The 72,089-nt window shown below is 35.0% G+C and overlaps 4 protein-coding genes across 4 annotated transcripts; 3 read left to right on the top strand and 1 right to left on the bottom strand.

The window, feature by feature from the left end:
- Nucleotides 1–14,449: 14,449 nt before the first annotated feature.
- Nucleotides 14,450–15,633, top strand: LOC104898186 (transcription repressor OFP1). The gene has a single exon (XM_010685226.4). The coding sequence runs from the start codon at nt 14,515–14,517 to the stop codon at nt 15,460–15,462; it is 948 nt and encodes a 315-aa protein (XP_010683528.1). The 5' UTR covers nt 14,450–14,514; the 3' UTR covers nt 15,463–15,633.
- A 34,869-nt stretch (nt 15,634–50,502) lies between these two features.
- Nucleotides 50,503–51,402, top strand: LOC125491781 (uncharacterized). The gene has a single exon (XM_048633866.2). It carries the CDS (start codon nt 50,503–50,505, stop codon nt 51,400–51,402), a length of 900 nt encoding a protein of 299 aa, XP_048489823.2.
- Nucleotides 51,403–52,493: 1,091 nt separating this feature from the next.
- On the top strand, nt 52,494–54,713 carry LOC130592103 (uncharacterized). The gene is made up of 6 exons (XM_057396267.1): nt 52,494–52,651; nt 52,822–53,176; nt 53,283–53,550; nt 53,615–53,927; nt 54,031–54,222; nt 54,266–54,713. The coding sequence occupies exons 1-6, from the start codon at nt 52,494–52,496 to the stop codon at nt 54,711–54,713; spliced, it is 1,734 nt and encodes a 577-aa protein (XP_057252250.1).
- Nucleotides 54,714–61,422: 6,709 nt separating this feature from the next.
- LOC104898185 (uncharacterized) lies at nt 61,423–68,223 on the bottom strand. Its single transcript, XM_010685225.4, has 3 exons — nt 67,401–68,223; nt 66,331–66,646; nt 61,423–61,819 (listed from the first exon to the last, which is right to left on the bottom strand). The coding sequence occupies exons 1-3, from the start codon at nt 68,009–68,011 to the stop codon at nt 61,508–61,510; spliced, it is 1,239 nt and encodes a 412-aa protein (XP_010683527.2). The 5' UTR covers nt 68,012–68,223; the 3' UTR covers nt 61,423–61,507.
- Between the last annotated feature and the right edge of the window lie 3,866 nt (nt 68,224–72,089).

The following is a 72,089-nucleotide window of genomic DNA, read 5'->3' as shown; positions in this document are numbered from 1 at the left end:
CAAAATTTCGGAAAGTGTACTATTATTGTTGTCATTTTAGCTACTTATTACGAAACAGTGTAATGGTAACTTAACTAGTTAACAAGATCTATACAGTAAATTTGTAAGTTACGTGGAGTATAGTATAGCCTATAGGTAAATTTGGCTTGGTACGACAAAAACTTAATATCTCCCTCCACCTAGCTCTAACCGGAGATCTAGTATGTACTTTAATTAGATAAATTTCATTAACGATACGACCCGTTTGGTTAGCGGTACTAAATGGTGTTAACGGTGATGGTTTTTAGTGCAAAATTATTTTGTAAAGGCATTCTCATGTCAATCTCCATAGTAATACTACTTTATCACTAAACACCTATTTTCTTCCTAAAATTTTATTGCCATTCATTACCACTTGGGAAGGTGGTATTGGGTGGTAATTGAAATTTGTAAAGGAAAACACATGTTTTAACATCAAGTTTCATTATTACCATGGATGTTAATATTAGAATGTCTTCACAAACTTACACTAAAAAGCATTACCATTACCACAATTTAGTACAACTAACCAAACATGAGTGGCGGGGAGCGACGAGCGACTCTACGCGATTTGAGACAGGATGCAGCTCGAGCCAGTCGCGGGTCGTGATGATCCTCGCGAGTCGCGAGCTTTGGTCTGCTGTACGCGAAGGCGATTTTCTTCGTTCGGTTTATTCGTCGACTTAGGGCTTATATTCTAGACTTCATATAAATATGTTAACTCATATTTAGATATGATTAACCACAAATATTAGAGAGAGAGATTAGTCAAAATACAATAGAGAATATTAGAGAGAGTCTTTGAGATTCAATTGAAAATCCATTCAATTGAATCTTGCCTATTGCTATTTGTAATCGTCTCGTTCATAGTGAAAGAATCGTTTTTCCCCTGCCTTGAGGACGTAGCTATCGAATTGATAGTGAACCTCGTTAAATCTTGTGTGTTCTTTATTCGCTTTCTTGTGTTCTTGTGTGTGTGCTTGGTTGTTGTGCATTCTTGTTTTGATTAATTAAACGCTTCCATCATAACACATAGATTTGATGATTTTTGTCTTAAAAAACTCCACATATATAGACTCAAAGTTAAAGACACATGTTACAAGTGAAGTCGAACAACCTCAAATTCAAATATGTTTCGCTCATTAATATTGTACCCTAATAGTTATTACAGGTGTTATCTTTACCATAAGATAATACTACTAAGGTTGAATCTATATAAGTTCATTTTGGAGCTAGCTAGCTAATAAGAAGTTCATATTACTTCATTTAATTATTTCGAATTTTTCAAAATATTATATCCATTCTAATCGATGAATCTGATGATGATGCCATACACCAAGAAAACTAGGGGGTCGTTGTATGATTGGAACCAAATGATATGAAAATGAGAATTCTTTTCAAAAAAAATTATTGCGATAAAGGGAATTTCATAATATAGAAAATCTAATACTTCCTGCATTTGAAGTAAGTGAAATAATACTTCTCTCTTTCGTAAGAGAGTTTTTTGAAAAAAGTATTTAAGTGATTTTCGAACAGTGGAAGTATTTTTTCAGTAGGTCGATCGCATAGTTCACTCAAGGTAGATTAAAAATCATTACTAATGAAAAGGTAGAAGGATTTCAATCCACAAGGGATTAGTGGTATATGAAATTCAGGAGCTAGCTTTAGGAGGGAGAAGAAACAGGTGGATATGATATTCCATACACAAGTTATATTAACCTGTCAAAGGACCAACTCAACCAAAAGCTTAAGCTGATGGTTGAGGTCCCAGGAATAGATTTATACTCTATCACGCCCCCTCGCGCAAGAGCCCTTTGGGCTTGAAGTGTGGATGCAGCACAGGTCTCCCTCATACCTGGCGCTAAATATTCCACTGAGAAATGAGGGGTGGATGAGATTCGAACCCGTGACCTTTTTGTCACGCTGGCTCTTGATACCATGTCAAAGGACCAACTCAACCAAAAGCTTAAGCTGATGGTTGAGGTCCCAGGAATAGATTTATACTCTATCATAACCGAACAACTTTATCATTTTTAATAGTATCACGCACATTTATTCTATTTCATACCAAAACTTCCAAGCAAAAATAATACCGCAAAGTATTTTATGGTATGTTTTTCTCAATCAAGTTCTAAATTGAAGGTTAATATGTTTATATATATGCTTTTGATTTTATTGTAGATAAACTCAATACTTTTCAGATGGAAACGCAAATTATAGCTTATTTCCTTGTAATACTAAACAACCTTTTCCAAGAATAAGGATTAACATAAACAACATATTTTATTTTTAACAAATATTGTACCTTAGAAAATCTAATCCACTCAAAAAAATTTAAAACATGTGCATTTTCAGGTATACTTTGTCAACTTGCAAACTTTATAATTTGGTCGTTCATTAGTACGAGCTAGTTTTTGTTGCTGATTGAATTAGCTATAAGTTGGCAAGGCTAACGTGCCCTAGCCCCCTAGGTAAAGGTTGGTTAATGTAGCTTGGCCATGCTGTTGACCTATCAACTAATCTTGTCTTGGTCTTGGACATATTCATGCTTTGTTTAAGTGTGATTGGCTTGGCCAATAACTTGGTTTTGGGAGGATGTTTTTAATATGTTAGTTAATCATTTCCATATGTTGCATGTAGAAATAGAAAAAGCATTTTAGTTTTTTTTCCCCCCTTTCGAAAAACCGTGATAAGATGAATATCCTATGGGCTGCCCTCACACAGGGCCACTCACCCAGAGGCCTAACAAGCCCCAACCCCCTCCCCCCTCCCCCCTCCCCAGCATATTGAAATTTGCTTCCACCAAGATTCGAACCTTGATCTCCCATGTGGGAGATACGAAGTCATACCATTGGACCCCAAGCTTAAAGGTACTTGGTAAAAAGCATTTAAATATGTAAACAATCAAAGTAGTACATTACCATATGTAAAAGCCAAAATGCATGTTTGTTGTATGTATTAAATAACAGAGGAAGCATCGATTACACAATTGATAAGATTCTCCCTTTAGGACCGACTACAACAAGAATTACTTGGAACAAGTATGGTAATGCAATTTATATATCAGCAAATTTTAGACTCTTTTTGTTTCTAACCCTTTAAAAATGCTAGACTTTATAATTTCAAACATACATTTTTTAACCCATCTTTTTCAATCCAAATACACAAATTCGATAATTGTCTCATATAAACAAATCATAAAGAGTTTTTTTTTCTTTGTTCTATATTCATGTTGTGTTTAAAGGTACTCTCTCAAAAGGATAAACACACTTAAACAATGTACTATATAACACCTTTTCCTTATTCTTTAATTATAATATATAGTATTATTCTTAATTTTATCAACAAAATTCAAATATAATCTTCACAATTCATCACTCCCACGTACTACACATAAAGATACAGCTTGAATGATGGAGCTAACAATATCGACAATTCGTTTTCAACAATCTAACTTTGCACAATTGCACTTGGTCCCCGCATAAAGTGATGTAGAAAGAGGGGGGGACTAGAAGAGGATGAAGATGAGAATAAAATTAAAAATTGGCATCTCATGAATACTCCAACCACTATATTGTCAAGTAGATATATGAATAATATTGAATATATATGCATGCATGGAGTTTATGGTATCATATGAGTACACCAGTTGTACCATACTTTTAATATATTGCAGCAAATACTTCCTGCACAGTGCACACGTTCAAACATAAATATCAATGTCATTATTTAATATTCACCCAAAAAAAAAATGTCATTTTTTGATGGAAAACGGCTAGACATTACTCCTTTCTTTTTCTACCATTACTTAGTCTTATTCAAGAAAGTAAATAATAATGGAGATCATTATACACAATTTTGTTTTGTTTTTTTTGGGCGAATTTATTGAGTTTTTACCACATATGATGATGTATATATGTGCTGGTATATATGAGATTCCATTGATATATATATTCTAATATATATGGGATTCACACAAAATCCTGACTATATCATAAGAAAACTGACTATATCAAAAATTCTGACTATGGGCGTGTTCGACAACAATAGCTCTGGTGGTAGCTTTTAGCTGTGAGAGTAGTTGTTAGCTGTGCTGGTAGCTGTTTTCTTATAGGATTTTGTGTAACCTATATATAGGATTTTGTGTCATTGATTCCATATATATGATTCCGTTGATATAGTCAGTTTTCTTATGATATAGTCAGGATTTTTTTTTCTCTAATATAGTTAATTTTAAAATTAGTTTGAATGCACAATATATTATTATGAATCGGTCCATCCAAAAAGTATTATAAGAGTTATTCCCATCCAGTTTAGTGTATGTTGATTGATAAACTTGGTTATAGAGTTGACAAGAGAGGGAAGTTCGGTAAGCATCAACTATCTAATTTTGCATATTGATGGCAATTTACAGTCTTTGAGTCAGTGTCAAAAAATAAAAAAGCAGGAGAGAAGCAACACACTGCCGAATTTTAGTAAAGATCTAAAAACTTAATTGACCTTACAAGAAACCGAAAAGGGGGTTAGAACATGGAGTAAGTTAATAATTTCAGGGTTTGTCTTTCTTTTAATTTATTTTTGCTGAATATAATTTATTTTATTGAATTTAATGATCTTTCGTTAGATTTAACTTAATTTTTGCTATACTTAACTTAATTTTTTTAGTTGAACTTAACTTATTTTTCCCGAACTTATTCTTGCTAACTTGATGGAACAAACTTGATGATATAGGACAGATGGCCTTCAAAAGACATTGTCCTTAGGCCTTGGGAAGATGTCAGAAGCAGAGTCGGACACGTATTCGTATTAGATATGGATATGCGAGTCCGAACAACATAGGAGGAAGTATATATGGAGTAAAAAAATCGAGATAGAGTTTGGAGTAATGATTTGTCACAACTCACATGAATTGTGCTACTATGTGTTGACTGATACTACTACTATATGATAGAATATGAAATATAATAGGATTATATTTTTTATTTACACTTCTACTATATGGATAGACTTCCTAGTTTTGTTAGGATTATATTGTTGTAACCTATATATTCTAATCAATGGAATTCACTCCAACCAATGGGAGTTTACCTAAAAATCAACATGGTATCACAACTATACTAATTCTTTCAAGATTTTTTTCGATCATCTACCTGTACTCGGACCTCCCAAGAACGGAGTGCCCAAGCTTCTACCCCCAAATTCTTGCGCCACCACGACCACCGACGGTGAACAGTTCGATCCAAAAACACCTCCTCTTCCCCCTGTAACTAACATTACATACCATCCTGCGTTATCCGTCAGTCAATTTGAATCCCCTATTCAGGTCTTTCAAAGTGATCATGGTCGTGAATTTGACAATAATCCATTCAAACAATTTTGCCTAAGTAATGGTATGGTTTTTAGATTCTTATGTCCCCACACCTCCTCATAAAACGGGAAAGTTGAAAGAATGATTCGCACTTTAAATAATATCAGTTGCACCATGCTCCTTAATGCATCCCTTCCCTTCACCTTTTCAGACTATGCTCTTGAAACTGCCACTTATTTACACAATATCTTACCTACTAAGATCCTTCCCAAGATCACTTCTTTTCCGGCTTTATTTCACAACACACCCACATATATATGATCATATTCGAGTCTTTGGGTGTCTATGTTATCCCAATCTCACATCTACTACCCTCATAAACTAGCTCAATGATCCACTCCTTGCATTTTCCTAGATTATCCTAAGAATCATCGAGGTTATTGTTGCTTTGACATGTCCACAAATAAACATATAATCTCTAGGCATGTCACATTTGTTGAAACTCATTTCCCATATCAACAATTAACTCAACCCCAAATTAATATGCCATGATCACTCCCATCCCACCTGCACCCCTTTCTCGTTCCCCTATTCCGAAAACTCACAAACTTGTCAACCCAAATTGGAATGGTGGCCATGAACGATGAACATAGTGATTTGATTCAAACAAGGACTTGGGAGTTGGTTCCTAGGCCTACAAGGGTGATTATTGTCAATTGTATGTGGCTTTTTCGTCACAAAGAAAAGTCTAATAGTGACCTTAAATGGCACAAAACTCGTTTAGTGTATGATCTGGTCACAAGAACATGGTGTAGATTGTGATGAGACCTTTAGTCCTATTGTTCAGCCAGCTATTATTCCTATAGTCTTGGGTTTGGCCATCGCTCGCCAATGGTCAATTCATCAACTTGATGTCAAAATTGCTTTCTTACATGGTGATCAGCATGAAACTGTCTTTATGCATCAACCTTCGGGTTTTGTTGACAAACGATACCATCTTAATGTTAGTCGTTTGTGCAAAACTTTATATGGTCTTAAACAGGCACCTCATGCTTAGTATCAACATTTTGCTAACTTTCTTTGCAGATTGGTTTTGTTGTCGCACAAAGTGACACCTCCCTGTTCACCTATCGGCGAGGTCCTTACATGACATATGTTTTGCTATATGTTGATGATGATATTATCCTGTGTATTTCCTCTGACTCTCTGCGAGATCGTCTTATTAGTATTCTTAAAATAGAATTCCCGATGTCAGATTTGGGTCCTCTAAGCTACTTTTTGGGAATTTTTGTTACTCGTACTCCTTCATATATACTCTTATCTCAGTAGAATTATACACTAGAAATTTTGGAGTGTGCAAGCATGAGTTCATATAAGCCTGCTGCCACTCCAGCGGATACAAACTCCAAGCTCGGTGCAGATTCAGGACCCCCAGTCTCTGATCCTACTCATTCTCGCGGTTTAGCTAGAGCTTTACAATATCTTACATTTACTCGCCCAAATATTGCATATGCAGTTCAATAGGTTTGCCTTTTCATGCATGACCCGAGGGAATCACATTATAATGCTTTGAAATGCATCTTGCGCTATCTTCAGGGTACCATTGATCATGGGTTACACTTATATGCTATTACTCATTTGCGCTTGATCACCTACACTCATGCAGATTGGGGTGGTTGTGCAGTTACTCGTCGTTCTACTTCAGGTTATTATTGTTTTCTTGGGGATAACTTAATTTCCTGATAGTCTAAGCGACAATCTACTTTATCTAGATCGAGTGCAGAGGCTAAGTATAGAGGTGTCACTAATATTGTTGATAAAGCGTCTTGGTTACGTAATGTTCTTTTGGAGTTACATTGTCCTCTTCGTCAGGTCAATTACAACACCAATACACCAAGCATGTTGAGATGGACATTCCCTTTATTCAGAAAGAGGTTGCTATTGGTCAAGTACGTGTGGTGCATGTTCCTACTAGATATCAGTTTGCTGACATATTCACAAAAAGGCCTTCTGCGAAATTTATTTTTGGTAAGTCCAGTCTTAGCTTAAGTTCTCCTCCCGCTATGACTGCAAGGATGTGATAGAATATAAAATATATATTAGGATTATATTTGTATTTGGACTTCTACTATGAATAGACTTCCTAATCCTATTAGGATTATATGGTTATAAACTATATATTCTGATCAATGGAATTCACTCCAACCAAGTGGAGTTTACCTGAAAACTGACACTATCAATCTCAAAAGAGTTTGATGAAAAAAGCATAAGGAATCACGAAGTACCTAGCTAAAAATTATGGACATCTGATTGATAAATTGCTATATAGCGGTTAGGCATGTAGGCTAGTCATCATGTCGTGGTGTGATGCTGGTGCATTATTGCTTAGATCATTAGATGCCAAACGTATGTACTAATTAGGAAGGAAAGTATTGAACCTTAAAATGGTCTCCCATACTATATGTACAAAATTCAGTGTACTATATTGCTTGATGAAGATAGAGAAGGCATATTATTTGTTCTTTGTTTGTGCAACTCTAGAAAACAGATTTTGACAGATGATTAAACAGATTTTGACAGATGATTAAACCAGATTTAATACTTAATCATAAATAAATTCATGCTTGACTAATTATGGGGAGTATCTATACTATTGTAGTATTGTGTTGGGAAATGCTGAGCTGTTCTGCGGTGGTGGAGCAGCCATGAAGGATTGCTATTTAAAAGGGATTGACAAGTAATAAAGCAGCGAAGCATTAATTATAGACAAAAAGTAAGCTCTAATCCCGTAATATCAAGTTTATATAATAAAGTCTTAACCACTGAACAAAGTGATATCTAATGTTATCATTTCAAAGTAAAATTATTACTTCCTCCGTTTTTTCAACTCGCTACACTGTTATTTTTACGCATACTGATGCACTACTTTAACTATTAACATCTTTAATTATGCATTAGAGTAACGTATAAAAATATGATATTCTAAAAAAAAAAAAAATTTTGACACGAATTCAATAACATATTAATTATAATATTTGATTTTATCTAATAGTAAATAATACATGGTCAAAACCTCGTATATAAATAGTGCAGTTTTCAAAGTGTAGCGAATAATTCAAAAGGAATAAAATATTAAATAAAAATTTCCTTACTCAAGGCCTTTCCCGGAGCTAAAAATTAGTATAATATAAAAAATTGTTCAAATTTGATGTGAACCTGGCAGTTCTCTATATGTCTTGTGATATTTCCTTCAAATTTAGAGTTTGCCCATTTATTAGATCATTGTTGGACTTGATTTATTTATACTCCATATTCCGTACCTTCAATAACAGAGACCATGGCACACTTAGGCTCCGTTTGGTAGGGCGTAAAACGTTTTCTCGGAAAACTGTTTTCCTCTATTTTCAGTTTTACATTGTTTGGTTGGCAAAAGAGTGTAAAACCATTTTCCCTTGGGGTAAAATATTTTCAGTGTAAAATGATTTTCATGGAAAACAATTTACAATGGAAAATACAATTCCAAAATTACTAAGGAGATTTTGGCCCTAGTTGACATAATTAGTGGATAATGGTAAGTTATTATTAGGTGTTTGGATCCTCTAGAGTTGTAAAATAACTCTACAAGGTAGAGTTTGAGCAATATCAATCATTGAATAAAAAATCAATGGCTCATATATTCTCTTTCCAAAATCCCCCCTATTTTATCTCATCAAAATCCACCCCTAAATCTTTCCATTCCACCAATATAAGCCTTTGATTGTATTACTCAGATACAATTCTACCTTGTAGAGTTTCACTAGAACTCTAGAGGATCCGAACTCCTATTATTAGGTGGTACCATTAGTAGGTAGCTGATAGACGATTATTTTAGTTGATTTAACTAACTGATTATAATAGTTGTTATCTGTTTGTACGCGAATGTTTAACCAAAAGCTGATTGTATTTTGACATAATGTCTCGCTAAGGAACTTCTCTCACCGACTTCTTAGAATTTAGAGATTTGTGTCCAAATATCTCTTTCAATGTTCAGTTTATCGACACTAACATTAGAGAGTTTGACGACTTAATCTTTTAAAATGTGTTCACAAGCTCCAATTTACGCCTGATTTTCTATTTACCAAATCAGTCCATTAACGAGGGCTTCATATCATGAGAAAAGATCATTCACTAAAGTAGTAATATCTCGGTTTCTTTTTAATCTATATGGTTTGACTCTTACACTTGACAATGCCAAATTTAACCATTAATATTGTTAAAATGAATGTAACAAGAATCCATATAGCTAGTTATACATTTTATTTAACTAATGCCAAATTACAAACTGCTAAATGTGTAGATTAAGAACAAACTGATGAAGTATTTAGTAATTTCTATGTGATCTATACAAATATATTAAAAGGCGTGTGAAAACAAGAAATTGTGCTACGTGGCGCTCTCCCTAGGGAGTAGGGAGTTTTAGTTCATGTAATCCATGTACAATAAAAAATTAAGAAATTGCATAGTATAGCGTTTGATTTTGAGACGTCAAATACATATACTAAAGTTTTAACCACTAGGCTAAGTTGTATTTAGTGTTATTATCATAAAGTATTATACTAATAAATGAATTGTTTTCTTACTCGGGGCGTAGTCCGAACCTAAAAACTAATTAATTTATTATAAGTAGTTTTAATCTTTCATTAATCATCCAACTAATCCTGAGAAACCTTTGAAGATGCATTTCAAAAGAAATTAATAACAAAACCTTTGAAGATGCTCTCCGGCGCCGGGGAGACAAGCATGTTTGCAAGTTGACAAGTTTGCTTGTTCAATCCCTATTCTCTTGCTTCTTCTTTACTTAAATCAATTAATTCCTGAATTTCCGCCATTTATGTGATTACTATAGAAGATTCTATAAACAAAAAAAACATGTACATTGCATAGATTATTACTGGGAAAAATAAATGCTACTTGTACTTCCTAATTAAGAAATTGCTTCCAATAATTTGAAGGCATTCATCTACACCGACCAAGAAAAAAGATCAAAACATAAGAGCAAAAATATATAATCGTGCCAGGGGTGAAACCAGACTTGGTTAAGGAGGAGAGTCAAGTATACTTCTTTTTTTATTATTATATTGTGAGGGGCCACTTTACTAGAATTCATAATTTTATTTTATTTTGGGGTCTTATATATTATAGGTACAGAACGCCGAGGACTCTTGGGTCAAATTGTATGACTTCTTATCTCCCACATGGGAGACTAAGATTCAAATTTTCGTGTAAGCAAAAATTTCAACATTGTTGAGGTGGGGTGGGGTTTGGGACTTGTTGGGTCTATGGATGAGTGACCTTGTGCGGGGGAACCTAGAAAAAATTTATCTTACCACAGGGTTACCGAAATGGGCCCAAAGACATATACTCCCTCTGTCCCTTAATAGAGTGCCCATTTCTTTTTTGGACACTATTCAAAGGTAAAGAAAGTCCTCAAAAAACATTTCTAATATATAAGAAAAAACATAGTCATGTTGGGTCTTGTTTGATTCGTCTCATTACGTACATTAAGAAAATCAAACTTTTATAATTTTTACTAATATGAAATTAAAGATATTAACGATACAAAACGTGCATTGGCAAACGTGTATTGGAGAAATGGACACTCTATTTAGGGACGGAGGGAGTATATTATAGGTATGGTCAAAGCCGGCAAAATAAACTCGTACCTATTGACCTGACCCGAAACACATGTTGAGATCCAGTTTTTTCACTCGAAAGTGACCACAAGGATTATAACCGAATTTGAAATAATCCAACCCGACACGAAAACACGTGGACTTATGACCTGGCCCGAATCTATCCGACCGAACCCAAACCGACCCGAAAAAATAATGAAATATTTTTCTCTCGCATTAATTTTTGTATATTATTTATTTGTTAGAATAGAAACCCACCGCACCCCAAACCAATCCAAACCGATTGGAACCGAACAGATGATGACCCGACTCGTCAAAACTGAACCGGTTTGAAAGTTCATGGATCCAATATGAACTCATACCCTAATGGACTCAAGCACACAAACATAAAATTGACTAGAATATGACCCGATCCAAAATGAACCAACCTATATAACTCGTTTGCCACCTCTAGTTACAGTAGCAGGGTACATCATCCTCTTAGACCCCTGTTACTTGTCGCCCCTGAATCGTGCTATGCTAGGTCAACATGGAATGCAACATTATTGTATGCAATTATTTATATATCAGGATTCAGGACCAACATATATATCAAAAAGTTAAAATCTTGTTGGTGTTTTTTTTGTAGTTTTGTTACGAGTTGTTAATTAGCTCAACAAAGAAGGGAGCTAACTGTAATTTATGCTAATAGTTAGTGCCATTTAAGAAATGATATCATTTCTCACCCTTGACGTTTGAGCTGAGCCAGGGCCACTAATGGAGTGAATCAATGAAATTTTACCGAGTTTTATTTAAATAAAGTACATTTAAATTAATCAACTACAGTAGAAAATAGAATTAGGTCCATTTGGTAATCAAAATGAAGTCCATAAAGCAGATGTGACAAGAAGTTGATTCAAAGAATGCATTGCTTAAATTTTAGATGTTTAATAATTTTAAATTTTAAATTATTTTTTTTGAAAATATGTGATAATCAAGGTGTTTATTAGGGGCTTCTACTCTTTTTTGGGACCACACTTGGGTCATGGACAAGTCTTAGGGACCTTGTTTGGCATGTTGAGGTCCAAGAGCGAACCCGAGCATTTCTTTTGCTTGCAATGCATGCATGATAGGCTCTTGTGTAACTCTAATCGAGTCAAACAAAATCTGGCTAATGATACACGCTGCAACCTTTGTGATGCAAATGAGGAAACTATTATCCACCTATTGCGAGATTTCCCTACTGTTAGGCCTATTTGGATGAAGATTTTTGGTGGTGCTCCAAAAGTTGATTTCTTTGATGGTTGTCTCCAATATTGGATTGTTCGAAACTTACGTGCAAAAGGTATGCCCCAAGAGGACACTTGGCCTTCTTATTTTGTTATAACTTGTTGGTGGATATGGAGATGGCGAAATTGTTGGGTGTTTGGAAGGAAAAATGACATTCCCTTGGATATCAGTGACTTTATTAAGATCAGATATGAGGAAGTTTGGAGAAGTATGCACAGAGAAGAATTGTTGGGAGCAGCTCTTCGGCTCCCCTGTGGGAGGTCCTCTTCATTCATGTTTATCGTGAAAGTAATTGAGTTGCGAATTGGCTAGCAAATCGTGGTGTGAGTTATCAGTTAGAGTTCGAATTCTTCAAAATGCTCCTATTGATTAGCTAATGCATATCATGGACGAAGACCTTCGAGGAGTGGCATGGCCACACTCAGTTTCTTCGTAGTTCTTGTAGTTTGTAGTTGGTGTGTTTTGTTTTCTTGCTTTCTATCGTTCTTTTCTTCTTTTGATTTGTTGTTTTTTCATCCTGTTTGTAACTCACCCCCTCTTTTGCATAGAAATAAAAATTAGGTGCTTCTCTTAAGAGTGTTTTAAACTATAAACTACTTACCTACATTTTTTCTAACACTTTGCCTCTTCGAAATTAAAATATCTTAACCCTAAATAGTTAAATCAAAATGCTATTATGTGCTATCTATTGATTATTTTCTCAATGTCTATTTTTAACATCAATTATGTAATTAAAGATATAGCGCCATGCACATGCATTATTTGAATAACCTGAAATTTAAGTGAAATCATCAAAACAAAAGCTAAGTGATGAACATGTAAACCCTAATCTATATATTTAATTAAATAATTGTTTCGATCCAATGATGTGAATGGATTTAACACTCTAATCATTATCCGCTGTTATAGAGTTAATTTAAGTACCACTTCATCGATCTTATAATATTTATTCAAATTTTACATCGATCAACAATGCTAACCGAAAGAACCTTATGTTCAAAATTTGAATATTGCATATAAATCTAAAATCTCCCACATACTACACTACATCATCTAGAATTCAACTTCCTTTTCTGAACAAATGATATAGCCACTAACTTTATCATGCAAATTGGATCTTTGATTACACTCATTACATATTGAGTTCCTCCATATATCAATTGCCTAGTATCAACTGGGCTTGGCGTGAGTAATTAAGGTTTTAAAGGCCTCTTACTCCTTAACCAAGATTTTGGGTTCGAGCCTTAGGCATAGAAAAAATCACAGTCGGGAGGAATGATGCCCTTTAAGATACCCATACAAACTCCCATGAAAAATTAATCCACTCGCCGAAGGCGATGAGAAACTCCTCGTAGTAGGACCCAAAAAATTATATCGCTTGCCTAGTTGCCTTACCATCATCCCATAGCCCGAAACTAAAACTTTATGAAAAAAACAAAATGATTTTAATTAAGGTTTTGTGGCTATTCTAATTTCTCTCCCATCTTCTGATAAAAGTATGATATTTATCTCCTACATGAGTAATTCCTCTATACTTTTATATAAAAAGTGTAAATTGAGCTTATTTTTAACTCATATATAAATATTGAAACATTGAGTTAATATAATTGGATTTTCTATTGAGTTCAACTTTTAGTTCCATTATCTTAGTTGATTTATTATAACAAATAAATCAATATTAGTTATCAATTTCTTCAAATTTGTTCAATCTAATTACAATAGAGTCATGTTAGTTTCAAATAACCATTAATCAATACAATTTACTTAGGTTTGAATATGAATCTAATCAAGATCACAATTTCTTTTAATTTAATACCTTGATACAAACCGATTTCACCAACATTACTACATTCATGATTCACCAATCTACCTCAAAAAAGAAAAAAAATTTAAGAAGACTGAAAAAATGTAATGGTTAAATTTAGCTTTCTACCAAATAAGAAACAAACAATTAATTAAAAAAAAGTGGTCAAAATGATACACAAAATAAACAAAATCTATACAACTTTTTATACCTCCTCAATGCCACGAAAATCATGCACCCACCTCTCACTCTATCAAGGCCCTACCTTACTACATTGTGCCACTTTTTTCAACCTTTGTGGACCCCCCAAATATACTCTCCCTCTCTTCTATTTAATTTCAAATACTCACCTTTATTTCCACCATTTTATTTCCCTCATTTCCTTACTTTTCCTCCAATTTTTCAACTAAAAACAGAGTAAAAAAACAGAGGAAAACAGAGTAATGGGCAATCAAAAATTCAAACTATCAAATATGATCCCAAATGCTTGGTTTTACAAGCTTAAAGATATGAACACCACTAAAACATCTAAATCTCAACCCATAAAACAGAGGAGCCACCATACGCCGCCACCGCCGCCACCACCAACAACCAAAAAAACCACCACAAATGACCCACCACTTCAATGCCAACCTAGAAAATCATATCATATTACTAGAGAACTCAATCTTCAACCTCAAGAACTTGACTTTCTCCATTTATCACCTCCAAGAAAATCAAAATCATCCTCAAAATCAAGAAAATCAAGTAGAAGAACAAATTCTGTTTCTTCTTCTAGTTGTAAATCAACTGCTACTTTTCAATCTTACCATTCTAAATCACATTCACCAACTTCTACCACCATTTTTGAAGATACTCTGCTTAAAACAGAGCATAAAACAGAGGATTTTGATATCATTATTGATAAAGAATCGTTTTACACTGAAATAAACACTTTCAATTTTAAACTCCCACCAATTATTACCAAACAAGAAGAAAAACCCAGTTTTTTATCCAAACAACAGAAGTTAATTACTGCTCCAATTTTGAAAGAACAAAGGATTTCTTCAACACCCAGAAAAAACCCAGAAAAAGGTGTGAGATTGAAGATTAATTCTCCAAGAATAATGGGGATTAAGCAAGCACAAAATGGGATTTCTGGTAGAAAAAGTATGAGTTTGAAGAAGAGAAGAAGCATTTCAGAGAGTTTTGCTGTGGTAAAATCATCTTTTGATCCTCAAAGAGATTTTAAAGAATCAATGGTGGAAATGATAGTGCAAAATAACTTGAGAACTTCAAAGGATTTGGAAGATTTACTTGCTTGTTATCTTTCACTTAACTCAGATGAGTATCATGATGTTATTATTAAGGTATTTAAGCAAATTTGGTTTGATTTAAGGCACCAAAAATAATTTGCTTATAATTGTTTTAATAGTAGTAGTTTTTTTTTTTTTTGAATAGTATTTAATTACTTGTGAGATTCAATGTAAATTTTTCACTATTTAGAGTAGTAGTAGGTTGAGTAAGAAACTATTGTATGTATACTCTATTTTTATTTTATTTTTTAACCACTCCTTCCTCTATCCCAAAAATATTATATTGTTATATTTATTTTTTCACAGTTTACAAAATACAACTTCAGATATCAATATCTTGAGTTACATATATGAAAAAATATAAAAATTATATATTTGAAAAATACATATTGAGACGAATCAAATAAGATCCAGCATGCTTATGCTTTTTCTTATGTATATCAACTAAAAGACAGTCAAAGTTACCAAGTGAATAATGCTAACAGTCAAAATGTAGCAATATATTTAGAATAGATAAGTAGCTTTTAAAATAAAACAAAAAGGTATAATGATTATTTAGACCTTAATTAAAAATTAAATTTGGTAGTATATGAATCATGGATTTTTGTATTTCCAGGTATTGGTATTGGAAATTAAATATGTATGTGATAAGGTCAGTTAGGATAATTGTATAATTGTGCATGGAGCCATGGAAGGATGTAGATGTCTTGGCCAAGTTGTGACCAAAAAACAGGAGTTTGGATTGACTTATATTAGAATAATTATGCATATTGTACTGTTTTTTTGTGGGTTGTTATGGTGAAGAGCAAGAACCAACAGTAAATACAAATAAATATGGAGTTCTCATAGGCTGGACATGTAATAGATAAAATTATATAAATTGCATATTGTTTTTTAGATTGAAATCTTGTGAATTGAAAAAGAAAGTGGAGATCGACAGGATAGTACAATATTGCTCTAATATATATTTTACATATTATTCTGGTTTTTGAGCACGAGAAATTGAGCGTTGCTTATCACAATCTTTTTTTTGGTATGTTGGTCTATTATGACACAATTATTCTACTCTCTTCATCCTTAATTAACTATGACAAAAAACTTTGAGTTTGAGACAATGTAAAAGTAAATGAAAATGTGTGACATCAGGTGTAACGTGCACGTCTGAAGTTTGGACATGAAAGTAATGTAGAAGACAATAGTTTATAAAATCACATTTGCAACTATTTTTGGACAGATAAAGTATCAGATATAATATATATTTTATTAATGTTAACGTATTTAAAATATTTAGAAGAACTTCAAATTTTTGTCATTAAAATACAGGTATTATCATCTTTATCTCACAATAATTCATCGTGCACACGTCTCATTCAAAATTCATAGTTAATCAACGTCGTGATCATAAAAAAAAGCTCTAACCATAATTATTTAGCAATGGCAAAAACCTTGTCATACCGACGTTCCATTTTAAGGAGATTATTGCTTGAAAGTTTGGGCATGGATTGCCATATTCACGTCGAGAAGATTGAAGTCTTGTTTTTTTAGTTGTCAAATTAGCCAAAAGATAGACAAAAGTAATTTTTCTATTCATACTACCCCACCCCTTTTACTGGATGTATGTTGCTTAAATTATGTGTAGGAAATTTGCTCCAATTAAAAAATTAAAAAGTTAAAAACAGAAGAGATGATGTTGGAAGTGACTTCTTATCATTAATTGAGTCATCTTTATTGTCTTTTTCGTAAATATATTAATGATAATATGGATGCTAGATACGAGTAGTTTTACCTATTTATTTGGTCCCCTGTATTTAGCTTTTGATCGGTTTGTCCTCTTTCATATACTTTTGTAGGGTAGCAATAAACTTCAATGCAAGTCATTTGTTATACAAATCAAATATACTTGGGTTTAATAGTATAACTTTATATTTATCATATGCTATATCAAGGTTTAAATTTTGGTAGAAGCAAAAATCTCAATGTTGTGGAAGAGGGATGGTTGGGACTTGTTGAGCCTTTGGATGTTTGGTTTGTGCGATGGTAATACAGAGAAAATTCTTCTCACAATGGGATTCTCGAAAGGAGGTCAAAAAAAGTCATTTGTTCTAAAATAATGATTATATACCTCCATTTTTCAATGAGGGTGTTAGGTTTGTAGTAGATTGATCAACAACTCAACATCGAGCTGACCCGTAGGTTTGGCCAGATCCGACATATAGCGGATTTTGATATGTTTATTTTTAGTCTATTTCTTTCTGGTCTATACACAATTACTTTTTCTATTCTTGGTAACATATCATATTTACTTTCTTCTCTTTTTTCACCCATGTCATTGACTTTTTAATATTTTCTCCCTCCGTCTTTTTTTTAGTTGCTACATTTTACCATTTAGACATGTCTCTTTTTAGTTGCTGTATTTGCCAAATATTTCTACTTAGTATGGGGTACCCACATATTATTTATCTTTATATCCTTATTTTTGTCTTGATCACACAAAAAGACAACTATTTTATGCTTGATTGCTCTAGTTTTCAATGGTCCTTACATGTTTCCCTGTTCTATGTGCTAAAGTAAATGTAGCAACTAAAAAAAGACAGGGAGAGTAATCCACTTTTTAGTTTCACTCCCACTTATAAAGAACTCTCCCCAACTTTTCATTATGTCTCTCATACTTTTGTACTTGCTCATTAGTTCTCCCCCAAACTAAAATAAGTAAATTAAAAAATTCGTAAGTCGTATTATATTAATATTTATCACTCACCCCACATCTTTTGCCATAAATTCATGCCATTATATTAAATTGATTTATGAATGATGAGTGAGATTTATCTCATTCATAGGGTAGTTTTAAGACTAGTTTTGCTTAGTTTATTTTCCTTTTTTAGTTTATCTTTCCTTAATTTTACCTCTTGTGTTATTTGATTCTCTCTTGCCATATACATATGTATCCCCTCTCCCCACTCTTCCATTTGACCCTTTTTGTGTAAGATTCAAGTGAATATATTAGAAGCAAAAGAGGACAGGATTGCACGGGAACCCCAAGCTCAAGTCCAAGCATTCCCATCATGGTCCAGCACCCGCACAGACCTTCATTCGGCCTGCCCGGACTGGCAGTCCATCCCAACGAGCAGCGCTGCTTTCCCCGTCCGATCAGTAGCTCAGACCGTCCGGGTTGTGCGGCCCGCCCAAGCAAACACCTCGTCTGCTCGGGATGTTTGATGATAGATGATTCTGCTAGTTTCTTCCAACACGGCCCGCGTCCGGTAGAGTTAGCCAAGCCCATGCACCCTGTCCCGTCCGGGCTGCTGGTGATGCATAGGTTATTTCGACCCATTTTGTTTTGCGACTTTGCAATGGGGAGTATAAATACCCCCCAGTCCATTTTAGGGGGGGGGGAGAACTTATATATCTAGATTTTTAGAACCCTAATCTTAGTTACTAGTGTAGAGAGAGAAAACTTGGCTCAATAGATGTAATTTGGAGATTGAAAATTGATGAAAAAGTAACAATTTATTTGAAGTTTCTTGTTTCCTTAGTAATTCTCTCAATCCTTTCTTTCTAGTTTCTTAATTTCATGCTTTAGATTCATGTTTTCATTGTTTAATCTTCATGTTCAATAGTTAATCTAGATTAATGTTTTCATCTTTTTGTAGTTTCTTCTTGTTTGTTCACTAGATTTTGTTTTGTTTTTACTTAAAGTATTGATTTTTTGTTTTTGCTACTTTTAGATTGGTGATTTATTGTTAGTTTTTCATATTTAGGATGTTTAGTAGTATAATGGGTAGTGAGTAGTTCATAATTAACTAAGATTGGGAGTAGCCCAATCATTGTTTACATCCTATTTTCATGAGTAAAGTTTATTGGGTTGGTTATGCTTGGGATTTGTGCAATTTCGATCTTTGATGTTGATTGGTGACTTAATTGATATGAGCTCCATCAATTTTTGATCCTTTATTGGCCGTTTAATGGTTTACTTTTATGTGATTGACCTTCATGATTGATTGAATAGTTGCTACATATCACTCGTTGATTAGTATTAACTCGGGTTTGATTTCTATTCCTAACTTGGCTTAGTTAGGTGATAACACCTCGAAATATAGGTTTTGTTGCTATAATTAGGACTCCAAACTCCCAAACAATGATGTAGAGACGTTTAGATTTGCTTATTCCCTTTGCATATCCCCAATACATGTCAATCCCTATATCTCTACTTGGTTGTTGGATAAGAGCTATGATTGTGGTGTTTTCCCATTCCTAGTGCTTTTCCTAATTTGATTTTAAAAGTTTATACCCTTGGTTTAACCAAAACTTGACGATTCTTCGATTTAGCTTACTCTTAGCGATTCTATCTTAGTGAGACCTTTTGATCCTTATGGTTCGATCCTTGCTTACGACTTGACTAGTTTAGGTGGATATTTAGGTTTATATCTAACATTAGAGGAGTAAGTAACAACCTAATTTTCCCTTATTCAATGAAGTAAAAAAAATATCGAAAAATACGTATTAGAATTACGTTGTTAATTACACCTATTCACAGTTAGTACTTCCACGCACTCACTAAACCCCACTATAGTGATCCTTAGACCATGGGGCAGGCCTGTTCACGAGAGCGACCCGTGCGCTTCGGACAATGGCCGATCAGGTCGGGCCCGAAACTGTGAGTTTTGGACCGTGGCGGGCCTAAAATCTTCAGGTTTTGTCCACGAGATTAGGGGACAGGATCGTGCCTCTTGTGAACCTGTGGGTCGGGCTCGTGCGTCTTGCGGGCCTGGCCCATAATTTATGTTTTTTTTGGCAATTTTAGACTAAAAAACAAGAGAAATGGCGTTCAACTAGCGGGCCGCCCCACGGACCATATAGGCGGACTCGTGTCGGTGACTTGAATTAAAATTTCTTGTCTGTGGCAAGCACACGACTCATACATGTAGCAAACAACAGGCCGGACCGGGCTCAAATCATGCTGGACCGGCTCAACCTGGCCATGCCTCCTCTAGTGATCCTCGTGCATCTTTGCAAAAAAGAGAGATGATCATTACAAAGTATTAATATTACAACCCCTACATAAATATTACAGACTTATCTATTGATTGATTGAAATCTATGGTTATCTCAAGATCAAATATAATAAATGACAATGTCCACTCCAAAAACTAGAAAATAGTGTGAGAAACGATTTCTATATTTTTATTTTAAATTTTCAAAACACATGAAAACTAGAGATTAGGGATGGGCATGGGTCCAGGACCCTACCCGGACCATGTTGGACCCGACCCTAATTTAAGGGTCTGGGTCCAACTTTTTTAGACCCTAAGGGTCCGGGTCCGGGTCTGGGTCCAAGTGAAAATTTTAGGGTCCGGGTCTTAAAATTTTGGACCCAGACCCGACCCTTAGACCCTAAACTTATTTAATATATACATTTCAACTTTTTTAAAATAAAATAAACTGATTTTCTAAAAGACTAAAATCTAAACTAAAACACCAAAACACCCATTCTGAACTCTTATGTAAGTTGAGTTTGTTTCGTTTTTTTCAGTTTGTATGTTTGTGTTTTTGTTTCTTTTTTTTTCAGTTTATCTGTTTGTGAATTGTGTTTGTTTCGGGTTTTTTTTTCAATTTATAAGTTTGTGTTTATATCGTTTTTTTCCATTTATATGTTTGTGTTTGTTTCATGCGAATTCTTATGTTTGTTTCATGCGAATTCTTATGTTTGTTTCATGCGATTTTTTATATTTGCTTCATGCGAATTTCAGATGATTATTGATATTAATAATGCTGAAAATTTGGCAAGAAAAATATATTAGGTCTGGACCCTCCAGACCCTCTAGACCCGCCAGACCCTAAGGGTCAGGGTCAGGGTCCAATATTTTCAGACCCTTAGGGTCCGGGTCTGGGTCTGCCAAAAATTTTAGGGTCCGGGTCTAGGGTCCAGCTGGATAGATAGGATATAATAATAAGTTAATAACGATATGTCCTTAAAGTGACTAAAGGTGGTGTGTAAGAAAATGCATAAATTGTTCTTTGATTGCCTACGTTCTGAGAAGTCACTTATTTTTATAGGTTTTGTTTTCCATTTTTATGCCATCAGGAAGGACAATGATTGAGCAAACATGTCATCGTTTTCCCGAAAGTGCTAATCTCACATTCATTATTTATCATATTTTACAGTTCTTTGATCCTTTTCCTTTGTGAATTTTAAATATTCCATTTTCTTTTATTGGTACAACTCGAGACCTTTAATTGGGAGTAAATGTAAATGCCTATCTAGCTATATGATAGACCTATGTATGAATGTTTGAAATTGGATACACTTCAATTTTAAGGAATGGGCAAAACAGTTTATCTTAGATCCAAAGAATTGATAATGATTCATAATCAATTACTCTTTAACTCTGCTTACCCATAAAATTTAACAATTGGCATTGTTTAGCAATATTTTCATTAGCAATTGACAGATCGGTCGGTCTCTTTACTAATGTAGTAAGGCAAGTATGGTCGAATCTGTTGGAGATAACGTTACTAGTTAAACTGAACTATTCTACTATACTAACTATGAAAAGATTGAATTTTTAATAACTAAATTTAAACTACCAACAAAATTGAATATCAGAGAATAAATCGATTAATAAAGAATTAGGATCATGGATCACCATGCATACCATTCGGGAAATCATGGACGAATAACAACTACCTAATATCATTTATCTAGGGTGCATGCAATTTCTCTCGAACATTACCTCCCTCAGAGATCACCTAGCCGCTCTTGCATGGTCAAGGATCGGTTTGACGAACAATGGTAAGAGAACAATCATCATTGTTTATTTTCATTCAAGATTAGATTATTTATTTTCATTAAACAAAAGAAAATGCTTGATTTTTTTTTTTCATATATAAGGGGTTAACATTGATGAAAATAAGGGATTACTAACAAAAAGAAAATAGGGTTACAGATTATGTATATTAACTAGTTATTAGGCTCGGTCTATGTCCCGGTAAGAAAACATTTCATTTATTAATATAATATTTTATGATAATAACACCAAATACAACTTAGCCTAGTAGTTAAAACTTTAGTATAGGTACTTGAGGTTTTGGTATCAAACTCTATACTATGCAATTTCTTAATTTTTTTTATTGTACATGGATTACATGAACTAAAACTCCCTAGGGAGAGCGCCACGTGGCACAATTTTTTGTTTTCGCACCCCTTTTAATATATTTGTATATATATATATATATATATATATATATATATATATATATATATATATTATATATATATATATATATATATATATATATATATATATATATATATTTGTACTTGTGACATGTCATAACTCATACAATAGATATAACAAGTACAGAACATATAGATTTGTAGTTATCACGTTGACTCTTTGACGAACCAAAGGGTGTTGTTTTCTACTGTTCTACAGTATAAACTCCCATTTACATACCATAACCAAAAATGTACACAAAATTTAATTTCTAGCTCCAGTTGAAGTTGACTGACATGTTCTTCCCTATGAAATTAGTTTCCTTTTCCCAAAAGTTCCCATTTCTTTAACAGATCTCAATATGTTTTCTTTTCTTAAACGTTTTGTTGTATCACAATTTGTATCTGTCCAATATATTCCACTTTTTTCACCTTTTTTTACCCTGAAACTGACCAAATTAAACCGTGAGAAGCAGCTGCGGAGCAAAAGCCTCCAATGTGTTTATAAAGTTAGTGGAGAACTGTGAATGTGTGATACAAAAGTGAAACAGGATTTGTTGAAAATTCAAAATTGAATTGGTGATTTTCAAAGTAATGAATTAAATACTTCATTTGACTTGATTGTTTATGAATTTGTCATGCATGTTGGTAAGTTTGTAACTGAAAGGCGGAATACCAATATGGCAATATATATGCCATGCACGCACTAGTACTGTTTGCTAGGCTAAGTCGCGTAGCAAGTAAGGGTGTGTTCTTTTTACCTTAAAATATTAATTTATATGAACTTAATTGAACTAAACTTATCTAAAGTGAAGTGAACAAATTGAATTTATTGGACCTGATTCAATTTACTGGACCTGATTGAAACTTATTGGACTTGATTGGAATTTATTATTTACTTAATTGGACGTGATTGTTACTTATTAGACTTAACTTATTTGACCATATTTGATAAAAAATTTGATGAGTAATAACATAAATACTACCACTTGAAATTACTTATGATATAATAATGATTAAAGTTTACTCTTTGCAAAAATAGTAATTAATAATCTCTTATGAATAGCATTTTGTTTCCAATAATAGTAATTTAAAGACGAATTATAAAATATTATAATGATGATGATTATTATGGTAATCTTATTTGATCATGATTATAATACTTTTTAGTAATAACGTAATCAACTAATCGTAATATATATAATAAAAATAATAGAAGATAATACGATTATAATATTATATAATTATAAAGTAGTATTTTGAATAAAATTTTAATTTTAGTTTATTGATCATTAGCTGTTTGTACCTGATTGGACCTTATTGAAAAATTCGGGAAAAGCAACATACAGAAAAAGTTTAAAAACTCAAAAGCTACACAAAATACTTAAAAAGTTAGAAAAGGTTAGGCATTATTCATAAAAAATTTGTGGCCTAATCGAGTCAAATTAAAAAGTCCAAGTGTATGACAGCAAATAATATGTATTACCAAATAAAGGGTTTCTTTAATCTTTGAAAAAGGAGGAAAAAAAAAAGAAGGTGTGCATAGACTTTAAAATCCACAAACCTTCCTCAACGGAAAGAAAGAAACTGTACGTTTTGATCATAACTCACAATGTTAATTTTTTCTTAACTATTTCTAAAAGAAGATAATGAACTAGTAAAAGTAGGGCTCTTTACAAAAATAATGTTTTGTTGGTTGTCCAACGTTAGTTAAAGGGAATGATCATATACTCCTGTAAACTAAAGTGAAAGTTGCTTAGGATATTTCAAAAGTTGCATGGGATCTGCTTTATCTTCAACCGACATGAAGATAATTTTTTTATTTCTACATGAAGGTAACTTTTGTTCACTCCAAACTATTTGACTTTGAGTTATAACGGATTTTTACCAAACTACCCTTTCTAGTTTGCCCCCTTTCTCATACATTATTTAGAGTTGGCAAAAATCGACTTAATTAGGAGTCTAATAGGAGCCTAGTCCAATAATAATAGATTGCGTCAAACTTTTAAACTCGTTTAATTAAATGGTCTGAGTTGACTCAATCCAATTAACTTATTCGGTTAAATGGATTGGATTAGGTTAAAATTTTCAACTTGCATTCAATTTATCTAATTTTAAATGGTTAGGTTCGATTGGATCGACCCACGAACCCGTTTCTAGTCCCATTAAGAAAACTAAATTTTCAAGTTAAATGAACAATAAAAAGGATTGTATTTTAGTTAGGTTTATCTTACTTTATACTTCGATATTCTTAATATATGAGTTACTCTAGTAATGATTAACTATTTACTGTGAGTTATCTCGAAGTGCTACTCACTATTTAAAGAATACAGTTTTTCACTAAGGCTCCGTTTGGTAGGGCGTAAAATATTTTCAGTGTAAAATGATTTTCATGGAAAACAATTTACAATGGAAAACACAATTCCAAAATTAGTTTTCCGTTGTTTGGTTCGATGTAAAAAAATGATGAAATGAAAGGAAAATGAAAGGGAAAGTAAGGAGGTAGTGAGAGGAGTGTACAAGAGAGAGAAGGAAAATAGTTTTCCCTTCATTTTGAAAGGAAAATGGTTTTCCATCCTTGGGAGAGTAATTTTACCCCAAGGGAAAATGGTTTTACACTTTTTTGCCAACCAAACAATGTAAAACTGAAAATAGAGGAAAACAGTTTTCCGGGAAAACGTTTTACGTCCTACCAAACGGAGCGTAAGAATGAAGCAATTGGTCTTGCTTTTAATTTTGTATGTGAACAAGTTCAAGTATAACTTGAGATCTTCGCATTCAGTTGGTTCTAAAGATGATCAGTTAGCTGATGATGTTATGACCAAGTCTTTTGTTTCGGCCAGATTATCCATGTTGCTATTCAAGATTGGTCTAGTCTCAAGATGGTCCATCTTGAATGTATATATTAAGTGATAATTACAAATTGAATAACAATTTTAATTATTTCGTTTGTTAAAGTAGTTTATTGATTTCCTTGTTTTCCTCTAGCTAGTCAATATTACTTATCCTTTGAGTCAAAAGCTGTTAGCATAATCTTAGCTCTGCCTTTTATTCTAGCATAGCTTTAGCTAGTTTGTATTCTTCCCTATGTAAGGGTGTTATCTACAACTCAATAAAATCATCAAGAATTGATTTCCTTATATATAATAGAATAAGCCATTTGAAAAATATCAATAATCTCTAATTAATTCCTTTTTCTCTTTCTTGGGGCAATCTTTCTCGTTTTTTTTGGATTTATACGAGCTACAAAGGTAGTACAAAGAAGGGGAGGGGAGATTCGAATCTAAAACTTATTGTTCACAGCACCTCAATCTTAACCATTAAGTCAAGACATCTTTAATTACTAATTTTTTCATTTAAAACCACTTGTTGCCTTGAGATTTCTTCATGTCCAATTATAATATCAGATTTGTGCTCCATAAGTACAAGTAAAACGTGATATTTTGAAAAGTATCAATGATAATTAGCAAACAATCATAATTTTATCAAGAAAACATAAAATTATAAACGTGACACAACTTGTGTATTGCATTGGGCCAAATACTAATTATTTTGCAAACCTTGGCTGTTTCATCGAACATTATATTTTCACGTAATGAGATTTATATTTGATTTCCAGGGAAGGATTTTTGGGTCCCACAAATAACGCACAACATATTGTTGTCTTCATGTAGACAAATTTGGTTTATACTAATGCACAAAATCCTTCATAGAAGGCAGTAGTACAATTTGCGTAAAAGATAGCCAATCAAATATTCTTCCACCGACTTTTTCATTTTGTTTACAAATTTTTACTACATATTATATTTGTTTACTTCATCTTTTTTCTAAAAAAAAATACTACTACTACTAATAATAATAATAATGACGACATTGATCTAGTAGAAAGTGGTTGTGAGATCACTCTCCTTCCACCATGTAACATGAGTTCGATTCTCACCATTTTAAAAAGAGGATCCCCAATTTTCTCCACAAAGGAATTCTCCTTATTAAATCCAAATATTACAACAATAATAATAACAATAATTAGAAAAAGGCATTTGTTAAACAACGCTAGTATAGATATATCAATGTCAAGCTTATTTGCTATACACTGGGGGGGTTGAGTGTACCATGGGAAAATTTTGTTTTATCGAGCAAGACACAACGGTTCATTGTATGATTTACACTTTACACTTTACAATATTATTTGCCTCGTGGAAATTTGTGATCCACTAGCTACAAGGTTCTAGTCACTCACACTGTTACTGTGTCATACACTCATACTCTATTCTTTAAAGATTGACAAATTAAATTCTTTTGGGTCATTTTTTTTTCACGAACTTATAAAAAAGAATATAATTATATGAGGTTATGCTAAATTCATTTTAATGTATATAGACATTTTAAGTCGTATCTAAATATATTATTTACGTTTTAAACCATGTCTTGAAAATCGTAAAAATTGAAATGGAGCCGTCTTTAGCGGATAAAGGGAGTAATAACCATCCTTTAGGGCATTTATGCCGTAAAAATTAACCTGTATTTTGGTGCTATAAAGTATAGAGCAAGATATAATGCTACAGTGTTTGACAATTTGCCTCGTGAAAATTGAGTTTGTCTTATAAGAGACCGCCTGCTTTTAAATTAAAATTAAATTAGGCAATGGTAAGCCCAATATTAAAAAGAGAATCAGCTCAATAGTGACTAGTTTAATTTCTTTCAATAACTAATTTGATCCATTTAGTAACTAGGTCTACTTTTATATTAAAATAAGGTTGTCTCTTTTAATAATTTTGGTGAAAAAATAGTGAAGTAATATTGAGTTCATGTTTCACCAAAAAAAAAATATATCTTGTATAGTTGTATATGCAAATACTTCCAATTCCATATTTTTTCGACACAAATAATTGGCCTTCTTAAAATTTTTAGATAAAAAATAATATAAATATGTATGGTTGAGAAAGGTTGCATAAGGAAGGTGGCTTTCTTAGAAGGAAAGTGTATACAGCAATCCTAATTTTAAAGAAGTGGACAAACAATGCATGGAGGAATTTATTTGATGTGGAATGGTGTTACATGTTACTCCTCTCCTTGTAAGGCCCTCAATATTTCTTTTTTATATGAAAGAGAAAGCTCTAATCTTCATTGTCTTTTTCTTCTTAGGACAAGAAAATGTACCTTCTAGCTTATATAGGTAATCAAATCAAATTGCTATACTACCTCCGTCTTTATTAATTTATTACCCGTTTTTATTTTCGGAATGTCCTTTATTAGTTTATCAATTTTTATTGTTTTTATTTTTGGAATGAGATTATTAATTTTCCATCGCACATACATTCAACTTTAACATAAAGTAATATTTTATTTTTCTTTTTATGTCCCACAACATTATATTGTTTCTCCTAATTAAAATTTTATACAAGAAAATGGATAAACTAATAAAGACCGTATCGGAGAGAGTACAAATTAAATAGTGCCAAGCTGTGTACATCATAAACAAAAAAGAGGATGATACTTTATGGCGGTGGACATACAATACTCTATAACTTAATATCCTTCGTGGGAGCTAAATTTTGTGCTGCTAATCTATAATGGCAATTATGGCATGCATGATTTTAAAAATTAGAAGATTTATGTTAGGAATATGAGTGTTCAAGGCTATGAGCAAAACAATGTTTCAAAAGAAAAAATTGCATAAAGGAAAATTGAAATAATAGTTCCGTTGTAAGACAATCACTCTCTTGTAAAAGAGATTTAATAAACTTGTGCGAGATGGACAACCTACCAACTAACAAGTCACATAAATAGTACAACCGCTATTTGGAGTACGTAGCAGTAGTGTCTTGTAAGTGGTTAAGTTGTCTATTAACTGTTAGTGTTTTTATCTACAGAGTTGACAAAAGTTGACACGATATAATTACATAACATGAACATAGCATAAATAATTGGTATGTATGTGAGGATTTCCAACTTGTTAGTGAAACGGATAAACACAATACTTTTTACTAATGAGTTGGATTAATGTTGAGGTTTTAAAAACAAAGATGGCACACTTGAATCCTTTAAACACGATTACTAGCTAGAAAATTGGTTCAAAATTACCAAAAGTAGTTTAACACAACAACACGACACTAACTAAACACATAATAATGAGAGTTTTTAACACACAACAACACGACACTAACTAAACACATAATAATGAGTGTTTTTACACGATTAATTAAATAAGTCAACACAATACGATAAGTTTATTAACTAGATTAAATTAAGAGAAAAGCTATATGCAGTCCTAAGGGCTGTATATAAGAAGCTAAAAATGGAAATAAGTTGCATTAATCGATCATTTATTACATCGATTGATGTAAAATTTTTCCATAAATTCACAATTTATTTCAATTTTCAGTAGTGTATTTATGTCTTATATACAACCCTTAGGGTTACATATAGCATAACTGCATAACCCTTAATGGTGCTCTTAAATTAATATCAAGGATTTTCTAACCCTTTTACTGGTTTGGAGCTTTTATTACTACTCGAAATGAAATACTTCCTCCGTCTTTTTTTATTTGCTACATTTTGCCATTTAGGTGTGTCTCTTATTATTTGCTACATTTGCCAACATTACTACAAATGATAATAAAACAAACATCCAAAAGTTCAGCCCAAAAATAGCCCACTTAATCAAATTCCCTAAACCTACCCAACCACCTAACTCTATTTATTACCCCACTCCCTCCATTTAACCCTACCCCAACCCCCTATAACTACTCCCTCCAAAACCCTAATCTCATAACTTCCGTCATTTTCTTCTCTCTCCTTCTGACTCTCTCTCTCCTTCTGACTGTCATTTTCCTCTCTCTTCTTCTTCTTCAAACCCTCAGATCTAGGGTTTTGTACTCCAAAATTGTTGAAAAATACAGTAGATTAATTATCTGCTCTTTTCTGCGATCATTATAAACCTAGATTTTGTCATTTTGGAGTGATTTCAGAAACGAGTTCCCTGTTTCTTGGGTATTTTGAGTGATTTTGGGTATTTCATGGATGAGTTAACTCCGAAATCAAAGAAACGGCTCTTTGATTTGATGGACGAGTTAGATGCGGAGGCTAAAAATTCTAGGGTTGCAAAAAAATCCTTGGATTTTGGTTCGTTTTGTTGGTCTTGTGGCGCGCTTCAAGAAAACCTCCAGATCTTCAATTTGGTGGTGTATTTGAGGGCAAAAAACCTGAAAACTTGGAAGATCCACCTCCGGAAGGCTTTAAATCATGGCGAGCTTACCTCTCTTGGTATAAAAACCATCTCGAAATGGTTTCGGAGAGTCCCTTTCAAATTTTGACTCAGATCGGTCCACTCCTTAACTTAAATTTTGTTTTTAAAATTTTAGGAAGTTTTTTTAACATGCTTTGCCTGTGGGGTTGCGTTTGATTAGATTGCATGTTTAGGTTTTTGTGTTTTTTTCATGTTTTAGCCTCGATTTGTTTATACGCATGTTGTTTATGCCTCGATCTGTTTAAAACTTGTTTATTTTGCCTTGATTTGTTTAATTTCTGTTTATTTTGCCTTGATTTGTTTAATTTCTGTTTATTTTGCCTTGAGTTGTTCTGTTTATATGATATTTTCACTTGATCTGTTAAAACATGTTCATTTAAGCCTTGAGTTGTTCTGTTTATATGTATTTTCATTGATCTGTTAAAATGTTCATTTTAGCCTTGAGTTGTTCTGTTTATATGATATTTTGCCTTGATCTGTTAAAACATGTTCATTTTAGCCTTGAGTTGTTCTGTTTATATGATTTTTCACTTGATCTGTTAGACATGTTCATTTTAGCCTTGAGTTGTTCTGTTTATATGATATTTTGCCTTGATCTGTTAAAACATGTTCATTTTAGCCTTGAGTTGTTCTGTTTATAAGATATTTTCACTTGATCTGTTAGAACATGTTCATTTTAGCCTTGAGTTGTTCTGTTTATATGATATTTTGCCTTGATCTGTTAAAACATGTTCATTTTAGCCTTGAGTTGTTCTGTTTATATGATATTTTCACTTGATATGTTAAAACATGTTCATTTAAGCCTTCATTACTTCTGTTTATATGATATTTTGCCTTGTATCTGTATATATATGTTGATTTTAGCCTTCATTAGGTCTGTTTATATGATATTTTGCCTTGATTTGTTAAAACATGTTCATTTAAGCCTTGAGTTGTTCTGTTTATATGATATTTTGCCTTGATTTGTTAAAACTTGTTCATTTTAGCCTTGAGTTGTTCTGTTTATATGATATTTTCACTTGATCTGTTAGAACATGTTCATTTTAGCCTTGAGTTGTTCTGTTTAATGATATTTTGCCTTGTCTGTTTAAAACATGTTCATTTTAGCCTTGAGTTGTTCTGTTTATATGATATTTTCATTGATCTGTTAGAACATGTTCATTTTAGCCTTGAGTTGTTCTGTTTATATGATTTTGCCTTGATCTGTTAAAACATGTTCTTTTAGCCTTGAGTTGTTCTGTTTATATGATATTTTCACTTGATCTGTTAAAACATGTTCATTTAAGCCTTGAGTTGTTCTGTTTATATGATATTTTCACTTGATCTGTTAGAACATGTTCATTTTAGCCTTGAGTTGTTCTGTTTATATGATATTTTGCCTTGATCTGTTAAAACATGTTCATTTTAGCCTTGAGTTGTTCTGTTTATATGATATTTTCACTTGATCTGTTAGAACATGTTCATTTTAGCCTTGAGTTGTTCTGTTTATATGATATTTTGCCTTGATCTGTTAAAACATGTTCATTTTAGCCTTGAGTTGTTCTGTTTATATGATATTTTCACTTGATCTGTTAGAACATGTTCATTTTAGCCTTGAGTTGTTCTGTTTATATGATATTTTGCCTTGATCTGTTAAAACATGTTCATTTTAGCCTTGAGTTGTTCTGTTTATATGATATTTTCACTTGATCTGTTAAAACATGTTCATTTAAGCCTTCATTACTTCTGTTTATATGATATTTTGCCTTGATCTGTATATATATGTTGATTTTAGCCTTCATTAGGTCTGTTTATATGATATTTTGCCTTGATTTGTTAAAACATGTTCATTTAAGCCTTGAGTTGTTCTGTTTATATGATATTTTGCCTTGATTTGTTAAAACTTGTTCATTTTAGCCTTGAGTTGTTCTGTTTATATGATATTTTGCCTTGATTTGTTAAAACATCTTGATTTTAGCCTTCATTAGGTCTGTTTATATGATATTTTGCCTTGATTTGTTAAAACATGTTCATTTAATCCTTGAGTTGTTCTGTTTATATTATATTTTGCCTTGATTTGTTAAAACATGTTCATTTAAGCCTTGAGTTGTTCTGTTTATACGATATTTTGCCTTGATTTGTTAAAACATGTTCATTTAAGCCTTGAGTTGTTCTGTTTATATGATATTTTGCCTTGATTTGTTAAAACATGTTGATTTTAGCCTTCATTAGGTCTGTTTATATGATATTTTGCCTTGATTTGTTAAAACTTGTGCATTTTACCCTTGATTAGTTCTGTTTATATGATATTTTGCCTTGATTTGTTAAAACATGTTGATTTTAGCCTTCATTAGGTCTGTTTATATGATATTTTGCCTTGATTTGTTAAAACTTGTGCATTTTACCCTTGATTAGTTCTGTTTATATGATATTTTGTTATATATATGTTCATTTGCCTTTATTTGTGTGTTGTTGGTGTGATCCTCTATGATGAAATAGGATGTTACATCCAAATTGTTACTCCATTTTGCATTTAATCAGTGGTAAATGAATAGAATTGTAGTATAAAGAATTGATGAGGCATTGTGTTATATTTTGGTTTTTGTTTGGCTGTCCAATTTAGTTTTAATGACATATAGAAAGTTTACATGAGAGGTGCACTATGTTCCTCAATGATGAATGAGGTTAGATGATTTATACTAAGGACATTATGCCTTCTAAGACCAGTATACTCATGTTGCCACCAATTTTTTGTGCTCTCTTTTTAACTTTTCCTCTGTTTAATAGCATGTGTTGAGTAATATGGATGAGTGGGACTCCCTGAGAGGAACTTAAAATCATGCCTTGATCTGTGTTTTTTTGAAATTGGCCTTCATTATCATTTTGTCTTAAATATGATTGAGAAAAAAATGAAATCTAATTGAATTTTTTGTGAAACAATGTTCAATTTGATTTTCTTTTTTTCTCGATCATGCAAAACCATTTCTCATCCACATGCACCAAATTATACATGTTGCTGAATTTTGGTATTGTTTGGATAGTGTTTGGTATGATAGAACCCAAACACCACAACCCCTTGCAATTTTATGTGCTGCTGAGTCAGATGTGGTTTTTGGCATTAGTGTGTTTTTGATTGCCCCCTTTTCACCAATCTGTGCAATGTAGACCTGTGTATGCCTAGGGATGCTGCTGTTGCTCTTATAGTAGTCCTCTTTCTTAGAGGAATTGCCATTAACCTTTGAGGATCAATTGAATTCTTTTTCTTCCTACCCTCCCTGTTTTTCTGTGATTCACATCTATTCTTGCATCTTCTTGAAGTTGTTGTCTTAAATTCTTCCATATTCTTCCAATTGTCCACCTTGAAGTATTCAATTCAATGGCAATTTTTTTGATAGCCCCTTGAGGTATAGTGAATCTGCCATTAAATTTTGTGTAAGCTACTTGTTGTAGCCTGTTTGCAACATGACATCTTGAGTGTTGTGCAAAAAATGTGTGCTGTTGACCACTATTTCTGGCTGTTGCTGTTCTTCATGTTCTTCATGTTCTTCCTCTGATTCACTATCTGTCCAATTATATTCTGAGACGTGTACATCTGAATCATCATCTAACCATTCAGCCACCAACTCTTCTTCATCATTCCCATGTTCCATTGCTGAGAAGTTATTTTCTTCTTCTTCACTTGATGCTGCTGGTGCTCTGTTAAGATCAAAGGCCTCTTGTTGTGGTTGAACTTGTAAGTCTGGTAATGGTTGTGGTACTGGTTCTGGTTCTGGTTCTGGCAGTGGGTCATTCAGATCAAAATTGGGTAAGTTGGTGGTGAATTAAGAGCTGATGGGGATGGTGTTGAAGTGTTATCAGTAGAACTGTCTAGGGGGGCCATAGCTAAGCTATGGATGCCAGACATGTTCAAGCTGAGAAAGCTTCCACACTTTCCTCAAGTGAAGCTATGAAATCAGAAATGGCTTGTATAAAACTCTATGATGATTTTGCTCTGAGAGTTAATCTACCCAAACCCCCCCCCCCCAAAAAAAAAAATTGGCTACTGGTGGGTGCTTTTTATGGTGGTTTAAGCTGCTGGTTGGTGTCTTTGATGGTGGTGGCTGGCTGCTGGTTGGTCTTTTGGTTATGTTGATGGAAGTGGTGAAAATAATAAATGCAAGTGTAAAAGTGGTTGTGTATATATAGTCCACAATTTGTCTAGGATTTTTTTCATGTTTTTTGGGGGAAAATTCAATTCCCCCTTAAGTTCGAATTTTTGGGTAAATTTCAATACCTGTTATGTAATCTACCTTTAAAATTTTGGAGGGAAAATTTTAGTTCCCTTTGGTTGTATAATTGTAACAGAATATTTTAGTTGTATTGCTTGTATAAAAATTTTGGAGGGAAATGAAATCCCTCTTTCTATAAAAGTGGCGCCTACCTTAAAAAATATGTGGGCCAACTCTTTTTTTTGCCTTCTAATCTGCTTTTTCACAACTTAATTAACCACAATTACTTTTCTTCAAAACACCCACTGCACACCCACTGTACACCCACTGTACAGTGGTCCCCACCCTTTTCCTTGGTCTTTGTAAAAAAGTGCTTGTAGCAAATAAAAAAAGACAGAGGGAGTAGTAGGTAAGTCTCGGGGTTTACACCTTTACTACGTGCCCCCCCTTGACAGTTTGACATTGTACTATTTTCTTTTGTCCATTTCTCTCAAATTTGGCATTTTAACTACCCTAAATTTGGCCCTGACCTAGCTTTGTTTGTTACTACTTGTAGCAATCTATAACTAGTAGTAGCCTGGTAGCTAGGTGTTACTGCAACCACAAGTTCTTAGTAACGAGGGGTATGTTATTATTCTTTAGGGCAATACGTAAAAAGTCTAGTTTTAGGGGAAGTAATTTTTATTTATCTTGGGTAAGGACATAAGGTGATAAGGTCTTATTTATTACATGTGTAACTTTATGATAGTTGATTTGTCAATTATTTACATTTTATAAGCTTTTATAACGTTGTAATATGAATTTATAATTGTTCTTGAAAAACATTTTTACATAGTCTATAGATTAATTAATTGTGTAAGAGTAATTATGTTGATAGAATGATAGTTGCTTACTTGCTTAGTTATACATAACATTTGTCAAATTCGTTTGTCACGTCAATTCTAAATCGAGTAATTTCAAGTTTACGATTTGCTCTATTTAATGACTTGTCTTTATTTTTATTTAAGAAAATATCAGAATATAAACAAAAGAAAATAAAAAAATAAGGAACTTTTTTTTTCCTAAAAAACAAGTAGAGATAAGATGAAAAAAATTTGAAGAAACAAAAGTTTAAATAAATTAAAAATAGTTCCAAATGTACTGATAAATTTAGTAAACTTTTCAATAATTAAAAACATTTCAGAAAATGAAGAAGTAAGATAAGATCTGAACAAGTTGGTAGTAGAGATGACCAACAGTGCGGACCAATCCAACCCAACCCGCCTCTTGGGCCGTGTGGGATGAACCCGCAAAAAACCCGGTCCAACCCAGCTCGAACCATGAAATTGGTGGGTGGATCGTGGGCCATATTTTTTCAACCCAGCCCATGAAAGCTCGCTACTAAAGTAGCCCAACCCGGTCCACAAAAGCGGTCCAATACAGCCCATGAACCGGACCAGCCCAACCCAAGTAATTATTCAACCAAGTTGTGTATATTTTGATCAAATTGCATATATTATAATTCAATAAAATTCAAAAATAATGATATTATTCATTAATTGTAATAATTATATAAACTTTAATTAATATTAAAGGTTTTATGTGACAATAATAAATGATTATATAACTTTGAAAAAAATTCTCATGTCGGCCCGCTAGGCCCACGAATCGCTAGAATTGCTTCCCGAACCGTGAAAACCGGTAATAGACCAATGTGGGCTCAGATTTTTCAGCCCGTGGACCAACCCATCCAGACCGTGAATTTCACGGTCTGGTCGTGGGCCGTGAAATCTCAGCCTGGCACACTAAGGTCCATGGACTAGCCCGTCCAGCCCGCACCAGTGGCCATCCATCTTTAGTCGGTATAATAATACAAACTCTTAGCAAAGTTTGATTTCTATATTCTCAATTTTTTGCTGATAAATTTATCCAAAAAGCATTTTTTTACTCTCTCGCTCTATCCTCTTTTTATATGCCCACTCATTTAATGTTCTCTTTCCTTTTTATTTTTTATGACAATAATTTCAAAAAAGACAACAACTCTCAATGCAATTACATAATAATCATTATTTCCTTAATTTCCGTGTTTAAGATAAAACGAGAATTATAAAATGAAACGGATGGAGTAGTATGGAAAATGTTTGAGTAACCCTTAGGGTCGCCAACCCTCTTAGACACATTAGAATAAAATATTGATATGTATGTAATAAATGAGGAGAGAAGAGATAAAAATAATGTTTTAATGTATTCCTAACCAATGAAAATTCAATAATAAGAGGGTTGACAATCCTTAGGGTCACTCAATCCACATCAAAAAAAAAAAAAAAAGTCACTCAATCAATGTCCGAGTAGTATATAAATAGCTGAGTATATAAGAATTTTTCTTGTATGTTTTCAGAATTCTACTAATTTGTAGTCTTTTAAGAGCGAATATTTCTCACTTTGATGCTATATTAGTCGAAGAGATTTTGTTATGGGTGAGCTGAGAAAGTACTGGTCGGGATGCAACGCAAGAGCAGCTGATCAGAATTTTCCATGTTAACTTGATGGACAACGGTGATGATTAGACACGTAGGCCCTATAAACAAAAAGTAAATTTGAATTAAAATATACATCTTCTGTAATTTTAACCAATACTCCATGTGTTTTTTTATTTTTCTCACTTTCCTGTATACATCTCTCAATATACATCTTTGAATTTAATTATCTTTTATTATATATTAGTAAGAATTATAACGATTAAATATTAATAATATACTAATTGAGATGAATCAAATAAGACTCCACATGACTATATTTTTTCTTATAAATTAAAAAAAAATAGAGAAGATTCTCTCTAAGTATGAATAATATCAAAATTCTAACTGAAAACGATAAAAAAAACAGAGGAAATACCTATTATTTAGGTTGATAAGAGTATTGGGTCAAGATTTTTAAAGCGGCTCTAAGTACGATTGTTGCAGACTATTTTTTTTCCTTTATTTTAAACGTTTTTTCGCATTGAATCAGTTAAGGTAATTAAATTAAACTGAGTTGAATGGATTTGAATCGAACTAAACTGAAAAATTAAACTCACAATAATAATCCTTATGGTACTTAATAATAGTTAATTAATATAATTAAAATATCAATTTTATATTGTTCTGAAAACAAATATGGTAATTAATATTATTATTATTTCAACTATTATTATTACTAATAAAACTACAATTTTAATTTACTACTATTATTACTCTTACATACTATTATCATTATTGTTTTTATCATTATACTATTTTTAGTATTTTTATTATTACTATTATTATTATTACTATCTTTTAGAGTGAGATTAAGTCCAAGAGAACAAGGTTTTATTACTTTTTTCGATCATAAATCATGCAACACTTACTATTTAAAATCAAACTTTATAAAGATTGACCAGGTCTTATCTCCATTATAGAGGAAAAATAATCATTGTGTGAAGTTTTATTAGATTAATTCATCTCAATGTGTAGCTTTTAAATATAAAAAATTTACATCATTTTTGTACTTCTCTCGTTCTGTAATAAGTGAAACACTTCTCACTTATATATAAGAGCTCTTTGATAGAAGTATTTTACTTATTTCACAACACATAAAGCATATATAATTGATAATATTAATGGTCAAAGTAATGCTTAGAAACTGTTTCGTGAATTAGTTGCAAGTGCTGCATAATTTATGCACCTTCAATAAACTATAAACTATTTCTGCACACAATTAGGGTTGTAAATTTTTTAAGAATAACTCCTTAAACTTACAGTGAGTACTAGGAGTGAGCATAACGGGGCACCCGGTAGAATTTCATAGACCCGGACATAGATACGAACCCAGTGGGTATCAAAAATCTGGAATTGGAATTGGAATTGGTCCAACCGGGTCCTAAATTTTGGACCCAGACCCGGAATCGGTGGATACCAGGTCCAGAACTGGGTACCCAGTTGTAAGTTTAACAACATCCTAGGATGGGCTAATTGAGCTATAAATTTTTTTAAAAAATTAAATGCGACTAAAGGCCTACTAAGTACTAAGTACTAACTTTTTACTTAACAACTATTATCCTATTACCAATTCTATATGAGTATATGAAAAAAAAACCAATTCTAAGTACCGGGTACCCGGACCTAGACCCGCTCCAACCGGGTATCCAGAGTGGAACCGGATACCCACCGGGTACCGGGTCCGACAAAATTCTGCCCAGAGTTGGAACCAGATGCAACCGGGTCCATTTTCTTGGACCCGAACCCGAACCCAGTTGGTCCGGGTCTGGGTTTAACAAGTCCATACCGGGTCCGTGTCTGGGTCTAGATACCCGGAATTTATATTATGCTCACCCCGCTAGTGAGTACCAATTAATTTTTTAGCAGCAAACTTATGTTAAGATTGTTTCCATGAATTAAGATTAAATTTCATTTACATTAGTCATTGATGCCGTTGTGGCTAAGTAGCTATACACACAAAAATGGTTACTAAACTAATATGGGAGTCCTATAATGCTCCTAATACAGCTAGTTGGGGGTGGAAGTATGTGTGTTTGGTTAAGAATGAAATGAATGATAACATTCTTAATACATAATGGATGCATGTCATGCAATAACTATTAAAAAACAATACAAAGCACTGCTAGGAGTGGAGGCTCATAGCCAATGGAGCAAGTATGTATGGTGCAGATCGATACTCACAACCAAAACACAAAATGATACTATAGCTTGCTCTTCATAATAGATTGAAAACAAGACAAAGGCTTAAGAACATCAATATGTGTACAGATGATACTTGCACTCTATGCCATCAACATACTGAAACTATAAAGCACCTGACGTTTGAGTATGAGTTTAGTGCACAATGTATCACTAGAGTGATGAATTGGCTCAGTGTCAGATGGGGTGGAAGTAGTTTACTACAGATGTGTAGGTGGCTCAAAGACAGATACAGAGGGTCGAGATTCTGAAGAATGGTGATTATAGCTGCCATGGCTGCCACTGTATACATGGTCTGGAAGAACCGCAACTCAGCTTATTGGGATCAAGTGATTATGAATGTTGATAAAACAGTTAATGACATTCAATATATGATTAAACATAGGATTGTACAAATCATGAGCATGAAAGTTAAAGATAGTGATAGACAGTGGATTGAAGAATTGTAATTGCTGGGTGAGTCCAGTTGTTATGTGGTTGTTGGGTTGTTAATCCCTAGCTTCCTTTAAGCTATTTATGTTTTTAGGCTTTAATATCATTACTTACTTACCAAAAAAAAAATACACTTATTTATTGTGGTACGTAGGAGCGACTTCATAATTACCCGGCATCGCTTGTGTTAAATTGACGGTAGTTTAGTTCTTTGGGCATTTTGACAATTCTATAGCCATGAATCATTGGTACAACATTAAATAATCAATATAAATAATATAAGTGTGTATAAATGGTGAATTGATTACTAATTAGCCGTAAAGTGTAAGGTCACTAAGGTGTAACATGTTTTTAATATCTAGGTGGGTGACAAAATATATGTGCAGACATTAGAATCAAAGAAATAAAACATTTATGAGAATAGAAAGATATAAAAATACTTGTGCTAGTAGTATTATTTATTGCTTGGGGTAGAAAACATGGAAGGAGCAGTGAAGATGTATAGAAAGAGGGTAGGTTTGAAGGTGAAGGAGACAACAAAATCTTGAAGGATCCCACAAAACAAAGACAAAGGAAGGAGTAAAAAGTCTTGCACACGGTTGGATCAGTCTTTTTGAGCTAATTTTCATGCGGGTATCTCTCTCTCTCTGTCTTTTTTCTGCTTCGTTGTTTTTCTTTGTATAATATCCCTAACAAGGACAAAAGACGCAACGAAAAAGATGGGCACTGTATGCATATATAAAATATAAATATAACTATATAAGTATTTAAGATTCCAAGTCAATGAGCTTGTGTCTTTTTTTAAAAAAAACTAGAGAAAAGTTATGCTAGTCTTTTATATAATACCAATTTAAAACATGTTAGGCCCGTATTATGGGTCCTTTGTATTTAGTTAGAATGTTGTATATTGGTTTGGCTCGTATCTTTGTAACTTAGGCCCATTATTAAATTAGGTTGTATTTAAACCTCACAGTTAACGTAAATACAACAAGGAATTCAATCCTAACATGGTACCAGAGCCTCCGTTTTTTCTTTGATCTCTATTCCTCTCGCTGCTGCTCACGGTTGCTAGTCCTTGCTGCCGCCACATCTTGGTTGTGCGGCCATGGCGAAGGAGATAAACATGACACTACTTCGCCTTATTATTTGGGATCCGGTGATCAACGGTAATTTGATTACTCACGTAATTTTACAAGGAGATAATATATTTAGCATGGGCTAGGGCAATCACTTTGTCTCTTAAAGCTCGCCGGAAATTTGTGTTTATTGACGGAACTATCAATAAACCTACTGAGAAAAGAAGTTATTAGATTGGGATACGGTCAATTCCATGCTAGTCTCGTGGATGTTGAGAAGTATGGATTCCAAATTGGCCGCGTCCATCCCGTATCATGAGGAAGCACGTCCTCTTTGGGTGTATTTGGAGAAGCGCTTTTGTGTCGCGGATGGACCTCGCCTTCAACAGCTCAGGGCTCGTATTACTAGTTGCAAACAGTTGAAGTCCATGTCTATGGAGGATTATTATAATCAATTGATGGCTTTGTATAGATCTTGCTCGCTTAAAACCTCTTCACGGCTGCACTTGTGGCCTATGTAAGTGTGATGTCGCCGGCCGGTTTGCTGCCGATCGCGAGGAGGAAAAGCTTCATCAATTTTTTATTGGTGTTGATGATGATCTCTATGCTACTGTGAGATCTAATTTGTTGTCTCAACCAACTCCTCCTGACTTGACCCGCGCCTATCAAACCTTTCTTCAAGAGGAGCGGGTTCACGGCCTGATAAATCTCAACTTGTTTGTTCTCATTGCAAAAAGAGGGGTCATGAAGTTTCTACCTGCTTTAAACTCCATGGGCGGCCTGCGTGGCATGAAGAGAAGTTTGGGAAAGCCGTGGTTTCCTCCTCCCAGCCTGCTGCTGCCACCGATCGTCGACCCCCGCCTGCTGTGCCGGCCAATGCTGCTGTTTGCAGTACCGCCCAGCCTTCTGCCTCTGTTATCACTCCGGCTGCCGACGACCCTAGTGGCGCAGGGGGTGTCTCTTCCTTCTTTGACTCCTGAGCAAGTCAAAGTCTTATTGAACCTGGTAAATGACCCAAACCAGATCATATGATGGTGAGTCCTTTTCTTCTTCTTGGTTACTTGACACTGGAGCGACACATCACGTCACCGGCAATGTTGCCTTATTACTTGACTCCGTTCCTATTCCGGCTCGTCCCGTCGGCTTACCCGATGGTCATAATACCGTGGCAACACAGATGGGCAATGTTAAACTTGATGGGGGTTTACTACTTCACAATGTTCTTTTTGTTCCCCATTTAACTTGCAATTTAATATCGGTGTCCAAATTGATTGATGATTCTCATCGTTTTGTCCGTTTTACTGACTCTTTATGTGCTATTCAGGACCTGCGCTCGGGGAGCCTGATTGGAGCCGGTGAACGCAAAGATGGACTTTATTATTATCGTGGTCTGCCTACCATCTGTGCGGTGACTGTCTCGGACATCAGTGTTTTTGAGTTATGGCATCGTCGCTTGGGTCATCCATCTGATAAGGTTGTCAAGCTTCTGCCTGTTTTTAGTAATAGTAATACTAGGAAAACATTATCTCAGGCTTGTGTGGTTTGTCCACAAGCTAAACAGTCTCGTCCTAGTTTTCCTACTAGTTATAATAAAGCCAGTCGTCAATTTGAACTGATTCATTGTGATTTATGGGGACCTTATAAGACTCCTTCTTCTTGTGGTGCTCATTATTTTTTGACCTTGGTGGATGATTTTACTCGTGCTACTTGGGTTTATTTATTGACATGCAAAACTGAAGTATATAAATCTTTTTGTCTTTTTGCCATGATTGAAAGACAATTTGAGGTCACTGTGAAAATCGTGCGTAGTGATAATGGCACGGAATTTAATTGCATGCTTGATTATTTTAATACCCATGGCATTCTTTTCCAAACATCTTGTGTTGGCACCCCTCAACAAAATGGACGTGTGGAGCGAAAACACCAACATATTTTGAATGTGAGTCGCGCTTTGATGTTCCAAGGTAACTTACCTGTTTCGTTTTGGGGTGAATGTGTGCTTGGAGCGTTTATTTGATTATCGCACCCCTTCCCGTTTATTGCATAATAAAACTCCGTATGAGGCTTTGTTGGTGTTGCACCCGATTTTGATCAGCTAAAAGTTTTGGTTCACTTTGTTTTGCGTATAATCACAAGGCTAAGGGGGACAAATTGCTTCCCGTAGTCGTCGTTGTGTTTTTGTTGGCTATCCAACAAAAGAAAGGTTGGAAACTATATGATTGACCACTCATGAGATATTTGTTTCGCGTGATGTAAAATTTTTGAGAATGAGTTTCCATTTACTTGTGCCTCCTCTCGGTTGTCTCGAGTGATCCTGTGGGTGTGGGTGTGGATCTTGATTTTTTGGATGATTTGGAGGATGTCTTAGGGGTGAGTGAGCTTGCTAGGGCCCCAAGATGTCCCTATGTGTGCTGGTGAGCTGGAGCCTACTGCCGCCCAGCCTTGGTCTGTGATGTGGGCCCCTCCGAGCCTGATCTGGGCCTCGCTACTGCCACGCACCATCTAGTGCTCCTTCCACCATTGTTACTGCTGAGTTGGGCCGCGGGAAACGTGACAAACGCCCATCTGTTCTATTGCGTGATTTTATTACTCCCACGATTTCCTCAACAAGTCCATCTCCCAGTTCACCGTCTCCTTCGGACTCCTCAGGTACTCTCTATCCTTTAGCATATTTTGTTAACTCGGACAAGTTTTCTCGACCACACCGTATTTTTCTTGCTGCTGTTACTGCAGGTCATGAGCCTCGAAATTTCAAAGAAGCCGCGCAACATGAGGGTTGGCGTACGGCTATGCAGCAGGAAATTCATGCCTTAGAACATAATGATACGTGGGTCATGGCACCCCTTCCTCCGGGCAAGAAAGCTCTTGGTTCTAAATGGGTCTATAAAATAAAGTATCATGCTTCTGGTGAGGTGGAGCGTCTTAAAGCCCGCTTGTGATTTTTGGAAATCATCAAGTTGAGGGTATTGATTATCATGAGACTTTCGCTCCTGTTGCCAAGATGGTTACTGTTCGTGCTTTTCTTGCCGTTGCTGCTGCTAAAAATTGGGAGTTGCATCAGATGGATGTTCATAACGCATTTCTTCATGGGGATCTGGACGAAGAAGTTTATATGAGACCTCCTCCTGGTTTTCCCGGCCCTTCCCCGGGTTTAGTGTGCCGCCTCAAAAAGTCTCTTTATGGCCTTCGACAAGCTCCTCGTTGCTGGTTTGCCAAGTTGGCCGCTTCCTTAAAGCGGTATGGTTTTACGCAATCTTATTCTGACTATTCCCTATTTACTCTCACTCAGGGCTCTCTGCAGCTTAATGTTCTTGTCTATGTTGATGACTTGATTATCTCTGGGACTCATTCTTCTGCTCTTGCTGCTTTTAAGCAATATTTGGGTGAATGTTTTCATATGAAAGATTTGGGACCCCTCAAATATTTTCTTGGGGTTGAGGTTGCTCGTAGTCCAGATGGCATCTTCTTGTGTCAAAGAAAATACACTCTCGACATTGTTGCCGAGTCCGGTCTTCTGGGGGGCCGGCCTGCTGCTTTTCCGATGGAACAAAATCATACTCTTGCTCTTGCTACTGGCGATTTTCTTGAGGATCCTGAAAAATATCGTCGACTTGTTGGTCGTCTTATCTATCTCTCCTTCACTCTCCCGACCTTGCTTACACGGTTCACATCTTGGCCCAATTTATGCAAGCCCCACGGCAGGAGCATTGGGCTGCGGCCTTACGCACCGTTCATTATTTGAAAGGTAGTCCCGGGCAAGGTATTCTTCTCTCCGCTGCTTGTGATTTGCATTTAACTGGTTGGTGTGACTCCGATTGGGCTAGTTGTCCTATGACTCGCCGTTCTATCACTGGTTGGTTGATCTTCTTAGGGCATTCGCCCATCTCTTGGAAAACCAAAAAGCAGCACACTGTTTCCCGTTCTTCTGCCGAAGCTGAGTATCGCTCCATGGCTACGACCACCACTGAGTTGGTTTGGCTTAAGGCTCTTCTCCTGAGTCTTGGTATTGCGCATCCTCGTGCTATGAGTCTCTTTTGTGACAGTCAATCCGCTCTCTACATCGCTCAAAATCCCGTCTTCCACGAGCGCACGAAACACATTGAGGTCGATTGTCACTATGTTCGTGACGCTATACAAGCTGGTCTTCTTGCTCCCCATCATGTCTCCACTACCGAGCAGCTCGCAGATATTTTCACCAAAGCTCTCGGGAAACGCCAATTTCACTATCTACTAGGCAAGTTGGGCATTTGTAATCCGCATGCTCCAACTTGAGGGAGGGTGTTAGGCCCGTATTATGGGTCCTTTGTATTTAGTTAGAATGTTGTATATTGGTTTGGCTCGTATCTTTGTAACTTAGGCCCATTATTAAATTAGGTTGTATTTAAACCTCACAGTTAACGTAATACAAACAAGGAATTCAATCCTAACAAAACATCCTTTCGGATGATAGAGAGAAAGTTGAGGTTAAGAAGTTCAAACCAATAACGGAGAGAATCACACAAGTGACTTTTTTGAGCCAAGAAGTCTGCTGCTTGATTCGCCTCTCTGAAACAATGATAAAACGTGACATTCCCACAATAAGCCAAATCAAGGTGAGCATCATCCACCAGGTATAATTTCCCAAAGAATTTTCCAAGTCCTACGAAGAGAAGTGATCACAGCAAGATTATCCCCTTCTACAATCCGATTCTTAATACTAGAAGTCAAGGCAGCGCGAATTCCTTCTCTCATACACCAAGCTAGCCTTGGCTTCTAGTATTTTGATTAATAGACATTGCGCCCATAATAACAATGCGCCCATAATCATTCCTAATGATAATAAAGCCACAAGAGGCAATGCCATCTTAAAGTTTGACCCATCAAAGTTCAATTTATGATAAGCATTGGGCGTTTAACCTACCGAACTTCCTTAGGGCTAGAAAAAGAAGTATATATAAGAGGGGTTCAAGAATTCGAAGGACCAGAGAACACCTCATCCGCTTCCTGAATATAGGACCATTCTTGAATAAAGTTTCCAATTAACAATGCCGACATAAAACAAGACATCTCCTCACCTTGAAAATAATTTTATTGTGAGCAAACCAAACATGTCACCAGAGGCACGCCAATTGACAAATCGAAGAAAGAGAAAGATTATCGTGCAGAAAACTAAAATATATATTATCCATATCTTCATTTCTATCCACAATATCAATTCTTTATAATTTTTATTGATAAGGAATTGAACATATTGATGATCAAATGTACGTCTTTTAGACGGTAAAAAAAACAAATCTTATATTATAACACAGAGTGAGTAGTATGTAATCATTGTTATAGATATATTGTTCAAAATTATACATATGTTATTAAATATATCGTGAAAAAAAAAGGTACTCCATATATACTTTCTATAATACAATTCTACCATAAGTCCATAACACATGCTCTCTGTATTGTTTGAAAGGTACTTGGCCAGCCAACCAGGTTTAAATGATTTGATATAGTATAATATGAACCGAATCTTTGTTAATCTTGTCACTAGATTAGGAGGGCCATTTAATGGTGACACTTTAACCAGATCATTAATTTATTAACTTGGAATGTAGACGTACTTTATCCCTCAATGTTAGAGTATGTATATGGATGCTGTAACTTACTCCCTCCGTCCCATAATATAAGTCATGATTTTGTTTTTACGCGGGAATTAAGGTTAAATGGAATCTTGTTTTATTTGAATAAAAAAAATTATTTTTATTGAGAAATACTTACATTATGATGACTTTTTGACAAAAAATAAAAACTATCATTTAATGTTGCATGGTTTAATGTGTAGAGGAGTTCAATGGGTAAAAGATTCCATTTTGTCATTAATAATGGTGCATTGAAAGTTGAAATTATGATGACATTTTGGGAATTAAACTATTTTCATGAGGGTATTTTGGGCATAATTATTGATTGAAAATAGAAATAAGACTTATATTTTGGGACACCTTATAAGGAAACAGGACTTATATTGTGGGACGGAGGGAGTATTATTTAACAAAATTTTACTCGTATATAATGATATATATATATTTCAATAAAAATGACAAGATTATACAAATAATAACATAAATATGATGTTATTTTATAATTTATATCATGTCAGTTGCATTTTTTTAGTGTCGTTTTTTGGACTGTTACATGATGTAACATACACCTAAGAATTTGTGTTAATTTTTATAAGTTTGGATCAATTAATTATAATAAAATTTTGAGGCCCCAAAGGCTAAACATAGGCCGGTGGTTAGTTTCAATAGTGATGTATTGAGAACATTGATAATTTTTTTTTTTAGATTTCTTGAAAAAGTTTCTTTGTACAATTTTTCTTTAAATTGTCACCTTTTTATGACGTTTAATCATTGCTATCAACTAAGATGACTTAATTTGAAACTCGATGGATAGCTTTAAGTAGAGGTGGCCATTGGACGGTGCTAACCGGACCCAGTCCTGAATCGATTTGCAAGCAATAAAGCCGGATCGAACTGGATTGTCAGATGATTGTGCTTGAACCGACTTGGAACCGCACAAACATAGGGGTTCTCATGGGTCCAATTGATGGGAAAAAATATGTCCGACCTACCCTAGCCTAAACCGAAATGTGAACCACATTCATCCTGAACCAGACCATATAAACCATACTCAACCCTAAATCGAACCGTTAAACAGGTGCAAAATATGCATAAAAGTTCTTCACCTCGACCTTATTATCAATAACACTAACTTATATGGAAGATATCGAGAATTATGTATTGTAAATATGAAAATCAAATCTTGATTTTAATTTGTTTATGTCGTGTTTAGCAATGAAGTTTCAATTAGTTTTTAAAATTAAAATTTAGACTATGCATGTTTTTTCAACTTACTATTTACTAAAATAAATTGATATACTATTATGTTAAATTCAATAAAACTAAGGTATATATGGAGATTGTGAATTTGTGATGCTTCAAACTCTATCTAGTAGAGTTTATTTCGCAACACAAAATGATCCAAATTGATAATTAATGTATTCTTTTATCAAATTTGATAGTCAAAAATTGAAAATTAATATTGCCATTTCATATATAGTTAGGTTTAAATTTGTCAAATTGGCAATAGTTACAGTTTATCTAATTTAAAGCTTCATGATAGTAATAATTGTAGATGCAGTGACGAAGACATGGTAGTTTAGTTGATGAGTTTAGGATGTGATTTTGGTTTAATCAAACAATTTGGACAAATTCCCACCTAATCATTAGCAAAATGCCCCATCTTCCCTCTCAATTATTTAATATATAGACAAATTCCCAACAAACATTAGCAAAATGCAGTAGTTATTTGGTCATATCAAATCCATCTTTCAGCATGACACCATTATATAGAACCCAACGTCATACTCTTTTTTTCCGTTTTGGTGCAACCCTAAATATATTATACATAAAATAGTATACTTTAGGAATTTATAATAATTACAAGTCAATTAGTATTATTTATGCTTTGTTATTACTTCATCCGTTTAAAATATAAGACATTCACGCTTTACGAAAATTTGCTTTGACCACAAATATCTCTCATAATATGATAAATAAAAATTATACCATTGGATTCGTCATGAAAAATACTATAATAACATTAATTTTTTATCCACGTAAATTGGGAGTAATTAACAATCAAAGTTCGACCTCGAACATAAGACATTCACACTTTACGAAAATTTGCTTTGACCACAAATATCTCTCATAATATGATAAATAAAAATTATACTATTGCATTCGTCATGAAAAATACTATAATAACATTAATTTTTTATCCACGTAAATTGGAAGTAATTAACGGTCAAAGTTCAACCTCGAACATCATATGTGTCTTATATTTTAAAACGGAGGGAGTAGTTAATATTTCCATCATTTATTTCTTAAAGATTAATGCATATATCAATTTCCTTTGTTTTTTTTTATTGAAAGCGCAACGCCATAAATAATTTTTTTTAAGAACAACAAAGTCATAACAAAGTAGAATTAGGGATTATTAAGGCTGACAGACATAAAATTCATGCATGGATGATGTATGACTAAGTAATCGTGTTATTGCACCTTAATTTTCTTCATTTGGTACAAATTTATGCCTAGCGAATTTTTCTCTTGTGCGTACATAAGATATTTCACCTAATTAATAATTGAGATATTGTGCATCACTATATTGACTTCCAATTTACACAACCGAAAAGACATCATAAAAGTCCAACCTAATAGATTCAGCAATCTTTTTTTTTTTTTTTTGATGCGGTTGATCTATCGACAGAATAGCAAAAATTTGCTCCAATTTATTCTATATTTCGATACATTGCATGCATCCACCATTGAACAAATTAAAGAAAAGTTTGGTATTATTGATTAAAAAAGACTACGAAATATTGCTATTATTTGCGACAATTTAGTACATATAGCTATTAAACAAAATGACTGTTGGGCCCTCGATTTTCTGGAATAGGCGGGCTTCCCTAAACATTTCAAATTTCTAATTAATGTTGCAGTTGGCGAAGGAAGTGGGGAGACTAAGTCAGGCGACGTTGCGTGCCGTCATTTTGGGCGGTTGAGATATATGCGGGATCGTGTTGACGGAACCCCCAAATTGTGGAACAACTCTAAAGCAGCTGGGGAGATATTTTCTTAGTAGTATAAATGCATAATTTGTAACCTAGTTTTGACCTATGTTCTTTATGGTCACTCTCCTCATCTCTCTCTAAAAAACATCTACTCTCTAAATATTCCGAGTTCCATCATTGTAATCGGCTACTATTGTAACATCTACTTCAAGTGTCATATTAGTGGATTGGTGATCAAGAGATCACCCGCGGTTTTTCCCTTTTGGGTTTTCCGCGTCAACAATTTCTTGTTTCTTTCATTATTCCATTCTTTATGCAATTCATTTCATTTATTATATCATTTGTTATCAATATGATGATTTTGTTGTTGGCACCCAAACCTTTTTAGTACTTGGTACAAAATCGGCATAAACAATTTGGCGCCCACCGTGGGGCCACAGCAAGATCTTCATACATTTCTTCGACAGTCGCATCTTTTTGTTTTATTTTTCCATACTTTTCCATCTTTTCGTATTTGCCATGGCAGGACAATGGGTTACCACCCAAGAAGTCATTGACGAACTCAATCGCGTCAAAGCGGAGATGGCGACGTTAAAGGAAAGCTACGTCGCGTCATGCATGGAGATCCAGAGCTTGAAATCCGCTGAGAAGACGTCCAAAGGGCCCAAGCCTCGCAATGTTCGTGGCGTTTCCAGGATGCAAAATCTAGACGGCGAAGGGTTTGAGACCCCAGGAAATCGTGCTGATCTTGGAGATGCTGATGATTCAGAAAAGGAAGACGCCGATGACGGCGAGAATGACGGTGCTGACCCTTCAAAAGAGTTCGCCCAAGGCCGTCTTGATGATCCTATCCAGCAGCGTCTCCAGCAATTAGAAGACATGATCGCCCGTATCCCTGCGGTCCCCAGGCCTATGGAAAAAGCTACTCCTAACAGTTATGCTGATTCTCCTTTTGCAGATCCCATAGCATTGATCGAGGTGCCCAAGAGGTTCTCCGTCCCGTCCATGAAACTGTATGACGGCACCACAGATCCCAACGACCATGTCGCTCAGTACAAGCAAAGAATGATTACCATCTCAATCCCGAAGAATATGCGGGAAGCTGCATGTGCAAGGGATTTGGCTCTACGCTGACTGGCCAGCCTTCAGTGGTTCATTAATCTTAATAACGGGACCATCTCTTCTTTTGCTCAATTGGTTAATGCTTTTAATATGCAATTTGCTAGTAGTCGCAAAATGGAAAAACAAGCTAGCGACTTACATAGGATTGTGCAAAAATCTGATGAGTCTCTTAAAGAATTTGTGAACAGGTTTAACAGGGAAAAAGTGTCCATCCCGAATTGCGATGCTAGGACGGCCATCGAGGCGTTCAGACGCGGTCTAGATGAGGAATCAGACCTCTACAAGGAGCTGACCAAATATCCATGTCCGACGTTCGAGGATGCTCAAGCCAAAGCATTGGCCCAGATCCGGCTGGAAGAAGACATGCAATCCAGAAAGGCTTATGCCCATGCCGACAGCCGGAAAGCAACGCCTAACAAGCAAGCCCCCTGGCGTCAAAAGCCTTATGAGCGCCCGCAGCAGCGTATAGCGTCCGTCATGAGGGCCAGTCAATGATTGGAAGAATGATCCCGGTCTTCCCCCAAGCTAAGCGAATATGGTTTCAACGTCACTATGGGAGGTATTATCAATACTTTACATTCTTTAGGTTCTGCTGTTAAATGGCCTTTCAGGAATGAGAAGTCGACGGCTCATCGCGACAAATCCAAATGGTGCGAATTCCATGGAGACCATGGGCATCACACTGATGAGTGCGTCGCTCTAAGGCGAGAAGTATCCCACCTGCTGAAGCAAGGATACCTAAAAGACTTGCTGACGGAGAAAGGTAAGCAGACGGTGTCGAAAGACGGCGACCGACGTCAACCGCCGTCATCCCCACCGCACGTCAAGGTAATCAATGTCATTAGTGGTGGTTCAGATATCTGTGGACTAACATATTCTGCAGCTAAGCGGCATGCACGAGACGGTCTGAATCAAGACGCCGTCCCTAAAGAACTTCGTCACCCTCGTGACATCGAGCTGGAAGCCATGCCAATCACCTTCGATGACGCCGATCTCGGTGACGACAGGGACATACACCATGACGGCCTGGTAATATCTCTAACTGTCAGTAATTGCTTGCTAAAACGTGTGTTAGTGGTACAATGGCAGTTCAGCAAACATCCTGATGAAGGCGCTTTAGAGGACATGGGGATCGATGAACGTCGTCATCCGCAAATCTACCGTCCTTGTCGGATTCAGCGGAGAATCCAAGCACACCATGGGAGAAGTGACCTGCCCACCTTCGCCAAGGGAGTTAACATGCCAACTAAATTTTATGTCATTGACTGCCCTTCTTCTTACAATGTGATTTTAGGCAGGCCATGGATCCATAGCATGAAGGCTGTCCCCTCGTCGTTCCATCAATCTTTGAAGTTCCCTACCAAGTGGGGAGTGCAGGAAATCAAAGGGGACAGACGGATCGCGAAGGAATGCTACAAGACGTCCTTGAAGCCGAGAAAATCAGAAGCATAGCAATTACAGATAGGGACGTTGGGGGAACAAGACTTCGACGAGCAGCAAGTAGATGAGGTCATCTTGGACCCCGCCAGGCCCGACCAAACGGTTAAAATAGGGGCCGCCTTATCTCCCGACGTCCGTCAACAGGTAATCGATTTTCTAAAAGCTAACGCTGACTGTTTTGCATGGTCCCATGAGGACGTTACAGGGATAGATCCCGACGTGATCACACACAAGCTCAACGTTGATCCAACACAAACCGATCAAACAGAAAAGACGCAAGTTCGCCCCAGAGCGAAACCAAATTATCAACGACGAAGTACAAAAGCTGATTGACACCGGTAAGGTAAGGGAAGTAAAATATCCTGATTGGTTAGCTAAGTCGTTGTTGTAGGAAAGAAAAACGGGAAGTGGAGGGTCTGCATAGACTTCACTGACCTCAACAAGGCATGTCCCAAAGACTCGTTCCCCCTGCCGCACATTGACGCTCTGGTAGACGCCACAGCCGGACATGAGTTGCTGTCATTCATGGACGCCTTCTCAGGGTACAATCAAATACTCATGCATCCTGAAGATCAAGAAAGACGTCATTCGTCACCGATCGCGGCATTTATTGCTACAAGGTCATGCCGTTCGCGGCTGAAGAAGCCTGGCGCAACCTATCAACGGCTGGTCAACGCCATGTTCAAAGACCAGCTAGGGGACACCATGGAGGTGTACATAGATGACATGTTGGTCAAATCTAAAAATTCCCATGACCATGTGTCACACTTACAACAATCATTCGACGTCATTCGAAGGTATGGCATGAAACTTAACCCCACTAAGTGTTCTTTTGGAGTGTCTGCAGGTAAATTTTTAGGGTACATAGTCACGAAACGAGGCATAGAGGCTAGCCCAGATCAAATCAAGGCTATCCTCAACATTCAATCGCCGCGAAGCGTAAAAGAAGTGCAGAAGTTAACAGGACGCGTCGCTGCGTTGAACCGTTTCATCTCTAAGTCTCCGACAAATGTCGACTGTTCTACGATGTCCTAAAGAAAAACAAAGGATTTAATTGGACGCCAGAACACGAGCAGGCCCTCCAAGACCTCAAGCAATACCTCATGACGCCACCATTGCTGTCAAAGCCAGTCGCCGACGAGCCATTACAGCTGTATGTCGCCGTCAGCGAATCATCGGTAAGTGCCGTCCTGCCAGAGAAGGCAAGACGGCAATTGCCAGTGTACTATGTAAGTAAGTCCTTGGTCGACGCCGAAACCAGGTATTCTTCTCTTGAAAAACTTGTCTTGGCAATCGTAACGGCGTCTAAAAAATTAAAACATTATTTTGAAGCACATTCTATCTTGTCAAAACTAACTATCCCGTCAAGTCCATTCTAAGACACCCAGAACTAACGGGCAGAATGAGCAAGTGGGCAATAACGCTGAGCAGCTACGACATCACTTATCAACCTCGGACAGCAATAAAGTCGCAAGCATTAGCGGATTTTGTGGCGGACTTTAGCCCTACACTAGAAGCAATAGCCCAAACAGAGGTAAGTATGCTTGAGGTTAATACGACTAACAGTAAATGGATCTTGCATGTAGATGGATCTTCCAACTTTCGAGGCGCCGGTTTAGGCGTATTGCTAAAGTCGCCACAAGGGGACATCATAGCCCGAGCTGTCAGTTGCGACTTCAAGGCTACCAACAACGAGGCAGAGTACGAGGCATTGTTAGCAGGATTAACACTGGCTAAAGATTTAAAAGCTACCGAGGTTGAAGCATATAGTGATTCATTGCTCATCGTCAGCCAAATAAAAGGGGAATTTGCCGCCAAAGTTCCAAAATGACGGCATACTTGGACGCCGTCCAGCAAAGGTAAAATTGTTTGACAAATTTGACATCTTTCAGATTCCCAGGGACCAAAACACACAAGCAGATGCATTGGCAAACATTGGGTCAGCCATGAGAAAGTCAGGGTTCAAAAGCATACCTATAGTACACCTGTCGGCACCAGCGGTCCATAAAGCAACCACAGCCGATAAAGCCAACGACGTCGAGACGGATGTTAACGACATCGACGTCCGTAATACTGCTATGCGTCAACAAGCTGGCAGACCCCGCTTATCCAATATCTTAAGGATGGACTCTCCCCGAAGACAAGCTACAAGCCAGAAAGGTACGATTCAGGGCTTCTATGTATGTTTTACTTGACGGTATACTTTTTCGGAAGTCCATTGCAGGACCATACCTAAGATGTCTCGACGGCGACGAATGCCGGCAAGTGTTACAAGAGATGCACGACGGATGTTGCGGCAATCATTCGGGAGGACGCAGCCTGTCAAACAGGACCCTACGCATGGGATATTATTGGCCGACGTTGCGCCGAGACGCTGTCGAGTACGCTAAGAAGTGCGACGCCTGCCAGCGACATGCCGCCATGTCACACAAACCTGCGGAACGGCTACACCCTACTATCACCCCTTGGCCCTTCATGAGATGGGGAATGGACATCGTCGGAAAACTCCCTCAAGCACCGGGGCAAAAGGTGTTCATGTTAGCTCTGACGGATTATTTTTCAAATGGATCGAAGCTGATTCTTTACCCAGGTACGCGACAAAGAGGTTATTACTTTTATATGGCGTAACATCATATGCAGGTTCGGCGTTCCTTCCGAAATCATCTGTGACAACGGTTCTCAATTCATAAGCACGCCCACAGGAATTTCTTGGCTAAGTGGAACATACAACTTAGCACCGCGACGCCTAGGTATCCTCAGACCAATGGTCAAGCTGAGTCTAGCAACAAATCAGTCCTTAAAGTCGTCAAAGGCGTCTCAAAGCAGCCAAAGGTAAGTGGGCAGAGGAACTTCCGTCAATTCTGTGGGCGAACAGAACCACCCCCAGGACGGCGACGGGGCAGACCCCTTTTTCCCTAGTCTATGGGTGTGAAGCTGTCCTTCCCCCTGAGGTACGTATCCCGACATCACGTTATGGATTACTGACGCCAGACAGGAACGATGAAGAGTTAAGTCATGACATCGTGACAAGTGAAGAATTGAGGGAAGCGGCCCTTGTTCGAATGGCGTCACAACAACAGATAGTGGCTAGAAGCTTTAATAAAAATGTCAAGGCTAAAACATTCAATGTCGGAGATTGGGTCTTGAGGGAAGTCTTTCAAAATACCAAGGAAGTCAATGCAGGAAAGTTAGCACCTGCATGGGAAGGCCCATACAAGATCCAGAAAGTAGTAGGCAACGGCGCCTATCGTCTCTGCGCCAAGGATGGCAAACTCATACCAAGAAGTTGGAACGCCGTTCACCTTAAGCGCTACCACTTTTAACTGATAGTGTCGACACGTACTAGATAATTAAAGTAGGTAATGTTCTTTAACATGTCATGACATTGTCTCTTCAGTTTCTAGTATGTCTTGTATCTTTTCTTGGCTAACATTTGCATGTGAGTATGTTGGCAGTATTACAGGCTCATTCATTGCACAAATAAAGAGTATGACATCAGACATCGACGTCGTCGGGGTCTAACGTCTTACAGTTACGATTAGAACGGACAGGGGCAATCCCCACTGGTCAGATAGACGTTCTCCCCCGTCCGATTCCTACGATATTTACATCTATGACATCTGCAAAGCCAGTGTGTTTGGTTGGAAGTGGTGATTATCCCTTCATTGCAACCAAAACATCACGTGGTTCACACTACCAAGGTACCTTACAACGTTGTACATACATACATACATGTATACTTGTGTTCATGAATTAAACAAAGACGACATTCATTGCAAACAAACACACCACGACGTAACAATAACACAATTCTTGAACAATAACATAACATCGTTTCGAAAACACAAAAGCAAAATTATAAAGTGTAGCAAAAGAAACATCACAAAATATAAAGTTTCGGTGACATATCACCTTGAACCAACTACTGCAAAAGTTAATTAACAATTATCGGTGACACAGCACCTTGCAGGAACTAGTGAGAATCAAGCGGCGCGTCAGTTTCAGCATTGACGCCTGAATCGCTCGCGTCGCCATGACGTCGGCGTTATCTCGCCCTCGGGATCAGATCTTCCGGCGTCCCGAAAACTTCCAGGAACTGCTGAATGTCTGCTTCAGGCGTCCACTTCGACGTCTGCCCTTCCAAAAACTGCTTCATCAACCTTGCCTTAGTCTTCCAGGTGTATCGGCTAGCGGCGTCCATCAGCTCTTCACGAAGGCTGGCGATGGTGGCGTCCGTCTCTCCTTCATCGACGCCAGGCTGATCACGTGGCTAGCATTCTGGCCTTTCTCCTTAGCCAACTCCTCGGACAGCTCTGCCACCTTCTTTTCTGCTGCCGTCAACGACGCCGAGACCGGTCCAACTTCTCGCGGAGTGTCTTGCACTCCTTCTCTAGAGTGAGGGCAGCAGAGCGGAGGGCCAGAGAATGTTGTGACGCCTACACAAATGGCTGACGTCAGTGAAGTACGTAATGGAACATTCAAATGACATAACATGTGTTAGTTGGCTTACATGTATTTGCAGGGCCAATCCTTCATTCGCCACTGTGAGCAAGGGAGGCTGGCTAGGCGACGCTGAGGCGCGGGAAACGCCAGCTTCTCCGCCGACGGGAAGATTGTCGGGGCGGTGATTTCACAGAAGTTCTTGGGAAGGGAGATAGTAAAAGTTTCCCCTTCTCCAAGAGGCGTCTTCGCAGATTTAGGGGTCTCTGTCGGTGGCGCCGTCTTAGCAATCTTAGGGGCGCCCATGGATGACGGTGTCACAGCGAAGCAATTGCGGCCTGTTTTCTCTTCCTGGCCCGTTCTAGCATTTCCGCTTCAGAGAGGCCGACGGTAGGGGTCTTTGATCTAGTAGACATGGTTTTCTGGAAGACGTCTGTGGCGGTCAGTTTCTCAACAAAAAGAAAAAAAAAAAAAAAAAAAAAAAAAATGAAGAAAAAAATGACGAGACAAGTATGCAAGATACATTACCTGACGCCATAGAAGGACTGGTGTTGGTTGTGTGTTCCTCTGTTGATTGGGGCAAGACGTCTCCTTCTGACGACGTTAATTCAAATTGTTGCGGAATGTTCTTTCTTTGGGGAGTATTTCTGGAGAAGTTGGTTGATTTTGGCTTGCTAAGAGACGAATCTCGACGGGCAGAGGTAGGATTTCTGCAATCACAGGGGAAATTAGACGACGTCAACAGCATAAACAAGGAATGTATTCGAGCGGAGAGAAAATTACCTTCGGAATTCCATCCGTCATGTAAGTATTCAAAGCTCTTCCCCAAAGAATTCTTCTCTACAAAAAAGTATCTTTTCTTCCATCCCCTGTCATTAGCCCCAGAATTTTCTACCAAAGATGGTTTTCCTGGTTTCAAGAAAAAAGGTATACCTAGACACTTCCACTCTTTTAATGTCATACATGTATAGAAGGTCCTCTAGGGTGAAATCCACATTCGAGTCTTGGGCCAATTTGTCAATTACATGAACTACACGCCAAACAAGTGGCATGATTTGGCCTGGACTGACTTGCATGACAGTTAAGAGTTGAGTCATGAGAGAGTTAAAGGGAGGGAGTACCCAATCTTGAAGGGTATTCATACAAACTACCCACCCACTGGGACAGTCGTCGGGTCGCTGTTCTTCACCGGGAATCCTTGTCACACATTTTTCGGGCACTATACGTTTTTCTATTAAAGCAATTACGTCATCTTCAGTGAATTCGCTGGCAATACTCTTTCCCCCAATTATCCCAGTTTCTAAAATAACTACTTCGTCTGAGCTTTCTGCCTTTTTGAAGTTCTTTTTGATTTTCTAATCTTGGGAAGATTTTCTTTGGGGGCCATTTAAAGAAACAAAATTCGGAGGAATTTAGGAAGAAGGAGTTACCTGGTTCTTGGGTCTTCAAGAGGTTGAAGAAATCACCTGAAGGAGTAGCCGTTTGGAGAAGAAACAAGTTTAATGAAGAGAGAGAAGTGAGTTGGTGAAAAATGGGGGATGTGAAAGGACAAAGTGTGTGATGGGACTCTCTTAAATAGGGAAGCGTGTGGAAGTGGAGAAAGTGGGCGGTTTTTCCCAACGTGATGATTGACGGTTTTCTTACAACTGGGTTTCGGACACACGTCAATCAGGGGCAATTGTTGGGCCCTCGATTTTCTGGAATAGGCGGGCTTCCCTAAACATTTCAAATTTCTAATTAATGTTGCAGTTGGCGAAGGAAGTGGGGAGACTAAGTCAGGCGACGTTGCGTGCCATCATTTTGGGCGGTTGAGATATATGCGGGATCGTGTTGACGGAACCCCAAATTGTGGAACAACTCTAAAGCAGCTGGGGAGATATTTTCTTAGTAGTATAAATGCATAATTTGTAACCTAGTTTTGACCTATGTTCTTTATGGTCACTCTCCTCATCTCTCTCTAAAAAACATCTACTCTCTAAATATTCCGAGTTCCATCATTGTAATCGGCTACTATTGTAACATCTACTTCAAGTGTCATATTAGTGGATTGGTGATCAAGAGCATCACCCGCGGTTTTTCCCTTTTGGGTTTTCCGCGTCAACAATTTCTTGTTTCTTTCATTATTCCATTCTTTACGCAATTCATTTCATTTATTATATCATTTGTTATCAATATGATGATTTTGTTGTTGGCACCCAAACCTTTTTAGTACTTGGTACAAAATCGGCATAAACAATGACCATGAATCATTTTATTCACTGAATCAGCTCCTAAATGATGATGGAATTTTACTTTTGCTGGTATTAAATTTATTATTATAAAAAAGATAAGTATATGTTTTTTTGTATGTATTTTGGTGTGTATAGAGATGTCGGCGCCAATAGTATGGATTAACAATTCAATTTCAAGTCTTATGACGATATCCAAGTGTTGATTACCATTTTACAAGACTGTACCAACTAATATAAAGATTATATTAAATTCTTGTTAGGATAAGGTTAGATTATACCAGATCAAAGATTTGATCGAGACCGGCCAAATAGCCAAACCTTCTTATTTTGCAGTTCCTTATTATTAATTGCCAAATTTATTTAATTGTGTATAACAATTAATAAAATTTGACTTTTTAAAGTTATATTGATACGAATCTAGAGAAGATGTTATATGACAATGCTTTATATATATATATATATATATATATATATATATATATATATATATAATATATATATATATAAATTAGCATGTATGATCAAAGTTTAGGAGACTCAAGTAGACCATATCATATTTAAGAAGATTCAGACTAAAACAAACACATTTTTTGTAGATTAAAAACATATCACATTCTTTCATGTGTACTACTAATCAAAAACGTAAGTTCATTAGCATCCACAGTTTAGATATGTAATTAAGAAAATTATAACTAATACACATGCATTATTAGGAATGATATTAAGATTGGTAAATTGGATTGAAGTAGCCTAAAACATACTCAAGGAGTAAAGTGGCCCATACAGGGTAAAAGGAGCTTCATTTAATAGCCAGGCCCAATTGCAAAATTATTAGTGAGTGATTGCGCGAGTAAGAATGAAAGAATTGAGTGGGGAAAACATCAATAGAAATTCAAAATAGATTTTCAATATGAAGGAATTAACTAATCCTTTCTAATCTAAATATTATATATATTTTAACACTATTCACATATAAATCCATTATTTATAGTTTATACATAGAGGAAAATTATAAGCGTGTGAATATATATATATATATATATATATATATATATATATATATATATATATATATAGGAATGAGATCTCGTGAAAACTATCTTTAGGTTGAAAACTGAAAACAAGGGTAACTTTTAACCCCTTTAGGATAACTTTTAACACTTTTAGGATAACTTTTGCCAGTTTTGGGGTAACTTTATTATATTAAGGGTAGTTGTATATATTTGAAGGATAACTTTATTTATTATAAGACTAAATATTACCACTTTTAGGATAATTTTTACCGTTTTTAGGCTAACTTTTAGCAATTTTAGGGTAATTTCATATATATTTCAAGGGTAACTTTATGCACTTTTAGGGTAACTTTATATTGCGTGTTTATGAAATCTTATGGTTACATTACTTGGATGTTGTTGCTTTCTCTGATGTAAAACTGATAATTTTAATTTTCCTAATCTTTCGTTTCATGTGGTATTGTCTACTTTTTACTTTTGGTGTTCTCTCGTTATTTTTATCTTGTTCATTATGGTGTAGCATACTCTGTTTTTATTAGTTTCCAAAAATTGTTATTAGTTGCTGTATTAAAGCTCTTTGTTACCCCCTCTCACTAACATATATTTGGCAAATTCATACAACCTATTAGCTCAATTGGCAAAACATTGTGTAAGACACAACGATGTAGGTTCGAATCCTTCATAGGTTTAACTATAATCAAAGTTAAAATAAGTTACCCTTAAAATCTAAAAAGTTGTCCTAAAAATGGTAAAAGTTACCCTAAAAGTGGTAATAGTTACTCTTATAATAAATAAAGTTACCCTTGAAATATATAGAACTACAAATATAATAAAGTTACCCTAAAACTGACAAAAGTTACCCTAAAAGTGTTACCCCAAAGGGCTTAAAAGTTACCTTGTTTTCAGTTTTCAGATTAAGAGCTGTTTTCAGCGGATCCTACCCCTATATATATATATATATATATATATATATATAATATATATTATATATATATATATATATATATTAAGTGTTTAATAATTTTTTGTTAAAGATATTATTAGTAAAAGTCGTGTGTTAAATTGTGAAATTAGTTAAACCATATTGATTAAAAAGCAATAGAGGTAAATAACTTGGAGGAATGATCATTATGATGGATAATGATGATCCCACTATATAAAAGATACGGACGCAGAGGTTAATAATTAATAGGGGGTGAAAATGAGCCTAACCTGTTAGTGAACAGTTTGAGCTTGCCTCGGTCAAAGATTGGCTCGAGTACAAGTTCGGCTTGAGATCTTAACTAGCCGAGCTAAGTTATGATAAGCTCGACTCCAAAAGCTTGATTACTTTTTTACATATGGAAATAATGAATTACGCGGATGTATGTATAAAATATAATCTAGATATTATACAATAACAAGTTAATATTTTAATTGTCAAAGAATAAACTCAAAAAACAAAAATATTCAAACAACAAATATAAAGAAGATGCGTAAACCAATAATAATAATAGGTCAAACTTGCTAGTGAACTATTCGATAACGGCTCAATCAACGCTTGGTCAAAACACGGCTCGTTCAGAGCTGGGGTCGTCAGGTTTCCAACTCGGCTCAATCTAGTTCGAATAAAATTAAAATGAACTGAGCCGAGCTAACAAGAGTTCAGGTCGATCGATAAGCACCCTGATTAGACATGTCATTTCTTGATAATATACCCCAACTTTTAGGGAAGAACTTCTCTATAAGTAGCTCTTATATTATCTCAATAATGGCACAAAAGTGCAGATTCCTTGAAATTCTTAGCTCATCAGTCATCAGTAATGAGAAGAACTATAGAATTATCACAAGCTATTTGCTCTTCTTAATAGTAGTAATAGTTATCGTACTCGTAGAGTCGTAATGGAGTTTATTTTGATTTTGTAAACTTTTGCTTTATTTGAATTCCATAGACTAATCACAATAATCCTCAAATTATACAACTAACCAATATATTGTTGTTTCTCGCACTGTTTGTCAATCTGAAGCAAACCATGTATAATTAGTACATTTCAAGCTCACACTAACAACCCATTTGCTAGGTGATAAAAAATTATAGTAATGATAATAAAATTCTAAGTAAATTAGTGAAAAAAGTTGCATCCCAATGTTTATGGTAGTGCTTGTACATGTCCACTTTCTTCATATATTTTCATTACCATACATTACGACTTTGGAAGTGTTAATGAGTGATAATAGGAATATGTAGATAGAAACACACGACCGATGCTGAAATTTCATCACCATAGAAATTGAAATAAGACTTTCTTTACAAATTTACACGTTAATTTATCATCATTACCACCATTTATTATCGACTATACGACGGGTTGTAAATCTATAAACATCAAATAATTAATTGGATCAAACTATACATAATTTAACAAAACAAGGGAAAAAAGAACAAAAATAATCTTAAAATGAAAGGATATATTTCCCTATATCAGAAAACATCACCTTTAAGTATTGCAACAAATTTAGCCAGGAAGTCCCTAAAGATGGTTTAGATAAAGTGAAGCAAAGTATTTGGTAAAGGAAGCTAAAGATTAGTATAATCAATAATTGATCAACCAAAGAAATGTTCCTCATAACTCTTTTGGTATAACCAAAGTTAAGATTTAAGGGTGAACATTTGAGCTCTATTGAGTAAGATGCTTCAGTCCCATGCAAGTTTGGATCAAATATTAACTCCCCAGAAACAGCTTTGAAGTCTCTTGCACTCCATTCCTGTCATCACATATATTTAAGCATGTTCTAATTAGATTACAAACTCTAATTAACCTAGCAATGTGGATAGTTTCAATTTGATTATATCTAGAGTTTATTATAGAGAATTCATGTCGTTTATTATGAATCTATTTGTGGATGTCATCTAACATAGTTGGTAAAGTCTTATGGGGGTGGTACCTTAAGCTTGAAATTGAATCCCGTCTACATCGTTGCGCTTAATTGCTTATTTACACCAAAAAAGAATTTATGAATCTATTTCTATAAATTGGTTCCAATCTCGATCAACCCAAAATAATTTCCATAAATTGGTTCCAATCTCCTATGTTACTCAGATACGGGTGTCCAAGTGTCCGACACGGCTATTTTGTAGAAAAGAGTCAAGTTTTTAGTTTAAAATGAAGTATCCAAGTAAAATGTCGTGTCGGACACGACACGACATGACACCTCGTTTTGAGGTAAATGAAGGTGTCGGAGTAACGCTTCCAATCTCAATCAACCCAAAGTAAGGAAGAAGACAGTTTATCACTATGCAATTTGGACCCAATAATAATAGTTTTAATTTTGTCATTTGTTTCAAAATAGAAGGCCACATTTGCATAATCATATTATGTTGAGGGAAGCCCTTCCACCATACCCTTATTCTTTCGTTGTATATAACTTATGAGTTATGACATGTTTACTTTGATTATTGATCTATATCATAATATCATTATTTGTCTGTAAAACAATCAAAATACTGATTTCTGAAACTTTCGTTACACTTTTTTTTTTTACTAAGAATTGGAAAAACAACAGCATGACTAAGGTTGAGATCTAAGAACTTAAAAAGTACTAACATATAGTAGTAGATTAATTATAAAAAATTCAAATTAAATGTGGACAATTATTTAGAGACACTGTTGATTACTATTTTCACTTGAAGACCATCTAAAAAGTAGGCTACTACCATCTAGAAGGCTGCACGATATAGGACAATTATAGATTGTGTAGCATCTACAAGGTAGCTAGCAAAACATAAAAAGATCTTTGAACTTCAAATTTTCATTTGAACTTATTTGAATTTATTATAATATACTTTAATTAAGTTTAAAATTTATTTTATTTGTGAATTGAACTTGGTTAATCCCAATATAAACTTAACATAACTTAATCAAAACTTAATAAACTTAGTTAAACTAATCAAAGCCTATATCATGAATTAATATTCTGGTGAATAGAATTTGAGATACTTCCTCCATTTCATATTAGATGTTACATTTACATTTTTTTACACATGCCATTTCAAAACTTTAAGGAAATATATTTCTAATTTTGTATTTGTAAAAATTATAAAAAGTACATATTAAAAAATATATATTAAGACGAATTTAACAAGATCCCACATGACTATATTTTTCTTCACGTATGAATCACAAACGATGATTAAAGTAAAATTTATATATAGTATAAGATATCAAAACTAACATCTAATATAAAACGAAAAAAGTATAAAAATCTCATTCACACGCCTTCAAAATTGAATCTATCTAAACTTATACAATTAAAAGGGCAAGAAGGCCTACGAGACTTGGCCTCAAGTGGAAAACATATTACTAAAAGCCTTGTCTAAGTGGCTAACATCGTACTTTACCCTTTGTTTCTTCAATGGAAAACATTGTACTGCAGTAGTCTTTAAGCCTTAGTTTTAAGGTGAAAATTTTCCAACCGACAAACAGACACAGTAACATGAAACCACACCCTACACTGTCATGTGGATCCACTCTCGGATATGTGGGTCAATCCATTGGATCTCCCACCTTACAAAGTTATTTGAACTAGTGGGCTTCAAGAGAAGCCCATTTATATATCAAAGTTCTTCCTTTTAAAAAATAAGTGGTATCAAAGTTCTCTTTGACACAATATTTGACTTCTTTAATTACAATATGATTGACCACATTTTTCAAGCTGGACCTTGCAAGGGGTGAGAATCGAATTACTGTTGAGAGTCTTATAACCAGTCAATCACTAGGTCAATCTTGATTTTCAGGGTAGACCTTATATGATAAACTGCAATAAGTGAAGAATATAACACGTGATTGAACGTGAGATGCAGGTGGTATTGGATGTGATCCCAAAAGGATTTCTAACCCTAAGCTTGAGTTTTTCGTTGAGTTGGTCATATGAAATTTTGATGCGATTTTCGTTTAGAGGTGTTTTTTATTTTTTTTTATACATCTTACATACTCAAAATCATTAGAGACAGCTAAGCCCATGTGTAGGGTGAACAACTGCATAGGTCCCCCAAAATATAAAGGTTCTATTCTATTAGTTGTCCTCCCAAATTCTATCCAATATATCGAGTGTAATGTTAGATTCAAATTCAAAAATATTCATTTCTATATGGTGTTTTGCTTCATTTATCAGCATTCATATTCTCCAAACAAAAACCCTAGTAAGGACTCTTCCGTCTTTTCCTATTCACCAAAAAAATTTCAATCTTTATAATTTAATTCAACACAGCGTCTCGACTCTATAAATTTTGTAGCTAAGTGAGAGATATCATTGAAAGAAAATACCAAGATGGATTCTTGGCCTCTTGGGCATATGTCATTTCTAGCCAACTTATCAGTTTCAGTTTCAGTTTCATTTCATCTAATATTACTCCACATAGCCTAAGATGATACACTTCAGTCTTCTTAGCAATATAATGCAAATAAGAGACACTGTTGATTAATTATTAAAAAATTTCAAATTAAATGTGGACAATTATTTAGAGACACTGTTGATTACTATTTTCACTTGAAGACCGTCTAAAGTAGGCTACTACCATCTAGAAGGCTGCACGATATAGGACAATTATAGATTGTTTAGATTAAGCTTGTAGCATCTACATGTAGCTAGCAAAGCATAGAAAGATCTTTGAACTTCAAATTTTCATTTGAAATTCAATTAGCTTCACTTATTTGAATTTATTATAATATAATTAAGTTTAAAATTTATATTATTTGTGAATTGAACTTGGTTAATCCCAATATAAACTTAACATAATTTAACCAAAACTCAACAAACTTTAAGATACTTCCTCCATTTCATATTAGATGCTACACTTGCATTTTTCACGATGTCATTTCAAAATTTTAAGGACATATATATTATAAAAAGTACATATTAAGACGAATCTAACATGATCCCACATGTGACATGACTACATTTTTCTTCACGTATAAATCACAAACAATAATTAAAGTAAAATTTTTATTATAATGTAAAATGTCAAAGATAACATCTAATATAAACGGAGAACTTATAAGAATCTTATTCACGCGCTTTCAAAATTGAATTTATCTAAACTTATCCAGATTTATATCTCTAAAGTTAAAAGTGCAAGAAGGCTACAAGACTTGGCCTCAAGTGGAAAACATATTACTAAAAGCCTTATCTAAGTGGCCAACATCGTACTTTACCCTTTGTTTCTTCAATGGAAAACATTGTACTGCAGTAGTCTTTAAGCCTTAGTTTTAAGGTGAAAATTTTCCAACCGACAAACAGACACAGTAACATGAAACCACACCCTACACTGTCATGTGGATCCACTCTCGGATATGTGGGTCAATCCATTGGATCTCCCACCTTACAAAGTTATTTGAACTAGTGGGCTTCATGACAAGCCCATTTATATATCAAATTTCGTTCTTTTAAAAAAATAAGTGGTATCAAAGTTCTCTTTGACACACAATACTTGACTTCTTTAATTACAATATAATTGACCACATTCCTTCTTGCCAGGGGTGAGAATCAAACCCTTATCACAGGAGTGGAAGGAGGGACTTACAACCAGAGTGGTTAACCTTGATAGACCTTATATGATAGAGTGCAATTGGTGAAGAACATAACATGTGATTGAGCGTGAGATGCAGGTGGTATTGGATGTGATCCCACAAGGATTTCCAACCATAAGCTTGAGTTTTTCGTTAAGTTGGTCATATGAAATTGTGATGCGATTTTCAAATAGAGGTATTTTTCATTTTATATGTCTTACATACTCAAAATCATTAGAGGCGGCTAATATCATTTGCAGGGTAACCAACTGTATTAGGTCCCTCAAAATATAAAGGTTCTATTCTATTAGTTTTCCTCCCCAATTCTATCCAATATATCGAGTGTAATGTTAGATTCAAATTCAAAAAATATTAATTTCTATATGGTGTTTTGCTTCATTTATCAGCATCCTATATTCTCCAAACAAAAACCCTAGTAAGGACTCTTCCGTCTCTTCCTATTCACAAAAATATTTCAATCTTTATAATTTAATTCAACACAGCGTCTCGACTCTATAAATTTTGTAGCTAAGTGAGAGATATCATTGAAAGAAAATACCAAGATGGATTCTTGGCCTCTTGGGCATATGTCATTTCTAGCCAACTTATCAATTTCAGTTTCATTTCATCTAATATTACTCCACATAGCCTAAGATGATAATACACTTTAGTCTTCTTAGCAATAAAATGCAAATAAGAGAAAGGGCATACCATGAGTTGCTCTCCAACAGTGACAACAATGGTGTCATGGTCAGTACTGAAGGACAAAGGCCCTTTCTCTGTATGTACATAGAATTCGCCTCTCTCCATTGCTAGATGCAAGCTCAATGCATGGTCATACGACTCATGGATGTCCTCGTTCGACACAAGTAAGCTTGGATGCATGTCATTGTATCTATATAAGCTTATTATAGATTCCCTCTCTTCAATCACCTTCTCAAATCTTTTTTCTGAGAATTTTGACAGCACTTCTGCCAATTCCTCTGCAATTCTGTCAAGTTTGCTCACTACATTTTCCATCTTCCGGCTGCAATTTTGGCATAATTGTGGATGTTTAGAGATCATGTAACTTTTATTAATCATGGATGATGTTATAGCATAAGCTAAATATGTAATAATGTATAGTTTGTATTTGAATGAATATTACTAAATAAGTGTTGAAATATTGATGATCTACAAGAAAGTGAAGTACTATTACATAAACATCCACCACTAATAGTTACTACTTCCTTTGTTCACTTTTACCTACAACATAATTTTCACGTTTGTCAATGTATAATTTTAACCCTAACCTTCATATCTCTAATTAAATTAGATGTTGTGAAAAATATAAATTGAAAAGATTCTAACAAGATTCCACGTGAATATATTTTTCCATACATATAAGATCAACATAGGCTATCAAATGCAACTAAAGGAATAACCAAGGATGTCTTGGCCTATTGGTTAAGATTGAGGTACTGTGAACGATAGGTCACATGTTCGAATCCTCCCCTCCCCCTTCTACTACCTTCGTGGCTCATATGGAGTAAAAAAAATGCAACTAAAGAAATGAATAGTGCAAAATCTCAAATGTCGCAAGTAAAAGTGAACAAAAGAGTATAAGAAAACCGACATCAATATTATCCAATTTTCTATAGATAAATAAATTGAAATCTATCTAATTCACCAAGTAAGTGAAATCTATATATGTACTCCCCCCACCCCACCCCCAAATTCATATAGTCACATGTTCGATGGAGAACAGTTCTCTAAATAGCGAAACTCTTTAAAAAAATTACCTGAAATCGCGATAACGGTCTGATCCCATGACCTCCCGAGCCCAAAGCAACATGGCCTTATCAGACCGGAACCAAACGAACTCCTCACGATTACCAACCCTATCAACGAAGCTCTTCCTAAACCTAGTCTTCCTCTCATCAAGACTCCTAAAGAAGAGCTCAACCTCAGCCTTAACAGACCTAACCTCTTGTAGGTCGATCCCATGTCCTACGATCCGAACCACCCCAAACTCGGTAGCCGAACGAAGCAATCTCTCAATAGAGTTGCCAACCCTAGAGAATAAAAGTCTGTAATCTATCTTAGCCGGGACTCGAACCTGGGTCGTGTGTAACTGATTGTAAGGATCAGGTAAACGTAGGTATGGTATTTGTAGGTTTTTTGTGAAGTAGTCGGTCAACTTCCGGTCATCTACAGCTGCTGACCGGTAACCTTTTGCATTAGGTATTGGTGATGGTGGTAAAGCGAAGGATTTCATCATTGTATTTGATGATGATGATGATGATGGTATTGTTGATGATGATAATAATGATGATGGTCTTCTCTCTCGTGGTGTTATTGGCATGATGGGATGATGATGATGATGTTGATGATGATGATGGTGAGATGACATTATGAGAGATAGATAGATCAAAGAATAGGGTTTTGAGGGAAGAAGAAGTATTGTGGTGTTTTTGATCTGTTGTTAGTTGAAGAGAGTATAATAGAGAGAAGGTTGAGGAGAGAAAGTGGGGTTGCACTTGCACGTCTTAATGACATTATAATCTATGAATTATTGTTGTTCTTCATTCATATTATTTGCTTATTAATAAATTTTGTTTTTCTATGATTGCAATCAATAAGGAATTATACATTTCAATGACTTTATATGCATTGACACCTTGCAGGTGACCCTATTGGTATTGATTGACGTAGGAAGGTTAGCGGAGAAGTTCGATAACGAAGTTCGACAAAAGAGCCTGGAATGATTTCTACAAATCGAACTTCCGGAGTCCGATTGCTTATTGTGATACCTTTCTGGAAGCGGAACGGGCCAACGAGTCAAACTCACCGCTATGCCGTGACCTATAGGCTTTTTAAGCCATCCGAGTTCGTTTAAGGCCCGAAATCAGCATTTTAATTATTTTCGAATTTTATTATTTCCTTAATTTCGTATTAGGGCTTTGTGTTAAGTATTTAAACATTATTAGGTCATTATTGGGAGGCAGTTTTTGGCTTTTAACAATATCACAGAGTTCCTACTCTTTTCTGGTGGATTTCAGATTTTCTACAGATTTATCGCTTGTAAATCTGTTCGTTCTTGATTGAGATTAGCGCTTGCTTATCTCCATATTTTCCGACTGCGTCATATATATATATATATATATATATATATATATATATATATATATATATATAAAGCAAGGGATGAGGGTGGTGTCCTCTTTTGAAGTGACTAAAATACCTCTAATAGTGATTTAAAATAATGTTTTTCTTTATAAAATATTGAAAATGAGAATCAATAATACTTGCTATATTAGTAGGTCAAAAATGGAATATGCAATATCATTAATAACAAACTAGATTGACACAATCAATTCACGAAATCAATTAGAATCTTCAACCAAAAAAATTAGCAACATATCGTGATAACATAATATTTCATATTTACAAAGTTCAAACAATATGGTTTATTAACATCTATAATTGTTAATGAACTATACTAAAGTCGCTAAAAAGAAAATTATTAAGTGACGGTATTGAACAGTTAAAAATCATTCACCTTTAATTTAAAAAGATAACATCTACAAAAGAACCTCAATAATTTACATCAATATCAAAATAATTTTGAATAAAATTAAAAACATGTCCATTTGTATATAACTACATAAGATTATCATGGGACAAAGGTTCCGTTCTTGTCCGTCTAATTTTTGGAACATCTCAATCCGTGCTCCAAATATACCGAGTATATATTTGTTATTATTGTTTATGGAATAATATTCCCATAATTTTTTAAAAGAAATTACTTTTTCATATTTGAATATCAGTTAGGGATATAATGTTTATCGCGATCTCAGAACCATACTAAAGAATATGCTCCTCCCATACTATTTAGTCACTCTAATCTTATTTTCCAAGTTCCAAATGACATTGCTTCTATAAATGTTATTACCATTGTCCCCTCTCCCTTGTGAAAATAAAAACTAAACCCTAACTCCCTTTCAAAGATGGATTATTTAATTATAACAATACAAACTTCTGACGATTCGCTCGCAACAAAATTCCTACAGAAGGTATACCCTCCTCCCCACCCTTGCCCACCAGAATAGAAACCCTTTCATGTTCATCGAAACTCCATACATCCATATACAATTTCCCTCTCTCCTCTAAATCAAGAATACAACCTTATTAATTTTGGCTTTTTCAGTTTCTTATTTTAATTTGTCTTTTTGTAATTCAGTAATTTATTTTAACTCCATAAATAATCTGAAATGCACAATTAAAGTTAGGCTTAGTGCATATATTGTGCAAAGAATGTAGATATATCTACGTAAATATATGGAGATAGGAGAATATAATTATATTGAAGAATAAAATTATGATTAATAAACTTTTTTGCTTTGCTACATATTTATACATACTAGCCTATTTATTAAGTTAATGAGAGATTTTCTCTCTTACACATTCTATCAATTAACAATATAGAATCTCAATAATATGCAATCATTATTTAGTAAATCAACAATAGGCTTGTAACTTCACCTTCATCCTGAGCTTTTCTAATAAAGTGATACTTGATTTTAAAATGTTTAGGCTTGCGATGGAAAACAAGATTCTTAGAAATTTCTCTTTCAATTGTAGGAAGAAGATGGTTCTTGAGACGAATTTAATGGTGTATGAGGCGGATCAATTTCTCTTTCATTCTGGGAAGAGGTGGTTTCTATTATCAGAATATTGATGTGTCTCTTTTCTTCTTCATTTGTTTACCAATTCCAAAATGCATCTTCGTCAAAAGTAACATCTCGACATGACAATTTTTTCATCTTCAAGGTTGAGAATTTTGTAACCTTTTGATTGGGAGATAATAAATATTCCTTTCTTAGCTTTAGCATCTAGCTTGCTTCGTTTCTGATCTTTAACATGGAAATAGCATATGCTGCCAAACACACGAAAATATTTTATTGAAGGCTTATACCCGGACCAAGCTTCACAAGGTGTCATGCCTTTGACAGATTTGGTCATTCCTCGATTTTGAACGTAAACTGCAGTTTCTCTTCAAGCAAACATCTAGCCATTTCCATCAGTGTTCTGTTTTTCCTTTTCGAAACACCATTTTGTTGTGGTGTATATGTAACCGTCGGTTGATGCTGAACTCCTTCATCTTGACAAAACTTGTCAAAATTTGTTGATGTGTATTGTGTGCCATTATCACTTCTTATTGTTTTTAGTGAATAACCACTTTGATTCTCTACAAGATTCTTCCATTTGAGGAAAATAGAGAAGACTTGTGACTTTTCTTTCATAAGGTACACCCAGGTCATTCTTGTCAAATCATTGATAAAAAGAATAAAATACTTACTTCCATCCATTGAAAGTGTCTTTATAGACCACATACATCTGTGTGTACAAGTTCTGATTTCATAGTTGCTCTACGTGCTCCATCCTTGGGAAATGGAAACTCGTGCATCTTTCCAAGTTGGCATGTTCCAAGTGGTGATATGTGGTGTTTTTAGGGGCGATGGAGGGGATACGTGGTGTTTTCAGGGGTGGGAGATGGGAGTCGTGGTGTTTTCGGTGGTTGGGGAGGGGTGAGGAGAGTGTTCGAGAAGAGAGAGGAGAAGATAAAAGAAAAATTACTTTTGTATTTTTATTTGAGCAAAATTTTAAAAACAACCAATGAAATGACGACAAGTGTCCCATCTAACCTGTTTTTCAAGTTGCATCTGATTTTGTCTTGTTCGAGAAAATTTAGGGTAAATTTTGTAATATTAAAAATATAATCTAAAGATTGTATTATTACAAGCGAACCGTCCAAAATTTGTATTATTACCGTTAAATAAACATTCAAAGATGAGTGGTCAAGTGAAATATAAAAAAATAAAGGTGTACTACATCATCTATTAACATTAATGAAAGGAATATGTGAATATGAAAATATAAGGATAGCATTGGGGTAAGATTATAACATGTGTGAAAAAGAATATTAAGAATTAAGATATATGTGAAATATACTACACTATCTCACCTTGTTATTTCGGATTTTCCACCCTACACTCTTAATATTTTTTTAATTCATCCTACTACCTTTAATCTCTTCAAAATTTACCATATGTCCCGTAAGATTATCATTAATTTCAATTGCCCTTGAGGACTAACTCGCTAGCATTATTTTGTCAAACATAGTCTCATAGACTCATAGTTCCTTCTTTAGTTTCTTTCTAAAATCTATTTTTTTTACTATCTAAAATAATCTTGTTTTTTTTTTTTTCATTTTGCAAGTGCTTGAAATTCCCTATTGTCAAGCAGTAAAAAGAAGTGTATGCATGAAATAGATGCGTAATTTTATGAACTACTAAAACGTTTAATTTTTTAACGTTATAATATATATTTTCAACATATTATTTTTATCTATTCATTTCAATGTGTATCTTTAAACTATTTAATCAAAGTCATTCGACGATAACCATAAAAAAATACACATTGAAACT

Source organism: Beta vulgaris, chromosome 7 (assembly GCF_026745355.1).
Source record: "Beta vulgaris subsp. vulgaris cultivar EL10 chromosome 7, EL10.2, whole genome shotgun sequence".
NCBI classification, from domain to species: Eukaryota; Viridiplantae; Streptophyta; class Magnoliopsida; order Caryophyllales; family Amaranthaceae; genus Beta; species Beta vulgaris.
Note: the sequence above shows the minus strand (reverse complement) of the source record. Positions and strands in the feature narration are given on the sequence as shown.

Bases quoted from the DNA above. Each gene is read 5' to 3' on its own strand.
- LOC104898186 (XM_010685226.4), top strand. From the start codon at position 14,515: ATGGGCAATCAAAAATTCAAACTATCAAATATGATCCCAAATGCTTGG.
- LOC125491781 (XM_048633866.2), top strand. From the start codon at position 50,503: ATGGGAGGTATTATCAATACTTTACATTCTTTAGGTTCTGCTGTTAAA.
- LOC130592103 (XM_057396267.1), top strand. From the start codon at position 52,494: ATGACGCCACCATTGCTGTCAAAGCCAGTCGCCGACGAGCCATTACAG. The intron at 53,551-53,614 runs GTACGATTCAGG...AGTCCATTGCAG, and splicing joins ACAAGCTACAAGCCAGAAAG to GACCATACCTAAGATGTCTC. The intron at 54,223-54,265 runs GTAAGTGGGCAG...GTGGGCGAACAG, and splicing joins GCGTCTCAAAGCAGCCAAAG to AACCACCCCCAGGACGGCGA.
- LOC104898185 (XM_010685225.4), bottom strand. From the start codon at position 68,011: ATGTCATCTCACCATCATCATCATCAACATCATCATCATCATCCCATC. The intron at 66,647-67,400 runs GTAATTTTTTTA...CCAAAATTGCAG, and splicing joins GACCGTTATCGCGATTTCAG to CCGGAAGATGGAAAATGTAG. The intron at 61,820-66,330 runs GTATGCCCTTTC...ATGTGATGACAG, and splicing joins CTGTTGGAGAGCAACTCATG to GAATGGAGTGCAAGAGACTT.